The sequence below is a fragment of the Alligator mississippiensis genome, chromosome 15 (genome assembly GCF_030867095.1).
Source record: "Alligator mississippiensis isolate rAllMis1 chromosome 15, rAllMis1, whole genome shotgun sequence".
NCBI lineage: Eukaryota > Metazoa > Chordata > Crocodylia > Alligatoridae > Alligator > Alligator mississippiensis.
The window spans coordinates 30,856,027-30,919,846 of record NC_081838.1 but is presented as its reverse complement, the minus strand read 5'-3'; the positions used below and the strand labels follow the sequence as shown (position 1 = coordinate 30,919,846).

Below are 63,820 nucleotides of genomic sequence, written 5' to 3'. Positions count from 1 at the left end.
GGGAAGTGGGATGTGGGGGGTAAGAGCAGGTGGTCTGGGAGCCAGATGCCTGGGTTCCATGCTGGGTTGGGGGTAGGGGTCCGGAGCTGGACACCTGGGTTCCTTGAAAGGGTCCGGGGTATTGGGGTGCCCTGGAGCCGGACGTCTTGGTTCCATCCCGCACCAGGGGGATCGAGCCGGGGAGGGGGGCAGTCCAGAGCTGGATGCCTGGGTTCCTTGAGAGAGTCTGAGGGATTGGGGTGTCTGGGAGCCAGGCACCTGGGTGCCATGCAGGGTTTGAAGGGGTCAAGCTGGGGTGGGGGCAGAATGGACTCGGACACCTGGGTTCCCTGTACAGATCTGGTGCCCGAGAGTGGGGGCAGAGTTGGATGCCTGGGCTGGGGGGGGTCATGCTGGGCTGGAGGGGTTTATGCTGGGTTGGGGGAATCATGCTGGGCTGGGGGGGGGTCATGCTGTGCTGGGGGGATCATGCTGGGCTGGGTGGAGTCATGCTGGGCTGGGAGGGTCATGCTGGGCTGGGTGGGGTCATGCTGGGCTGGGGGAATCATGCTGGGCTGGGTGGGGGTCATGCTGGGCTGGGGGGGGTCATGCTGGGCTAGAAGGGTCATGCTGGGCTGGGGGGATCATGCTTGGCTGGGGAGATCATGCTGGGCTGGGGGAGGTCATGCTGGCATAGGGGGATCATGCTGGGCTGCCTGGAGAGATCATGCTGGGCTGGGGGTATCATGCTGGGCTGGGGGATCATGCTGGGCTGGCTGGGGGTCATGCTGGGCTGGGGGGGGGGTCATGCTGGGCTGGGGGATCATGCTGGGCTGGGGGGGTCATGCTGGGCTGTCTGGGGGGATCATGCTGGGCTGGGGGGTCATGCTGGGCTGGGGGGTCATGCTGGGCTGGGGGGGTCATGCTGGGCTGGCTGGGGGGGTCATGCTGGGCTGGCTGGGGGGTCATGCTGGGCTGGGGGATCATGCTGGGCTGGGGGGTCATGCTGGGCTGGCTGGGGGGTCATGCTGGGCTGTCTGGGGGGATCATGCTGGGCTGGGGGGTCATGCTGGGCTGGGGGGGTCATGCTGGGCTGGCTGGGGGGGTCATGCTGGGCTGGCTGGGGGGTCATGCTGGGCTGGGGGATCATGCTGGGCTGGGGGGTCATGCTGGGCTGGCTGGGGGGATCATGTTGGGCTGGGGGGGTCATGCTGGGCTGTTGGGCCCGATCCGGGGGCGGGGGGTGTTACGCGCTCGCGGCCCCGCTCCTTGGCGGGGAAAATGAATCTTTCATGAGTGACGCGCGCGGCGCTTGTTTAATGTTTCAATTTGGAGGAAGCAAAACATTCAATCAGGCAGATTAACTCTTTAATGGGACTCATCACTCAACCTGTCGCCCGCCCCCCCCCCCCCCCCCGCCGGGAACCCAGGCGTCCGGCCCCCGCCCCCGCCCCCACCCCAGCCCCTAGCAGGAACCAGGCGTCCGCCCCCCCGGGCCCTGCTCTCGTCCCCCCGCGGAGGACCCAGGCACCCGGCCGCAGGAGGCGCCTCTGTCCGTGGTGCTGATGCGGGACCGCGGGGCCTGGGGGTCCCCGATCCCGGCCAGCACCGGGAGCCCAGGCGTCCGGGCCCGGCCCCCTCTGCTCTCCGGGCCCTCTCCCCTCCCAGAGCTGCCAAAGACCCCAGGAGTCCGGGCCCACCCCGCAGAGAGCCGGGCGTCCGGGCCCCGCCCCCACCGGCCTTCGGACAGGGGGCTCCGGGGGTCCAGGGGGCGGGGCCCGAGGGGGAGGGGCCTGCAGGGGGAGGGGCCTGCGCCAGCCGCCCCTAACGAGCCGTGGCGGGGGGGGGGGGGGGGCGGTGAGTGATGGCCCAGTTATTGTTTATCCTCGTTAACTGCGACGCGGCAATTAGCCGCGACCGGCTCATTTGCATCAGACTTAACAAGGCGGCGGGAGGGGGGAGGGGAGCGGAGGGGTGTGGGGGGGGGGCGCAACTGGTGGAGACGTCTCCGTGCCGCGGGGGGCGGGGAGGGAACCCAGGGTCCGGGCCCGAGCTGCAGCCCCGCTCGCTGGACCCCACAGTGGAGAGGTCTCTCACGTGGAGGGGAGGGGGTTGGGGTCCCCGTCCTACCCCCCCAGCACCACTGGTGCCCCTCACTCTTGACCCGCAGCCCCCTGCCCCACAGCCCCGCCGGTGCCCCTCGCTCCCGACCCGCAGTCCTGGTGCACCTCACTCCCGATCTGCAGCCCCCATGTTCCCCGCTGCCCCGCACGCCCGACCCGCAGCCCTCTGCCCCCACCCCTGCCGGTGCCCCCCGCTCCCGACCTGCAGCCCCCCCGCCGGTGCCCCCCGCTCCCGCCCCGCCCCCGGTCCCGCCTGGGCCCGGCCCGGGCAGCGGCGCGCGGCGGCGGCGTGATCAATACTCGATTTAGGTGCTAATTCGCGGCGCTGGCGCTGACAGCGGGTGATGGATGGAGGCGGCGGGGGTCGCGGGCCGCGCCGGAGCCGCCGCCGCTATCGACGGGCTCTGCACGGGGGGGCTGAGGGGGCCCCCCCCGCCCCGCCCCGCCCCGCCGGGGCCCTTGCGGGTGGGCCGTGGAAGCCAGGCCTCCGGGCTCCCAGTCTCCCCTCTCCCCCCTAGGCAGGAAGCCCCGTAGAGGGGGGGGTGTCCCTTGCAGTGTTGGGGGGCTGCCCTGGCCAATCCAGATTCGGGACCTGCTTGGTCCTGGGGGTCACACACGTGTGATTCCCCCCCTCCCCAAAACAGGGGAGGGCAGGGGGCTGTGGGTCGGGACTGAGGGGCACCGGGGGGACAGGGAGCTGCAGGTGGGGAGTGAGGGGCACCACTATGGGGAGGCTGCGGGCCGGGAATGAGGGGCCCCAGGGGGGCTGTAGCTCAGGAGTGAGGGTCATCGGGGAGACAGGGGGCTGTGGGTTGGGAGTGCAGGGCACTGGGGCACCTGGGGACTGTGGGTCGGGAGTGAGGGCCCCCCCGCGCCCCCGTTTCTCCGTGGCTTTGTCTCCGCTGCGTCCTCCCTCCCCCCCCCACCGTCTGTCCGTCCGCCCCGCTCTGTCTGTCTCCCCTTCCTCCCATCCATTCCCCCCCCCCCGCGTCAGGCCCGGCGGGGAGATGGATGCGGGCGGCCGCGGGCCCTGTCTGCCGCGCGTTAATTAACACTTTAGTTAATTAGTTCGGGCCCATTTACGAGTAAAATGTTTTTATTAGGGGGAGTCGCGTCGCGACGCGCGGTGATGGATGGGCCGCCGCCTGCGCCGGGGGGTTCGCGGAGGGGGCGGGAGGCGGTGGGATGCGGCTGGCTCTGGGGTGGGGGGTCCCGGCCGGGTGTAACGCCCAGCGGTGCCCAGCGTTGTCCCCCTGCCCGCGGGCTCCGAGCGCCCCCTGCTGCCCGTATGCTGCTGCACCGGGGTCGCTGTGGGCCCAGAGGGCCTGGAGTGGGGGGGGGAGGTCCCTTTAAATAGGGAGGGGCTGCCTGGGAGCCCGGACGCCTGGGCTCCCTAAAGCTCCAGGACCGGATAGGGGGTAGACCACGAGGGGCTTTGGGGAGGGGTCGGACGCCTGGTTTCCAAGCCCCCTGGTGCCCCTAACTCCCGACCCAAAGCCCTCCCCCCAGTATTGCCCCTCACTCCCGACCCAAAGCCCCCCCTCCTCCCCATACAGGTGCCCCTCACTCGCGACCCACAACTTCCCCATGATGCCCCTCACTCCCAATCTACACCCCCCCATAGTGGTGCCCCTCACTCCCTATCCTCATCTCCCCCATAGTTGTGCCCCTCACTCCCGACCCGCAGCCCCCCCGGGAGCGTGATGACTTCATCCCGGCGGCGGGCCCATAAATCTTCATCAATCGGGCTGATTACGGGCGGCCGCGGGCGGCGGGACCGGCCCATTAGCCGTAATGGGAAGATGGAGGAGCCCTGTCGCCGCCGCCCCCCCGGCCCCCCCGGCCCCGCCCCGCCCGGCCCCGCCCCCGGGGGAGGGGGGCTCACGGACGGGCCGAGGCTGCGGTGTAGGCCCCCCCCCGCGCCCGGCTTCGCGCCGCGATTTATCTCCCTTTGTGGCGGTGACAGGTTGACACGACCCCCCCCCCCCAGCGCCTTCGGAGGCAGCCAACCGCGGCCCGCCCGGGGAGGGACCCAGGCGTCCGGGCAGCCCCGCCCGCCGCACGCACGGCCGCCCCCGACGCGGAGCCGCGGACCCAGGAGTCCGAGAGCGTCTTCTCCCAGGGAACCCAGGCGCCCCCCCGCCGGCTCCCCCTGCTCTCATCCCGCAGGCTCCGGCGCTGGGGAGGACCCAGGCGCCCGGGCTCCCTGCCTCCCTGCTCCCCCCTCAGTCCCCGTACCCTCCTCCCCCCCCCCCGACAACCCAGGTGTCCGGGCTCCCTAGCCCCCTGCTCCCCCCTCCGTCTCCCCCCCCCCCGACAACCCAGGCGTCCGGGATCCCTACTCCCCTGCTCCCCCCCCCCTCAGTCCCCGTACGCCACCCCCAAAAACCCAGGCGTCCGGGCTCCCTGTCTCCCCCTCACCAACAACCCAGGCGTCCGGGATCCCGACTCCCCTGCTCCCCCGCCCCAGTCCCCGTACCCCCCCCCCCCCGACAGCCCAGGTGTCTGGGCTCCCTAGCCCCTGCTCTCCCCCCCCCCCAGTCCCCGTCCCCACCCCGCCCCTGACAACCCAGGCGTCTGGGATCCCTACTCCCCTGCTCCCCCCCCCTCAGTACCCGTACCCCACCCCAACAACCCAGGCTCCCTGTCTCCCCCTGCTCCAACCCCCCCCCCAGTCCCCATACCCCGCCCCCAACAACCCAGGTGTCCGGGCTCCCTAGCCCCCTGCTCCCCCCCCCCCCCCCCGACAACTCAGGCGTCCGGGATCCGTACTCCCCTTCTCCCCAACCCTCAGTCACCGTACCCCCCCCCCCCACAACCCAGGCGTCCGGGCTCCCTGTCTCCCCCTGCCCCCCCCCTCAGTCCCCATACCCCCCCCCCCGACAACCCAGGTATCTGGGCTCCCTGTCTCACCCTGCTCCCCCCTCAGTCCCCGTCCCCCCCCCGACAACCCAGGCGTCTGGGATCCCTGCCCTTCTGCTCCCCCCTTCAGTCCCCATACCCCACCCCCGACAACCCAGATGTCCGGACACCCTACCCCCTGCTCCCTCCTCAGTCCCTGTACCCCCTCCCCCCCCCCGCTCACAACCCAGGAGTCCGGGCTCCCTAGCCCCCTGCTCCCCCCCAGTCCCCCACCCCCCCGCAACCCAGGCGTCCGGGCTCCCTAGCCCCCTGCTCCCCTGTCAGTGCCCGTACCTGCCCCCCCCCCGACAACCCAGGTGTCCGGGCTCCCTAGCCCCCTGCTCCCCCCTCAGTGCCCGTACCTGCCCCCCACCGACAACCCAGGCGTCCGGGCTCCCTAGCCCCCTGCTCCCCCCTCAGTGCCCGTACCTGCCCCCCACCGACAACCCAGGCGTCCGGGCTCCCTAGCCCCCTGCTCCCCTGTCAGTGCCCGTACCTGCCCCCCACCGACAACCCAGGCGTCCGGGCTCCCTAGCCCCCTGCTCCCCTGTCAGTGCCCGTACCTGCCCCCCACCGACAACCCAGGCGTCCGGGCTCCCTAGCCCCCTGCTCCCCTGTCAGTGCCCGTACCTGCCCCCCACCGACAACCCAGGCGTCCGGGCTCCCTAGCCCCCTGCTCCCCTGTCAGTGCCCGTACCTGCCCCCCCCCCCCGACAACCCAGGTGTCCGGGCTCCCTAGCCCCCTGCTCCCCCCTCAGTGCCCGTACCTGCCCCCCACCGACAACCCAGGCGTCCGGGCTCCCTAGCCCCCTGCTCCCCTGTCAGTGCCCGTACCTGCCCCCCACCGACAACCCAGGCGTCCGGGCTCCCTAGCCCCCTGCTCCCCCCTCAGTGCCCGTACCTGCCCCCCCCCGACAACCCAGGCGTCCGGGCTCCCTAGCCCCCTGCTCCCCCCTCAGTCCCCGTACCCCCCCCCGTCCGGGCTCCCTGCCCAGCTGCCCCCCGCGGTCCCCGTGCCCCCCCCCAAACCCAAACGTCCGTGCTAATTCGGCTGCCGCGCCCTCGCTCCCGACCTGTTCTACCCCCCCCCCGGCGGGGACCCAGGTGTCCCTTCCAGGTGTCCTGGCGCGACAGGGGGGAACCCAAGCGTCCTGGCCGTGGGCGGGGGGCACCCCGGGGCCCGCACGTCGCAACCCTGCCCCCTGGCGGCCACTGGAGGGACGGCGGCCTGGATGCCTAGGTTCTCCGCTCACTTCCCTGCGATGCCCACCCGGGGAACACAGGCGTCCGGCCCGCAAAAACCAGTCCGAGCCCAGCGGCTTCCCCCAACGTTTATTTCCACCCCTTGGAGCTGAGGGGTCCAGGTGGGGTGAGATGTCTGTGTTACTGCAATGTGGCGGGACCTTTCACAGCAGGCGGATCAGGCCCAGCAGGGGCGGCAACAGGAGCAGCAGCGAGGAGGGCCCGGCGCCGGGATCCTCTCCCCCATTGCACAGGGCCCCCTCGCAACACCGGACGGCGGCACCACGGCTCAGCCCCAGCCCCCGCGGCCGCTCGTGGCACAGACGTTCCAGGGAGCAGCCTCGAACCAGCGTCCTCCCGGCCTCTGGGGGGAGGAGTCGGAGAGGGGGCGGATCCTGTGAGAGACCCCGCCCAAGCCTGGGAGGAGCCACAAGAAACCCCACCCCCAGCAGAGAGAGACCTGCAACACAGGCGTCCCTGGGTGGGCCGGCAAGTGAGCGAGGTTAAGACAAGAAGGGCCCCTCCCACTGGAGGGTGGGGCCGGACCCCTGGGTGGGAGGGGCCAGTCTGGACCCCGGCCCTCACCTGTCACGTTGACGCACATGGCCTGTGCCCCGCGACATGCGACCTGGCTCCAGTTCCCGGTGCCGCACTCACCATGGCCGGTCTCGCAGCAGCTGGCGCAGTGCAGCCCGTTCTCCGGCTGCCGTCTGGTGCCTGCAGGTGGGAGATGCGCACCGTGGCTGTAGGTCCGGAGTGAAGGGCCTGTGGGTCAGGAGTGTGGGGCACAAGGGGCGGGAGGCTGCAGGTCAGGATTGAGGGGCACGGGGTGGGGGTTACCTTGCTGGGAGAAGTGGCTGCAGAGGCTGCGCAGACCTGGGCGTCCATCGTTGCAGAGGGGGGTGGAGCAGCAGCTGATGTCCAGGCGGCCATGGAGCTGGGGCAGCTGGTACTGTTGGCGGCAGAGTGTCTCCAGCGCGCAGGTGCGGTAGGTCAGGTGCCAGGCACCATCCGTCACTGTGGGACGGGGCTATGAGACAGGGCTGGGATGCAGCTGGGGTGGGTGTCAGGGCCGGTACCGTAGGCCCGGGCTGCAGCTGGCTTTTGGGCAGGCATCGGGGTTGGTATCACAGGACCTGGGATGTGGTTGGCTCTGGGGTGGACCTCAGGGCTGGAATCACAGGCCTGAGATGTGGCTGGCTCTGGGCAGGGGAGCTGGGATGGGTATCACACCCGGGGATGCAGCTGGCTCTTGGGTGGGCAGCAGGGTGGGTAGCACAGGCCTGGGATGCAGCTGGCTCTGGGGGAGCATTGGGGCTGGATGTAACAGGGCTGTGGGATGCCCCTGGCTGGGGGCGGGGCTGTTACCAGTGAAGTCCATGCACTGCGTCATGTCGCCAGCGCAGGGCACGGGGGTCGCATTGCCGGGAGCACAGTCCCCGGTGCCGCGGTCGAAGCAGCTGTAACAAGCCATGCCGTTGGGCTGTGGGGCGCTCGCTGATGGCACTGGGGTGGGGGCAGGACCCGGTTAGGTGGGGGGAGGGGTCCTGCCCCCCCTGCCCTCCTGAGTGCAATGAGTTGCCCAGGGCTCAGGCCTCCCCACCCCAGGGCCCAGGGGCCAGTACCTCCAGTGAAGGGCCCATTGCAGAGGTCGCTGGCACAGAAGTAAGTGTCATGGACCTCACGCTCGCCGCCCACGTACACCTTGGCTGTGCGGTTCTCCGCGTTCTCGCCCGAGCAGCCCTTCAGCACGTACTCAGCCTGCTCCAGGCCTGCAGTGCACTGGGGGTTAAAACTGGGACCTCCAGGATCAGGACCCCCCTGCTTCACTGGCCAGGATCAAGACCCCTCCCAGCCAGGATCTGAGCCAGGATCCAGTCTGGATCAGGGCTGCCCTCCCCACCAGCCAGGATTGGGACCCTCTACCCCCAGCCAGTCTGGATCAGGACCCCCAGCCAGGATCAGGGCCCCTCATCCCCGTCCCCCCACCCCCCTGATTCTTCACAAACTCCAGTCCCCTCTGGGTCTCTGGCACATCAGAGGTTAAGCCCCCCTCTACCCCCCGACCTGTAGCCAGCCCGCATCGGGCCCCGGATGGGAGCTGCCCCCCGCCCCCCAGCTCACCAGGCAGCATCACCACCCCGCTCTGGTTCTCCTTGGTGTCTGCAAGGCAACAAGGTTGTGGGGGGTAAGTCCCCCCCCGACCTCCAGCCCTTCCCCCACCTCCCGGGGACCCCTTATCCCCCCTGAAGACCCCTCATCCCCAGCCCCCCTCTCCAGGAGTCCCCCAGCCCCTCTCCCACCCGCCAGGAACCGCCCCCCATTCCCCAGTGAGCCCCCCCAACCCCTGGACCTCCAGGCCCCTGGAGACCCCTCCGCTCTCCAGGACCCCCCAGAACCCCCCACCTCCCAGTGACCCCTTAAAACCCACACCCAAGCCCCCAGGAGACCCACAGCCCCGATCCCCCTGGATACTCCCCCACCGCTCCCAGCCCCTCTCCCACCCCCCAGCACCCCGTACTGAAGAGGCGGATGGAGGAGGAGAAGCAGGCGCGGTCGCGCGCCCCGCAGCGCTGCTCGGCCTGGACGCACTCCTGAAACATGCCCACGCACTGGTAGCAGCGCAGCGCCCGGCCTGCGGGGACAGCGACGGGACCCAGGCGTCGGGGCCTGGCACCCGGCTCTCACCCCTAGGCCTCACTGCCCTCCCAGACAGCCCAGTTGTCCGGGCTCCCGGCCCCTGCTCCGAGCCCCGCAAAGAACCCAGGCGTCCGCCCCCCTCACCTGCAGCCAGCAGCGAGAGCAGCACCGCGGCCCCCAGGGGAGCCGCCATCCCGGGTCCCCCGCTCGGCTCCTGGTGGGGAGAGGAAAGGAGCGGGGGGCGGTCAGAGCCAGGATCGGGGCCGCTCCGGGGATTGCGGGGCTGGCTGTTAACGCTGAAGCCTAAAGACGGGGCTGGGGGCTGCCGTGGTCTCCAGCAGAACCCCCCAGCCCCGCCGGCGGGAGGGGGGCTAGGACCCGGACATCTGGGGTTTCGGCAGCTGGGAGGCGCTGGGGGGTGGAGCTGGGGCCCCTGGATGCCTGGGTCTTTTTCCCATGAGTGGGAAGGGGCAGGGTGGTGTCAGCAGCAGGCACGTGCTGTGGGGGGCCTTCTGTGAGCTCCCCGGACGCCTGGGTTCCCCCCAGCTCGGGGGGGGGGGCAGTGAGGGCTGGGGGTTGGTCAGAGCAGGGGGGCTGGGGTCCGGACGCCTGGGTTCTCGGGGGGGGGGGGGGCAGACGCCTGGGTCCCCGCCTTACCGGCTGCGCGGCGTCTCCGGCGGCGGCTCGGGGCGCTCTGGGATGGGGGTGCGGGGCCGCTCCCAAGGGCGGAGGCCACCAGTTGCCCTAATTAGCGCCCGGCTCAGCAGGTTGTGTCAGCCCCGCCGCCTGGGTTCTTCCCAGGTTGGGGGGGCAGAGAGCTCAGGCGTCCGGGCCCTCAGCCCCCCGGCTCCTCCCCCGCTGTAACTACTAGCCCCCCACCCCACGTCACCAAGAAGACTCGGAGTTGGGGAGCAATTAAAACATGTGTTTTATTAATCATGGGAAGTCCCGATCCAGACCCGATCCTGGGCACGGTGGAGGGCGGCGGGTGGGGGGCAATGAAGCAGTTGGGGGGGGTCTCTCCCTCTAGGGGCCCCGATCCAGACCCGATCCTGGGTAAGGTGGGGGCAGTGGCAGAAATAAGGCAGGGAGTGGGGGTCTCTCATCTCTAGGGGGTCCCAATCCAGGCCGGATCCTGAGGGCTCTGGCTGGGGCAGGGGGTGGAGTTGTGCGGGGGTCTCTCCCTTCTAGGAGATCCCGATTCAGACCCAATCCTGGGCATGACAGGAAGTGGGAAATGAAGTTGGGGTCTTTCCCATCTAGGGGGTCCCAATCCAGACCTGATCCTGGGCACAGGGGGGAATGAAGTAGATGGAGGTCTCTCCTTTCTAGGGGTCTCGATCTGGACCTGATCCTGGGGAAGGTGGGGGTGGTGAAGTGAGGGGATGCCAATCCTGGTCAGTAGTGGGGGATTCTCCCTCTAGGGAGTCCCAATCTAGGCCTAACCCTGGCCTGGACAGGGTTCAGTGGGCAGGGGCTCCCCGAAGGCCCGGCATAGCACACGGTGGGCATCCTCAGCCAGCTCCTCGATGCAGTGGCCCAGCAGCGCATGGGTACAGCGAAAGGTCAGGCCTCCAGCCGCCAGTGCACCACAGAAGGGCAGGCGGTGCACCAGCAGCTCAAGCGCCAGCCCACCCAGTGCCCCGCCAGCTGCCCGGCCCAGCAGCCCCTGCACCAGCTCACGGCTCAGACCCCGGCCTGGCGCACTGAGCACAGCGGCCCGCAGCACCGACAATGTTGTCCCACTGCGTGCCGCCAGCCCCGCCAGCCCAGCGGCATGCAGCCCCAGGGCATGGCGGTATGTGGTCAGGGCATCCAGCACCAGTGGCACATCGCAGCTCAGTGCCAGCCCGGGCACAGGCACGGCAGCTGCCAGGCTGGCTGCCAGCGCCACCTTCCAGGCCTCAGCATGCAGTGCCCGGCGTTTGGCTTCCACCAGCGCTGGTGTTAGTGGGGGTAAGGCCAGCGTCAGTGCCCGGGCCTGCTCCTCCGGCAGGGCTCGTACCAGTGCCTCCCATAAGGCTGCAAAGTCATAGCGCTCTGGCCGTCGAGTGCTGAGCACGAAGACAAGAGCATCTGGCAGCCCCAGGGCCGCCAGCTCCTCCTGGCTCGCCTGGCGCAGTGCTGCAGCCTCCTCCTCCTCCAGCACCTCTGCAGCACGGATGAAGTAGCCATGCTTGCCCGCGACACGGCCCAGCTCCATGTGGCTGTTGCCAAAGGCCGCAGTGGCAAGGATGAGGATGATGTCGTAGGTGGTAAGGGTGTCCGGTGCGGACGTGGGCAGGTCCCAGAGCACCACACCGGGCTGCGCAGGGCAGGGGTAGGCCGTGGGCTGTGGCACTGGGGTGCCAGCAGGGGCGGCCTGGGGGTCATCATCAGCCAAGCCGCGCAGCACATTGAGCAGGGGCTGTGTGCTGGTACCTGGTGGCCCCACCACAGCTATGGCCAGCCGCGTGGCCCAATGCGCTGCCAGCCCCCGCTCTAGCCATGCCACCACAGCTTCCAGCCCACCCAGTTCAAAGGCCTCTTGGAGCTCAGCCGCTTCCCGCACCCCAATCACCTCAAAGTCACACAGCACCCGGCGCAGCAGCCTGTGGGGGGAGGGGGCATGGCCTCAGGGGAGGGAGCTGTGGGGATTGGGGGGGGGCTGGATAGGATGGGACAGGGGCTGAAAAGGGTGGGACATGAGGGGATCTGGGGTGCTGGAGAGGGTGGGACACTGGGGGAGTCTGGTGGAGACAGAATATGATGGGACATGGGGCTGTTCCCCCTTCCCGGCCCCTGCCTCTGTGGCAGAAGCCCCCCCCCACCCCAGAGACACTCCCCTCCCCCCCTCAACAGCCCTTCCAGGTACCTCTGGCAGTGCTGGGCCTCGTCGAGCAAGGTGGCACGCAGCTGCGGCGTGTCCAGGCCATGGGGCTGGAGGCTGCAGATGAGGAAGAGCGCAGGGGATGCAGGGACCCCCAGGCTGTGCAGGGCGTGGGTGCAGGCCTGCCGCAAGGCTCCCAGTGCAGCCTCACGGGCCTCACACCCACCACCCAGCAGGCGCCGTAGTGTGTGCAGTGCCAGGTCCGCCTGGGTGCGTACAAAGATCACGGTCTTCCCGGCCTCCCGTGCTGCTGCAGCCACTGCCACCTCCTGCGGCCCAAAGAGCGCGGCACTGGCCACCACCACCACATCGGCCTCAGCCAGCCAGGCCTCGGCACCCGGCACCAGTGCCCGCTCCCACAGCAGCAGGCTGGGCTGCGTGGGGTCGGGGTGCAGCTCAGGGGGCCCCGGGGCAGGTGGGACCTCCAGAGGGGCAGCATGGGGGTCAGTGGGTGCCAGTCCCCGCGCTGCATTGATCAATGCTGTCTTGCCGCAGCCTGGCACCCCCAGCACCAGCACTGAGACTTCAGCCAGCTCCGCAACATCTGCAGTGGGTGGCTGCGCCATGGTGGGGGCTGCGGGAGAGAGTGTGGGGGTGAGGGGACCCCAGGGCAGCAGCCCCCCAGGATTGGGGCCCTGATGCCCCCCTACCTGCAGGCCAGTTCCTGCAAATGCCCAGCACCCACCGGGGGGGGGGGGCAGGGGGATGAATGGATGGACAGAGAGATGGGTGGATGGATAGAGAGATGGATAGAAGGATGGTTGGGTGGGGGGGGTAGGTAGAAAGGTGGATGGAGGGACGGACAGAGGGAGAGATTAGATGCTCTCCTTTATCCCTTCATGTATCTACATAGCCATCCCTCTGTCCACCTGCCCAACCATCCACCCCCTTTCTATCCCCATTTATTCCTCCCCCTATCTATCTATCTATCTATCTATCTATCTATCTATCTATCTATCTATCTATCTATCTATCTAGTACCTACACGCCTACATATCCTGGCACTCCTCTATCATCTCTCCCTCCGTCTGTTTGTCTGTCTACCCACCTACCTACCTACTTATCCTTCCATCCACCCATCCCTCTGTCTATCTACAGGAGGCTGGATGGAATAGGAGAACAGATAGAGGGATAGACAAATAGGTAGGTGGACAGACAGACACTTGTGGGGATGGATGGATGGATGGATGGAAAGGCAGATGGATGGATAAAGAGGGGGATGGTTGGATGGATGGACAGACATGAGTAGGCTGGTAGAAGGATGGATTGACCAATGGACAGATAGGTATATAGGGGGTGGATGGATGGATGGACGGACGGCTGGATGGGTAGGTAGGTAGGTAGAGGGGTGGATGGGCGGACAGATGGGTGGGTGGATGGAGGTGTAGGTAAGTGGCTGGTTGAATGCAACGCAGGGGTAGGCGACGGGAAGCCGGGTCGGTGGACGGACAGATGGACGTGGGGGTGGATGGAGGACGGACGGACGGAGAGAGATACACGCGGCTAGTGGCTAGATCAGGATGTGGGGGGGCGCGGACGCCTGGATACCCCATACTGGGGGGGGCTTGGACCCTTGGATTCCCCTAATGCGGGCGGGTGGGGGAGCGGCTCGGACGCCTGGGTTCCCACGTGCGGATAGAGGGAGGGAGTGGATGGGGAGACGGGGCCTCGGAGGGCCCCCTGGGGCCGGACAGAGGGAGGGAGAGAGGGGCCCCGGGGTGGAGGGGCAGAGGTGGGGGGGCGGACACACGGACACGGGGGACGGGGGGTTCGCGGTGCCCACCCTTCGCCAGGGCCGCTCCCGAGGCCGTGTGTCCCCGCGGCCGTGTCCCGTGTCCCGGCCCCGCGGCTGCGCGTCTCGGCCCCGAGCAGCTAATGGGCCCGGGCGGAGGCGGAGGCGGAGGCGGTGCCGGAGGTTTCGCTTCTCGGCGGAAGGAAGCGGAGACGGACGGCGGCAGCACCGGGGACAGCGCCGCCCCTAGGACACAGGCGTCCGGGGCACCCCAGGCACCTCCCTTCCAGGGAGCCCAGGCCTCCGGCCCCCGGCCCCCCGCCCCCCCGGGCGTCCGCCCCCCCCACCCAGGCGTCCGGCTCCCAGCCCCCCCTTCCAGGGAGCCCAGGCGTCCACCCCACTCCGCACTCCAGCTCAGCCCCGAGAACCCAGGTGTCCGCCCCTGCTGCCATGACGGCACCCCCCGTCCTGCCCCGCTCCTTCCTGGCCGAGACCGAGGCCCTCCTGGCAGCCCAGGACCCTGCGGTGGCACCGGGGCAGCTGCGGGCGCTGGAGGGGGCGGCCAAGGGGCTGCAGGTGCACGTGGCAGTGCTGGGCCCCTGCCGCGCCGGCACCTCCAGCCTGGTGCAGGCCCTGCTGGGCTCCCCGCCCCGGCTCCATGACCCTCATGCCTTCTTCCAGCCACCACCACTCACTCCGGTGCCGCCCACACCCCACGTGCCACCTGCGCTGCCCAGCGCCGTGCTCTGGGACCTGCCTGGGCTGGGGCCCGATGAGGTGCCTGAGGCCTACGTAACGCAGCTGCTGGGCCTGGCACCCTTTGCCTGCCTGGTGCTGGTGCTGCCGGGGCCACCGGGTGGCAATGATGTGGCGATGGTGCGGGCAGTGCAGGCGCGGGCGCGGGCGCTGCCTTGCCTGGTGGTGCGGACAGGTGCTGACCTGGCGCTGCACACAGCCAAGCGGCGCGGCCACACCATAGCCCGGCTGCTACCCCAGCTCCGGGCCCAGGTGTCAGAGCCACTGGCCCGGGCTGGTCTCAAACCCCTTGGCATTGCTGCCGTGTCCACACTGGAGCCTGACCGCTTCGACTTTGCCTGGCTCGAGGATGCGCTGGTGCGTGAGGTGCTGCAGCTGCCCATGTGAGTGACCGGGGCTGAATGCCTGGGTTTTCTGAGGGGGGAGCAGTGGGGGCTGGGGGCCTGGACACCTGGGTTCTCCAAATGGAGGAGTAGGCTCTGGTGGGTGAAAGCAGTGGGACCTGGGAACCCAGATGCCTGGGTCCTAGCCCCTGCCTCCCTCCCGCTGCAGGCTTGACCCTGGGGACCTGCTGGAGGAGCTGCCAGCTGTGCGGGAGCGGACGCTGCGGGCACTGACTGAGGTCTGCGCTGGGGGCAGCCTGGCCGAGGCCCCTGGCCTGCTCCGCGCTGCACTGGCTGATGCCTCCCAGCTGCCCGTGGATGTGGCCGTGGTGGGTGAGCCCGGCTCAGGCCATACCTCCCTCATCGCTGCACTGTGCGGCAATGCCCCTGGCATCCACACGCTGCCTGGTGCTCCCGGCCTCACCCTGTGGGACCTGTCGGATGCAGGCACCGTGGACCCAAGCCGCTATGACCTGCTGTTGCTCACGACCTCCAACGTGTACCGCGAGCCCTTCATCCGCCTGGCCCGGGCAGCCGTTGCTGCTGGCCGGGCCCTCATCATGGCCCGGACACAGGTGGATGTGGACCTACGTGACCCCACCGGCTCTGTGGGCCTGAGGGAGCAGCTGGTGCAGGAAGGCCTAGCTGAGACCCGCGTATTCCTGTTGTCCTCCCATGAGCCCCAGGCTTTTGAGCTGGGCCGGCTGCGGCAGGCACTGGCCGAGGAGGCTGCAGGGCTTCAGCGAGCAGCACTGCCAGTCATTATTGGGCGCCTGGTGCGCAGGGAGCGGCGCCAGGTGCTGGCTGAGGCCTGGCGCCAGGCACTACATGTCTGCCTGCGCCCCATGGAGGATGCTGGGCATGGCCTGGCTACAGCCCTCCAGGCCAGCGCAGCCACCTTCGGGCTGGATGAGGCCTCCCTCACTCGTATGGCTATGGCTGCCAAGCTGGAGCTCCGGGAACTGCAGGCCCAGATCAGGTGCCCCTGGGCACAGATGGTGCAGCCCAGCATGGTGCTGGAGGCTATGGCACCATCACCGTCCCTGGCTGCCCGGCTCTGGAGCTATGTGCCCTTCTGGGGCAGCCCGTCCGTGCCCCAGCCCCAGGTGACACTGGAGGCAGCCTACCACCTGCTGAGCCAGGCGGCAGTCGAGATGGCCCTTGATGCTGAGCGTGTGCTGCTGCGGGCCTGCACCCTGGGGTAGGGGCAGGACCCAGGTCGGATGCAGCTGGCTCTGGGGTGGGCATCAGGGCTGGGTGTAACAGGGCCTAGGATGCTGCTGGCTCTGGGGTGGTTCCCCTCGTCCAACAACACAACAGCGTTCCTTTATGTCTCAGGGGTCACGCCGATCCCGTCCCAGGGTCTTGCACCCACACGTGTCTGTGTCCTGCCTATGGGCCGTGGGGGTCTGCTGCATGTGCCCCCCTGTGGCCCCTGCCTGTGGCCTCTGCAGAGCCCCAGAGCTGCTTCTGTCTGTTGAAATAAATGTTTTGCTTCCACTTGTGGCTGCCACCTCATTTCGTGGTCCCTTGGATGCGGCAGGTGGTTGCAGTGCATTGTGGGACAGCACTCTTTGCACCCCAGTGCATGGAAACTTGAACTGGGTGGGAGGAAGGTCTGTGCCCCAGCGTATGCTTGGAAAGAAGGGAAGCTGGGGGCTCTGTGCCCAGTGTATAATGGGGATCTGGGGTCTCCCTGCCCCAAGGGGCCACACTCAAAGGCAACTAGGAGACAGCCACCGCGGTGCAACCTGGGATCACGGTGGTGGGGCACGTGGCACCCCCTGCAGGCGGCCTGAGACCAGCTAGCAAGACTGAGGCTGCATCGCGCATGCGCTGGGAACCAGGGCAGCGCCAGGGCGCACGCGTACGATCCTGTCTGGAGTCCGCCATTACTGGCAGCCTGCGGCGCGTGCGCACAATCCTCGCCTCTAGTCAGGTGCAGCGTCTGTCTAGTTGTGCGCACGCGTTACTGGATGCAGCCTGCGGTAAAGGGCTGCCCAGTGGCCACTCCACGTCTGTGAGGTAGCCACAGAGGTGCCTGATTAGGAGCGGCGACGTTTCCACGCGTGAGGGGCGCAGCCAACTCACTCACAGCACCGGGAGGGACCCCTGCGCTGGGACAAAGCCGGCGGGACCGGCCAGAGGCCGCAGAGCCTCTAGAACCGGGATGACTGATTTTCTTTTCCGCTCAGGGGCTGGTTTGGGCAGCCCCGCCGGAAATAGGGCGGGATTCTGGCTGGGGCAGGCACCGGAAACAGGAAGTAAGAGATGAAAACGGGGGAGGGGAAAGCAGGGAGAGAGAGGAGAGGAGAGAGGTGAGATATATGGGGGGCTCGGTCTACGGGTCACATGGGAGGAGGGCGCCGCGGGGGAGAGGGAGCGGGTACATGGTGGAGTCAGGGGACCCCTTTGTTATTGGGGAGGGGGAAGAGGGTTCTGGGGGGCACTGGGAGATGGGGGGGTCAATGGAGGGTGGGGGGTTGTGGGGAAAGGAGCGGCTAGGGGGAGGAGGCTCCTTGTGGGGGCAGGGGAGTGCGGGGTGGAGGATCCCCGCTCCTATCTTGGGGTAGGTTGGGGGGGCAGATGGAGCTTCCTGTGGGGGGTTGGTAGGTGGGGGTCCATGGGGTGGGGTGGGCAGCATGGGGCAGGTTAGCGGGGCATGGGGTGGGGGGAGATCCCTGGGGGGGTGGAGTTTGGGACAGGCTGGGGGGTCTATGAGGTGGGGAGGAATGTGGGAGCTCTCAAGGGAGGGAGGTTGGGGGGGCATGGGGTGAGGAAAGATGGTGCTCCTTGGTGGGGGATTGGTCTTGGGGGTTTTTAATGGGGTTGGGCAAATGGGGAAGCTCCCTGAGGGGGTTGGAACACAGGGCAAGGTTGGGGGGGCTATAGGGTGGGGAGGAATTTGGCTCCTTGTCAGGGGGATGGTTGGCAGGTTGGGCAGGGTCCACAGGGAGGGGAGCAATGGGGGAGGAGCGGGGACCCCCCCACTGTGAGGAGGGCAGGGGGTAGCCTCCATCCTGCTGACCCCCCCCCCCCCCCCCCCGCTCACTTCACTGCATCTGTGCCCCCTCCCTGCAAGCACGGCCATGTCTGATGTGGGCTCAGCATCGCCATGTGGAGCCGTTCCATTGGCCCCACGGGAGCGCTCCCCGGTCCGTACCCCGCCGCCCGGCCCCGCCTGCGCGGAGGAGGAGGAGGATGAACCCAAAGCCTCGGTGGCCTCGTCGCTCTGTGAGTACTGCGGGAGCCCGGGGGGAGGGGGACGGGGGGGGGTCCCGCGCCCTGACCCCCTGCCCCCCTCCCTAGATGGTCTGGGCTCCAACCAGTGCTTCCACTGCTTCATCACCTTCCCGGATGAGAAGTTCAAGGAGCGGCACATGAAGCGGGAGCACCCTGAGGACTTCGTGCAGGAAAACCTGCGTGGCACCGTCTTCGTCTGCTTCATCTGCGGCCGGGCCTTCGACAGCTCCCGTGCCCTCATCGGGCACCAGCGCGGCCACGCGCCCCCCCCGGCTCCCTGCCCTTCCTGCCACCGCCTGGCCCACCAGTGCCCTGACTGCGGGCGCCGCTTGGGCCCCGCGCTGCGCCCACGCCTAGGCCCCACTACCGCCACCCCTACCCCCCGCGGCCTCCCCCACCCCTGCCCCGACTGTGGCAAGAGCTTCCGGCAGCTCTCGAACCTCCGGCGCCACCAGGCCTCACACCAGCGCCCGCTGGAGCTGCTGCCTACCCGAGCCTACGCCTGCACAGAGTGTGGCCAGAGCTTCGCCCACGAGGCTGGCCTTCATGAACACTACATCCGCCATGCACGTGGCGAGCTCTAGCCCCCACCCCTGCTGGCCGGAAAGAGAAGGGGGGGTCCTCTCTGTACAGCTGCTGTCCTCAGGGAGGGGGGACAGGAAGGGAGAAAGTAGGGGGGTTTCCCTTAGGAGTGGGGGCTGGGACTTTGCAGATGTCTGTTGGGGCACATGGGAGACATGGGGGAGACCTCCCCGTTCCCTGGCCCCCTCCATGTCTGAGCCTTGGGTGCTATTTATATGGCCAGACCCCTCCCCAGTTCTGGGGTTTCAGATGGTCTCAGAGCAACACGTGTCAGGGGCAGGTAGGGGAGCATATCCCCCCACAGGGGAGGGTCCCTGGGAAGTTGGGGGGGTTGACAACCTGCAGCCCCCGCAGCTTTGGCAGGAGTGAAAGGTTCTTATTTTTCATATGGAGAAAAAGAATAAAGATGATCCGTGGCTGCAGGTGTCATTGTCTCCTGCCTGCCTGGAGTTTGCACTGGAGGTCACCCCAATGCTATGCTGGGGTCTAGGGAGGTTCCTAGTTGGCAGCTGGGAGTTGTGTCCGCATGCCTCTGCCGGCACCGTGGGACTGGGTGGGGAGAGATGTCAGTCCCAGCCCCAGAGACTTTCTTGGTGTAAACCCTGCTCCTGTCCCTGCAAACCCATGAGCACTGGAATTGGAGGGGGGTGGTGGGCATGGAGCCCCACTCTTCTCTACTGGTCCTGGTGTGGTGCTGTGAAATTCATGGCCAACAGTGCTACAGCTGGGGGGAGGGGGGGTATTCCCTAGGGGCAATAGGACCTGAACCTGAGCCAGAGGCCAGGCAGAGCAGGACAGCCAGCAGTGGGCAGTATGCTGCTGTGGGAGTGAGGCCCTGCCCCCCCTTGCCCAGCGGCATGATGGGAGGTGTAGTTTTTAACCCAGTAGGGAGGGAAAGCCAAGTCAGAGGAGTACCCTGCCACAGTGTATGCTGGGAGCTGTAGTCCTAAGAGGAAAATACCGTCTCATAATGCATCCCGGGAGCTGTAGTTCTGGGGGCTGCCCTAGACCATGCTGGGAGCTATATTCTGGGGGGGTTGCCCTAGTGCATGCTGGGAACTGTAGTTCAGCAGGGGCTACCATACTACATGCTGGAAGCTATGGTTCTGGGGGCTGCCCCAGTGCATTCCAGGGCTTATAGTTCTTGCTCTAGAGGGTTTCCCACAGCAGTACTGCCCCTGAGGTCACCAGCCACAGCCCCCCCCCCACCAAAGCAAGGTTAGGGGAGGTAACATGAGCAGCCCATGACATCATTGGTGTGACTTCACAGTCACCACTACAACATCATCTCCCTGTAACAAGCTAGCAAGTCACAGTGTGTTGATTTGCAGGTGGGGGGACGACCACAGGACTAGAACCCCACCCACCAGCCATGACCCACAATTCCCTTCTGTCGGCGCGAGAGAGATGCCCCATTGGCTCATATGCAAGGACTTTTATTAAACAACTTCCTCCCCCCGCCCCCTCCCCCTCAACCCCAGCAGCTTAATGAGCTCGTTCATATTCATGACGGGGCTGACATCCCCCGCCACCTGGAGGGACCCCCCCCTCCCCTTTCCCTGGACTATAGGAAATTGGGGAGGGAGAGGCCTTCTCTCCTGCCCCCACCTGTGACCCGAGCTGGCTCTGGTCTCAACCCCCCTCCACAGGGGGCCCCCCAGCACTGTCGAAGGGTGCACAGTGGGGGTGGGTTCAATGGAAAGGGAAGTGCCAGCAGCAGGAGACAGGGCTACAGCTCTCCACGGGCGTGCAGCATGTAGTGCTCGTGCAGGTCGGAGACCAGGCCAAACTCTCCTGGGCACTCGGTGCACTGGTATGGTCCATCAGCCCCCTCAGGCTCCGGGGGCGGGGGTGGGGGCGGGGGGGCCCCGTTCGCCTGGCGGGGGGGCAGTGGTGGTGGGGGGGCCTTGGCGCTGCGGGGAGCCAGGGAGGGGGGCAGGGGTGGGGCAGGAGGGCTGCGGCGCCAGCCGTGCTCACAGCGGTGGGCCTCAAGCGACGCCGGGGAGGCAAAGCCCAGGCCACACTCGGCGCAGATGTAGTGGAAGGCGCCAGGGCGCGGGGCTGGGCGGGTGTCGGCATCACTGAGCGAGGGAAGAGGGGGTGCCGGCCGTGCCACACCAGGGGGCTTCGGTGAGGGGGCGGTGCCGTGCGGCCGCTTGCGCCCCACGTGGTAGCTGCGATGCACCTTCAGGGCCCGTGAGGTGCCGAAGCCACGGCCACACTCAGGGCACTCATGCCATTCGGGGCTGGGGGCGCCCAGCCGCTCCTCGCCTGCATCTGCGCCCATGTCTGTGGGCGCCTCGCCTGCCACCTTGCTCCGCGGACCTGCGGAAGGGGGCACACGCTGGGAACCCAGGCAACCAAGCTGCCCCCCTTGGGCTTACACCCCTCGAAGGGACCTGGGTGCATCCCGACCCCCCCTGAAGCAGGGAGGGAACCCAGGCATCTGAGCCCATGGGCCCCATACCTGGGTACCCGTTAGCCGAGGGTGTTGGGGGGCTGCTTTCTCCTGAAGACACAGACGTGGCTTCAGACTCATCATCCTCCTGCATCGTGGAGATGCCTGGAAGAGGCATGACAGGACAGTGAACCCAGGTGTCCAGGCTCCCCAGACAATACCCCTCACTCCTGACCCACAGCCCCTGCTCCCCTAGCCCTGCTAGTACACCTTACTTGCAACCTTCAGCCCCCAGGACAGCTCACTCACCTGCCAGCTCCCAGGATGCTACAGCCTTTCCTTAAAGACCCAGGCAGCCCTTTCTGTCCCCCCCATTTATAACGAAGCCCCAGCCTGAAGCTCCGTCCCTCCTGTGCAGGATCCAATCAAAAGAAGGGAAGGTGGAATGGGGGAGGAGACAAGGGGCATGATGGGAAGGGACTGCAGCTATAAGTCCAGGATGCTGAAAGGTAGCTGGATGTGGGGGAAGGGTTAGGGCCTAGTGCTGGGCTAGCTCTGTGGCCCCCCCCCCCCCCCCTCCTAGCTCTGGGCTGGGGGGGTCTGGGGGCCCCCAGCCCTCACCCGTTGAAGTCCCGTCCTCTTCCTCGAAGCTGGCGTCCTCGCTCCCTGCCACATCCCCGTGCCTGTGGGCCTCCGACATCATCCCTGGTGCCTCACCACCTGAGAGGGCAGAGTGCTGTGAGTATCCCACAATGCCGTAGGGCTGCAAGGCATAGGAAAGGAGGTACAGTCCCACAATGCCCTGGGGTGAGGGGGGTGTCTGGGCCAGTAGAAGGTGCCCTGGGCTGGCGGTTTATTGACTGCTTGGGGGAGTAACATCTCGATGCCCTGGGTCAGGGGGTGCAGTAGGGGTGACACTATCCCACAATACCTTGGGGCAGAGGGGTGTAGGGACTGGTGAAAGACAATGCTATCCCACGGTGCCCTGGGGCTGGGGGGTATGGACTAGTAAAGGGTGATGCTATCCCACAATGCCCTGGGGCATGGGGGGGGTGTATGGACTGGCAGAGGGCAATCCCACAGTGCCTTGGGGGTATATGGCCCAGGGGGTGGGGCCATAGCCCCACAATGCACCGGGACGGAGGTTCCATGCTCTACTCCCAGCATGCCCTACGCTCAGGGGCTATAGAGACCGGGGGGAGGGGCGGAGGGTTCCCTCCCCACAATGCACCGGGGCTATAGGGCCCCGCCCCACAATGCATCGCGGCCGGGGCCGTAGGGACCGCGGCGAGGGCGGGCGGCCTGGCTCGGCCCACAATGCACCGCGCGGCCCCGCACTCACCGGCTGCTCCGGGCCTGTCGGGGGGACCCGGTCCCGTCCGGCCGCAGGAGCCCGAGCTGCGCAGGCGCAGTGGGGCCGCGGGGACGGGGGGGGCCGGCCTCGTTCACGCATGCGCGCGCCGCCTCCCCACGCATGCGCCTAAACTGGGAATTCCTCTTGCATGTGGGCGCATGCGCGCGGCGGGTAGGTAATCCCAGGCACCGGGAGGACCTGATGCGCAGGCGCATGGGAGCGTACTATGTGCGGATTTTCAGGGGGAGGCGAGTTAATGCTATTTCTCTTTGCTTCTCGGGCCCAGCAGCCGCGCAGTTGGTGCGGGCCGGGGCGCGGCACGGTGCGCAGGGCCTCGGGGTTTTTGCGAGGGGAGCCGTTTCCCCGCCCCACGTGTCTCCCGCAGGAGACCCCCGGCCCAGCACTCCTGGGTCATGGTGAGAGAGAAGGCGGTTCCGGGCTCTTTGTGCCCTCAACAAAAATAAAGTTACTCAGCAAAAGCTCCGCGCTGGTGTTTTTTTTGGGGGGCTGGGGTCTCTCCAAGACCCAGGACTTCAGTTCCCCCTCGCTTGGGCCTGTGCACGACTTCCGGGCTCACAAACTGCCCTGGGGGGCATGAACGCCCCTCAGTTTTCCCCCAGCCCCCTACGCATATCTCACCCTAGAGCCAGGGGTATCTCGGCACCCAGTGAACTACCCCCCGACCCCGCTGGCAGTGGGCAGGGGGGTTGTAATTTAAGTCATCCCTCCCAGGATGAGCATCTTGAGCAAGGGAGCGGGACCCTTGTGCTCCAGTCCTGGGGCCAGAAGGACAGCATGGGGGTCGCTTATATTGGGAATCGTGTTGTACATGAGGAAATGCAGTATCCTCCAAGCTCTGTTCTGCATTGCAGGCCTTTGGGTCCATGTATTGGGAAGCATGTGACACATAAGGACACTGTATTTATTCCAGGCTCTGGGGCAGGGGCAGGCAATTATTTTGGGCAGAGGGCCACTTACTGAGTTTCCACAAGCCATGGAAGGCTGCATGGCAGGCAGCCAGGAGCAGATAACTCTTAATTTTAAAAGTTTTTTTAGGGGCTTCATGGGCCGGATAGAATAACTTAGTGGGCTGCATCTGGCCCCCCGGCCTCATTTTGCCCAGACCCTCCCTGCCTGGTTGGGGGGGGGGGGGGGGAGGGAGTCCCCTGTGCTCCAAGGGGGTTGGGGCAGAGGGGTCCTCTGTTGGACCTTCATGGGAGGCTGCCACTGACTGCCCCCCCACCCTCCCCAGAGGCAGCTGCACTCTGGGGGAAGGCCTGGGGTTGATGGGGCACAGGGGAGTGACCACCCCAAACCTTCAGAGGTGAAGGCTTTCCTGCCTCTGCAAGGGCCAGGACTGCAACAGGGAACCTGAGGCAGGTCCTAGACACAGCTTCTCTGCCGGACCCCCAGCATAGCCCAGTGAGGGAGCCCAGCAGTTAGTCTCCCCCCCCCCAGCCCCAGCTTTGTCCTGCCCCTTTCAGCAAGGGAAGGGGGTGGGGCTTGTGGGACTAGGATGATGTCATCCCCATCATGTGGCTTATATCAGCTGATTGGGGGGGCAGAGGCTGCAACAGTGAGTGCCTCCCCTTATGGCCCCTGCCCCCCCCCCCCCGCGGCATGGCAGGCCCCAGTGCCCCCTGCAGAACCAGGGGGCAGGGCTCTACCCCCAGCCTCTCTCTGGGGGAGTTGCACCAAGGAACCTGTCCAGCTGTGTCTGCACCTGCCCTCCGACCCAACCCTCCCCCCCCCCCCCCCCCCCCCCCCCCGCACCTTGCTGGGCAGGGCCTGGCCCCCCGCTGCTCCCCCATCAGGCCCTGCCCCTCACTCCTGACCCGCAGTGCCTGACATCCCTCAGTGCTCTGGCTGCGCACACCCCTTTCCTGCACAGGAAGGGCCCTAATAAGTTTCCCGTGCCCTTCTCATCACACCATGTATTGGCGAGGGGGTTGGCTTTTGGGGGTGGGGGCACAAGGTTAGGGGTAAAAGTTCATATTCTTTCCTCACCTCTGCCCCACCCCACCAAAGTTAGGCACCACCCCGCCAGGCCTCCAGGTGTGTGTGTGTGTGTGTGTGTGTTGTGGGGGGGGAAGTAGAGGCACCCAGCCAGGTCTTCCCTGCCCCCCCCAGCTTCCTGGTTCTCAGCACATACGGAAGCTGCCAGGCAGTGCTACCATGTGCGGGGCCTTCATCTTCCTTCTGGCCCTCCGCCTAGCCGGGGCCAGCCCAGGTCAGACCAGTGCTCCCCCACCCCCCCACAACCGCCTCCCAAACTCCCCTCCCAACCCTGCTTATATCCCTTACCCCTCGCCCCACTCAAATAAAAAGCAACCCAGGCCCAGTGCAGCAGCATCAGGCCAGAAACTTTTACAAAGCAGTTTGGGGGGAGGGGGACATGACTTTGGCTGGGGAGGCCAGGGCTTTACAATACCATAGGGCCCAATCCTCAGCCATGGCTGGGGGTTTGGGGTGGGCAGCTGTCCCCTTATGGGTGCAAACTGGGAGGGTATATGCATACATGCGCGTGTGTATGTGTGTGTGTATCCATGGGCGGGGGCTTGACTGGGGGTGGGGGCACTTTAATCCCACCCTCCCCAGGGGTGCCCACAGTGCAGCTGCTGGACCATGAGGGCCCTGTGCTGGAGGGCGACAACGTGACACTGGAGTGCATGGCCGGGCCCGGCGCTGACATGAGCAGCTTCAGCTTCCAGAAGTACAGCCCGGTGCGCGGCTGGGGGGTGCCTGGGGGGTATGGTGGGGGGCAGTTAGGAGGAGCCATGCTAACCACCCTCCTCCCCGCACCTTGTGCCCCGCAGTGGCTGCAGAGCTGGGTGCAGCTGGACGCAGGGGCCAGGCTGCGTTGCTGGTTCTATGCTGTGGCCGTGTCACGCCCAGGCGGGCGCCTCCTGCTGGACATTGCCAGGCTCCAGCGCTGGCACGAGGGCGCCTACCGTTGTGCCCCTATGCCTCTCAATGACACTTTCGTCCCTGAGCCCGGCCCAAGCAACGCCTCTGGAGAAGCCACCTTCATGCTGCATGTGGACTGTACGTGGCACCAGTGAGGTTGGGTGTCCCAATCCTGATCCCTGGCACGAAACTCCCTTTGGGTTTCAGTGCCCAGCTACCAGGGTCCCCAAAATGGGAGGTATGACCTTGCCCTCCCTGCAGACTTGCGGGACGTGTGGGTGACGTGGCCGGACGCATGGTGTGGGACTGTGGGTGACACCGTGACCGTGACTGAGGGCGAGGACCTGGAGCTGGAGTGTGCTGCTGAGGCCTCGCGGCCCCCCAAGTTTGACTGGACCCGTGATGTATGGACTGCCCTGGGGCCGGGTGGGGGGTGCAGAGACGGGATTTTGCGGGGTACCATTGATGTTGGCCATTGCAGGGCGAGGCCTGGACACTGCAGGCACAGGCACTGGGGTTGCGTGGGCTGCAGCAGGACCAGGCTGGTACCTACCGATGCCATGCGCGGCTGTCGGGCCTAACACAGAGCCGTGCCGTGACTGTGCTGGTGGAGCCACCCGCCGGCACCCAGCGCCTTGGTGAGTAGCAGGCAGTGCATGTGCAATTATGTGCATGTGTGAGCATGATGCAGAGGCCTGGGTTCTGCATGTGTGCGCGTGTCCTGGACATCTGGGTTCTGTGTGTGTGCGCACGTGTGTACACACAGATGCATGTGTGTGTAAGCATGTCCCAGATGCCTGGGTTCTGTGCACATGTGTGTGCACAGAGGTTCCAGATGCCTGCATTGTGCATGCATGTGTGCAGACGTGTCATGGACAGCTGGGTGGCATGTGTGCGCACGTGTGCATCTGTGAGGAGGTCCTAGATGCCTGTCTTGTGTGTACATGCATGTCATGGACACTTGGGGGGCACGTGTGTGTATACACACATACATGTGTGCAAACATGTCCCAGATGCCTGGGTTGTGTGCACGTGTGTGTCACCTGGGTTGTGTGTGTGAATGCACACATACGAGTGTGGCCCGGACACCTGGGTTCTGTGTGTGCATAAGCATGTCCCAGATGCCGTGTGTGTGTGTGTACACGTGTGTGACCCAGACACCTGGGTTTTGTGTGTACATGAACATGTCCCAGATGCCTGGGGGTGAGGGTTTGACGCACATGTGTAAGCATGTGCCAGATGCCTCTGTGTGTGTGTGTGTGTATGCATGTGTGTGTGTGTGTGTGTGTGTGCGCGCGCATCCCAGATGCCGGGGGGGGGAGCGGTGTGTGCGTGCACCCGCTCGTGCCCTAGCCACCTAGGCTCAGTGCCACTCTGCCTGCCCACTGACCCTTGCCCCCTCCCAGCAGAGACAGCACAGACCCCTGGTGCGCTGGCGCTGGTCCTGGCCGTGGTGCTGCCTGTGGTGCTCCTGGTTGTGCTGGCCACAGTGCTGGCTGCCTGGGTGCAGTGCCGCCACCCTGCCAAGAGCCCCCCGCCGTGAGTACAGGCCCTGATCTGGGGGTGGGAGGGCCTTTCCATGAGCCTGAATCCAGGGGCATGGCTGGCTCAAGGCATGGGTGCGGGGGTCCTACTCACCCCATCTCTTCCCCCACTCCCCCAGGGAGGTGTCTGGCCAGCGCATCCCCATCTTCAAGGGCAGCCTGGAGTCCGTGCAGGGGGGTGCTGGGGACACGCACCCTCTGGTCCGCTGACACAGCCCCTGGGATGCAGGTGTGCACAGGAGAGTGTGGACTGCGGGGGGGAGGTCCTTTCCCACAACGCTTTGGGGTGATGGGCTCTTGCCATCCCCCACCCCCCACCCCTTACTCCTGGTTCTCTCCCCAGGAGCTGGTCACTAGCTGGATGCAGACCCTGCTGGAAGCACAGCTGAGGGGAGGGGGGCTGTAACAGGGGCAGGGGAGGCACCAAAAGCACTGACTACAATAAAAACACTGAACATGGGACCTTGAGCATCTGTACAGGGCTGGAGGCGGGTGCCGGTGGGAACCTGGGGATCAGAAGTGGGGGACACCAGTGGGGATGGGGGCTGAGGGCCGGAAGAGAGGACTACCGGCGATGACCTGAGGGTCAGGAGGGGCAGCGGTGGGGATGGGGGCTGCAAGTCAGGAGTGAGGGGCAGCAGAAGTGAGGGGCACTAGTGGGGACCTATGGTTCGGGAGTGAGGAGTACCCCAGATCCCCGCCCCCCCAAACACACAAACGACCTCCCGGCGGCAGCTGGTGTTAAAAGAATTAATCCAGGGGAATTTATTGAAGTATCAAACGTGGTTAAAAGGCGACATATTTACATATATATTAACTCTCGCTGCGGGGGGGCCATAGCAGGGGCCCCGGGAGCCCTGCCCCCCCCCTATATATTAATTATTATATTTCCCATTTCCTTTAGCGGCATCTCCCCTTTCGCGACATGGACAATAGAAAAGAAGAATCTGGAGACGGGGGTGGGGCAGGCTAGGCGTGTGTGTGGGATTTGTTCCATATGGAAGTGGGAGATTTGGGGGGGGGGAACACAGGTTTAATTTCCCCAAGTGCTGAAGCACTGGCCTGGCTCCGAGATGTGACTGGCTCTGGGGTGGACAGCACAGGCCTGGGATGCAGCTGCACCTGGGCTGTGCACAGGGGCTGGTATCACAGGCCTGGGGTGCAGCTTGTTCTGGGATGGGCACCAGGGCTGGTATCACAGGCCTGGGGGGCAGCTGGCTCTGGGGGGGGTGTTGCAGCTAGTATCACCGGCCTTGGGATGGGTGTCGGAGCTGGTATTACAGGCCTCGGATGCGGCTGGCTCTGGGGTGTGCATCACAGGGCCCCCAAGCTGCAGCTTGCTCTGGGATGGGTGTGGGCCGACCCAGGGGCAGGGAGGGGTGGACCTGGGCCCCCGCCCCCACTGCCCCCCCCAGCCCCGTCTCGCAGCTCTTGTGCTTGGAACGGACGTCACATGACGAGGACAGACTGACACAGACCCACAGACACCCCCCGCCCCCCCACCCTCATGGCTTTGAAGAAAAGAGTCCAACCTGCATTTTACGGCCCGGGACAGACGGCACCCAGGCGTCCGGGCGGGCCCCACTGCCTGCCCAGAGCTGGGGAAGGAACCCAGGCATCCAGGCTCCCACCCCTGCCCAGCTGGCAACCTTGAACCTATTTACAAGAGGAAGGGATGCCCCCCCGCAGCTCCACCCCCTCCAAGACCGCGATGAGACCCCCCGCAGCTTCCAGACAGGCAATGACAGCCCCTGTGACGTTGGGGGGGGGCGCACTAGGCAGGACTAAAGGGGGCAGAGGGGCGTGGCTTGTAGAAAGAGGCAGGGCCTCAGCCCAGGGGTGGGGCCTATGGGAGGAGGCGGGGCCTCTGCCCAGGGGACAGAGCCATCCTGTTAGGGGCCGTGCCTCCCCCCTACAACTGGTTGGAAGAGGCTCAGCTTCCCTGGGCGGGGCCTGGCAGGAGGGGCGGGGTTCCCAGCCTGGCCCCGCCCCCCACCCCACTCAGATGAAGAACTCCTCCTTGCGCTTGTGGCCATCGCCGCCATTGAGGAAGGCCTCGCGCGCCTCGCCATGCTCGTCCAGCCCGCTCGCCTCATGCGTCAAGTAGGAGCCTGCCGGGTGTGCGGTGTCAGAGCACGGGGCGGGACCTGCCGGGCCGCACCCCGCCCCCAGCCCCGCAGCACTCACCCTTCTGCCGGATGGAGCACCACACCATGACGATGAGAACGCAGATGACGAGGAAGACTAGCAGGGCCAGGATCCCACCCACGATGGCGTAGGGCACGGAGGTCTGCGCCTCCACGATGGCTCCCGGGTCTGGCAGGCGAGAAGGGGTTGAGGCACCAGGACTGCAAAGCCAGCATGCCTGGGCGAAGCGCGGCGGGGAGCGAGGCTGCTTGCTGGGAGCAGGTCGGTGCTTACCGTAGACGACGAGGACGTACTGGTCGGAGGCACGCCCGTGCTTGTTGGCGGCCTGGCAGGCGTAGGTGCCGTTGTCCAGCAGGCTGAGCGCTGGGATGGTGAGCACCTCGCTCTCGACACGAGCCCGCTCCGGCAGCGAGTCGTTGGCCCGGCTCCACTGGATCTTCGTGGGGCTGCAGGACAGAGGCAGAGAGTGAGGGGCTGCTGGTGAGAGCAAGTCCCCCATCCCCGCCCCCCCGCCCCCGTGTGTTCCTGGAGAACTGCAGCATCCCACCACCCCATGCTGCAAGCTTCCCCCGCCCAGAGGTGCCCTGCCCAGGGTACTGACTGTGGGTTGCCATTGACAGCGCAAGTCAAGACCAAGGTGTCTCCCTCCCGGTGGATGCCCTGCGAGGGGTGGATCCGTGCCACAGGGGAGTCTGGTGGGGAGAGAGGTGCTTTAGGGGAGGCAGCACGAAGTGGCGTGGCCCCCCCCACAGCCACATGCCCCGCCCCTGATGCTGTGTCATGGTGCTGGGTCCCTCCTGGCTCACACTGCACATCAAGCTGGTACTGGGTCTGCTTGCGCTGGCCGCGCAGCGCTGTATTGGTGGCCTCACAGGTGACGATGGCGCCGTGGTCCTTGCGCTCTACATGGAACCGCACCGCATTGCGCACCGCAAACACCTTCCCCAGCTGCTCCTGGCTGCTCACACCTGCGAGGGCAGGGGGGGTGGGGTGAGGGGTGCGGCCCTGCCCCCGTTGGGACCCATGCCAGCCCCAGCCCGGGTCCCGCTCACCTTTCAGCTCCCGCCGGTCACGGGACCAGCGCAGAGAGGCGGGCGGGCGGGACCGAGGCACGATGCAGGTCAGCTCCACCTCGCCGCCCTCCACTGCCTGCTCCTTCACTTCCACGATGGGGTTGTCGGGGGGCACTGCGGGCACAGGGCAGGGGTCAGGGGCCTGGCACCCCCCCATCCACAGGGCATAGCATGCCCCTCATGCCTTCCCAGCAGCACCTAGGTCACCCCCACCCCCTCCCAGCGGAGACCCTAGTGGGAAGCAGCCCCCAGGCACCCCCCGGCACACCAAGCACAGTGAGGGTGGCGATCTGGTGGTGGGTGTCCTCGGTGTAGAGTTGGCAGAAGTAGCCGCCCTCGTCCTCCAGCCGCACATCCGAGAGCTGGATCCGCACCTGGCGCTGCGTGAACTCCACCAGCTGGAACCGCTCATCCTTCAGTGCTGGTGGGCAGACGGATGAGGTCAGTGGGCATCAGTGCCTGCCGCGGCTACGGCAGCCCCCCAGCCCGACCCCCCCGACTCACCGCGAGTGCCGTTGAAGAAGAGGGTCTGGCGCGAGGGGTTCTGGATGACCACAATGGAGCCGTCGTACTGGTGCAGGCGGCAGTTGATCTCGGCCACGCCGCCTTCTGCCACCGTCACGTTCTCAGCTTGCACCTCCTGTGCCAGCCCTGGGGAGGAGCAAGGAGGTTAGATACGGCCCAGCATGGGACGTGCCCACAGGAGCAAATGCCCTCCCCATGCACATGCATGCAGAGCCCAGGTGTCCGGGATGGACCTGGATGGATGGATGTGCAAGTGCACATGCAGAACCCAGATCCCCAGATGGACATGCATGTGTGCACGCAGATGGGACATGCATCCTCCTCGCCCCGCCTGGATCTAGGCGGTTCAGGGCTGCAGGTCCGGAGTGAGGGGCACTGGAGGGAGTGGGGGGGGGGGGTCCTGCTGCTCCTTTAAATCCCTGGATGTTTGCTCTCTGCTGCTCTGACTTCATGACGGGTTGTCATGGGAACGGGGCTGACGGGTTGGGGGGGCATTCTTTGGTGGGGATTAGGGAGGGCAGGACCAGTGGTGGGTGGGGGGGGAAGAGGCAGGCCCACCAGACCCCCCCCAGCAAACCCCGGTGGAGGCTGCAGAGCCCAGGTACCGCCGAGGGGTTGCTCTGCCCGGGGTGCCCAGCTAGGACCCCCAGACCCTCCTTGCATCACCCCAAGGAACCCAGTGTCACCATGGAGACCGCCCAGTGAGATTTGCATAGCAGAGCCACCAAATAACAACAACAACGAGGCATAATTGGCTGGGAGCCGCAATGGGGGTGGGGGGTTGGGGGGTCCCCCTGTCCAGGCAGGACACAAAGGAAAGAAAGCTGGCGGAGAGGGGCTGAGGGGGCCCAGATGCCGGGGTTCAGCCCCAGCTCAGGAGGTGGGAGCCTGGACGCCTGGGTTCCCAGCTGGGCTCCAGGGGTGCGGGGGCTGGACGCCTGGCTCCTGCCCATCGGAGCCAGGCCTGCTGCTAACAAAGGCCCCAGGGCCTGCCTCTGCAGCCAGCACTGACCCCACTGCTCGCCTGGGGGCCAGGAGCCCCCTATACCCTCCCGTCACACCGCAGCAACAGCTCTGGGCTGCTGCTAGGTGCCACGTGGGCACGTGGAGGGGCTGGTGCCCCACTGTGTCAGCTTGTGTCCCCCACCCCTGGTTTCTATGGTGACTGCCACCACCTAGCCAGCTGGGATCACCAAGGTCACAACCAGCAAGAAGGTCACTGCCACCCCTCCACAGCCCTACTAGTGCCCCTCACTGTCGACCCAGAGCCCCCTGCCCCCCAGCCCTGTTCGTGCCCCTTACTCCCAACCTGCACCCCACTCTGTCAGGGTGGCGCTACCACACCCATGCTGGGGGACTTGAGTGGGGGTAGACAGGTTAATGGGGAGGGTGGACGGAGCAAGCCCAGAGGAAGCCAGCAGGATTCTTGGCATATTTCATGCCCCCCACAATGGACCCATTTTACCAGCTCAGCCCCCCCCCCCCCCAGAGAAGCTCCCTGCTTGGGGAGTTATGGGGGGGATTCCCGCTTACAGATCCTACCTCCACCCCCGCAACCAGGTCCTCAACCAGAGAAGACAGGAATAGGATCCAGGTGTCCAGGACGGCCCCCCTCACCCCATACTCCAACCCACACAGAAGAGAGTCCATGCAAGGCCTGAACCTCACTGCCCCTCCCAGCTGCTGGTGCCCTTCACTCCCAACCCGCAGCCCCTGCCCGCCCCAGTGCCCCTCATTCTCGACCCACAGCTCCCCCTGACAGCAGTGGCAGCCCCCACCAAGCCTGCGGCGCAGAGGGGAAAGGAGGGCACTGCCGCAGAGGAAGCCCACCATGTGGCACTGGCTCCCATCTGCCAGCCCTGTGGCTGCCAGAGCCAGATGGCCGCAGTAGTGCCAGGGCCACAAGCACCAGAGCAGCCCCTGAGCCTCCTGGCATGGGGTGGGGCAGATTTGGGGGCTGGGGTGACCCATGCATTCCTGTCAGGCCAATGCAGCCCACAGAGACGCCAGCCCCATGGGCACAAGGGGCCTTTGTTTGGCTGCTGACTCACGCCAGCCCCGCTGCAGCCCACCCCCAGCACTCGGATGCCTGGGTTCCTCGGCCTGCTCTCCACACCTCGGTCCTGGCTGGTGCCCCTCACTTCCAGCCTGCCCCCCACCCCCCCCAAAAGCTGCTCCATGCTGATTATCTCGGCTGAGGGGGGCGTGGGGGGGATTATCAAGGATCAGCAGCTGTTATGAAATAGGGGGGGTTGGCACCTCTGAGAACCCAGGCATCCTGGTCCTACTGCACCCACATGCCCAGAACGCCTGGGTTCTCTCCCAGTATGGCGGGGGGCAGAGGTCTGGTGGGCTAGGATGGGGGGCAGCGGTAGGGGGACAGACTCCTGGGCTTGGCCCTGGGAGTGAGGTGGGGGGGAGCACTTTCAGGGCCAACAATGGCCCTTTCTGCAGCAGCAGCAGCACAGAGTCAACTCTCAGCCCCAAGTCTCCGGCACCGCCTGGTACCAGCCCTGCACATGCGGCGCACCCCTCCCCAGACCCAGCCACATCCCAGGCCGGTTACATCCAGCCCTGACACCCACCCCAGATCCAGCTGTATCCTAGGCCTGCAATACCAGCCCCAATGCCCACCCCAGAGCCAGCCGCATTGCAGGCCTGTGATACCCACCCACCCTGATGCCTACCCCAGAGCCAGCTGCATCCCAACTTGTGATACCCGCTCCAATGCCTACCCCAGAGCCAGCTGCATTCCAGGCCTGAGATAACAGCCCTGACACCCACCCCAGAGCCACCCACTTCCCAGAGACCCTGCTACACCCAGCCCTGATGCCCACCCCAGGGGCCCTGTTATACCCAGCCCCAATGCCCCACCCCAGAGCCTGCTGCATCTGCTGGTAGCCAAGGGCCGAGCTGAGCACTGGCCAGTTTCGGTCAAACCCTGTGCCCTCCGTGCTGGCAGGCGTGAGTCTTTCCCAGCCACACTCCAAAAGTTTATTTAATTAATCCCCAAGCATGAAGGAGTCGGTGCAGGGTGGGCACGTGAGCAGGAGCCACGCGTGGAGCAGGGCAAGGGCCAGGTGTGGGGGCTGTGGGCACCAGCCCAGTGCCCGGCTCATCACTAGGGGTAATTGGGAGCACAAGGGCGCCAGCCAGCCCCACAGGCCTGCTTCCAGCAGGCACTGTGCCACAGGAAGGCTGGGAAGCTCCTGTGGGCAAAGGACAGCCCCCAGGCTCCCCCCTGCCCACTGCAAAGCCCCAGGGAGAGAACCCAGGCATCCAGGCTCCCAGCCTCCCTACTGCAACCCACCAGACCCCACTCCTCACCCAGAGCTGGAGGGAACTCAGGTGTCCAGGCTGCCAGGGCAGGCACTTACCTTTGTGCTGCCCTGATGCCCGTCCCAGAACCAGCCGCATCCCAGGGTGTGGTTCCAGCCCCAATGCCCATCCCAGAGCCAGCCGCACCTCAGGCCCTGTGATACCCATCCTGATGCCCACCCCAGAGCCAGCTGCATCCCAGGCCTGTGACATCAGGCCTACACTCCACCCCAGAACCGGCTGCATCTCAGCCCCCTGGAGAGGTGTTTGTGGTCAGTTCTTTGCAAAACATGTTTGCTAGATGCTACCCAAGTGCCCCTCCAAGATGCGTCCCCTGTCTGGGTCCAAGGGTTAGGCAGCCACGGGGGCAAACTGGTTGGTGACACATCGTCCCCAGGGACAGGTCCCCGGGCAGGTGCCAGGGCAAGCAATGAAGACAAGGAGCAGGTGGCCAGCTGGAGCCCAGACCCCTTGTCTTCAGTGTGCGGAGGGTCATGGGGATACAGGGGCTGGGAGCCTGGACACCTGTGTCCTATCCAGTATGTGGGGAGTTATGGGATCCCACATGCTGCCAAAGGGCCTATGCAGGGGAGTTTGTTGCTCCCCGCAAGCCACGTGGCAAAGCCAAGGCCTGCCCCCATCACAGCCCCGTGTGGCCAGCACCCAGAGCAGGATGCAACCCCCCACCCCCACAAGCTCCAGCATTTCTATGGGGTGAGGACAGGGGGGGTCCCTGGATGAGAGCAGAGCCTGCCAGTGCTCCCTGGGGGCTCAATGCCAGGAGCTGGTGGCACAGGCCCGGGGGGGGGGGTTGATCTGACTCAGGCCCCACCACCCCCTGCCCTGCCCCCAGCCAGCCCTGGTGCCCCCAACCCAGTGCCATGGCACTGAGGATGGGGTCAGGGTCCCTCCTGGCCCAGCCAGGCGGCCCAGCTCCAGGCGACCTTGCTCCCCCCACACCCGCTGCCAAGGGGTTTTATTTGGCTGTGAATGGAAGGCGAAGGCGGGAGTGAGCTGCATACGCAATGAGCCTGGAGCCAGCCCAGAGCCAGCCCTTCCCTGCAGAACTGGGGGAGCTGAGGTGGGCTGCTGGAGGGGCAAGGACTGGGGAGGTGGGGGTGGAGGGGCTGGTCCCCAGTGTCCTGCTGCCCCCCCCCAGAAAATGGAGCCGTGACCCAGGGGAGCTGGAGCCCTCTGCCCTGGCACTGCCAGGAAGGATGGAGAGCAACGCAGCCCCACTCCAGACATGGGCAAGAGCAGGGAGGCCCTTGGCCCTGCTGGGTGGTTGGGTGGGTCCTGGGTCTCTCCCAGGCCAGAGGTGACTTTGGCACGTCCTCACCTCTCTGCCTCAGTTTTCCCACCCAGAAGGGCTCTAAGCCCCCCAGAGCAGCAGGGTTGGGGGTTCAAACTCCAGCCCAGCGAGGCACACTAAGGATAGGACAGGCTTGGGGGTGTCTCAGGTGCTGAGCTGGGAGCCCGGATGCCTGGGTCCTGTCCCCAACTCCAGGAAGGCTGGAGAAAGGGGCTGGTAGCCTGGATGCCTGGGCTCTCTCCCGGTTAAGAGAGGGGAGTGGGGTCCACCTGGTTTGAGGAGCCAGGACTTCTGGGTCCCATTCCCAGTACAACTGGGGACCCCTTCCCACTCAGCCTGGGGTGGGTTGGGGGGCACTGAGGGCTCTTGCCACAGCTCCAAAGGGGGAGCACATGGGGGTAAGCTCCACAGCCAGGGGCTGCCCACGGGGAGGGGGCTGCCCCTTCACCCCTCCCTGCCCACACTGGCATAGAGAAGTAGGCATAGACCAGGCATTTGCATAAAAGGCCCTGTGTGCAGGACTTTTTCCCCCTTCCCCGGGGGATGCCCTGGCCCCCTGCTCCCCCCACAGCATGAGAAGGCACCGGGGGTGGTGTGGACTGTCCCCGGGCCATGCCAGCCACCTCAGGCTGGGCTGGGGGGGGCCTACGCTCTCTCCCATTCTGACCTAGAAAGGAGCATTACTGTGGCTATTGATTAAAGGAAGATGCAATTACTCGGCTGGGGACCTGCTGCCTCTGATAACAGGGGGACGTGGGGGGGGGGGGCACGGAGCCGCAGGGCGCTGGGAGGGGGGGCTGACCTGAGCCCCAACAGCCAGGCAGGCCCAGGGAAACAGTGAGCTGACGCCAAGAGGAGGCCGGGCGCCCGTCTTTCAAACGTCCTTCCCTGGCAGGCGGGTTCTCCCCTCGCTCTGTCAATGGGCCTTTTTCCTCACCCCCTCCCCACTTCACCGCCAGCTCTCTGCTGCCGACGTGGGGGTCTCCTGGCCTTACCCCCCACCTCCAGAGCTTGGGGCAGCTCCCCTGAGAAGGGATTCACCTGGGCCCTGGCAAAACCAAAAACCCAGGCGCTTTGGGGGGGCATGTGCATGTGGCAAGGGGTTGGGGTGTCCTGGGCACCTGCTCCCAGGGTGTAATGGGGCAGGAAGGGGGCTCAGCTCCAGCCAGACCCAAAGCCCAGCTCCTGAGATGCCCACACGCGAGGGGCTGGCAGGACTCCCCTGGGGCAGCTGTAGTGGCAGGGGAGCTATTTCAAGTCCGAGGGGTAATCCAGGCCCCGAGTGGGGTCCAGCTCTGCAGCCCCTCCAAGGACGCGGCTCTGAAAGAGGCAGGCAAGGCATCAATGTCAAAGGCGGGGATGGGGGCCCCAGGCCCCTGGGGAGGCAGTGTCAGCAGGGCCACATGCAGGGTGGGGGGTTGGGAGGACAAAGCCAGGGGGTGGGTTCAGGCTGGGGTGGGGGGGCTGCAAAACGCCATTTTCCCCTTGCCGTTTCCTTCCCTCCTTTCTTCCCCGTGATGCCGCGGTCCCGGATGGCTGCAGCCCTGCACCAGGACCCCCAGCACGGGCACCACCCCCATTCCCACCCGGAGGGGCAAGACAGCCCCAGGCCCAGCTGTCTAGGTGGCAGGAAGGGGCGGGGGGGCGGGGAGCGGGAAGGAAGGACATGAATGGAAGCAGCTGCACCCCCCCCTCCCCCCGCCCCAAGAGAGGCAGCAAGGCAAGGCTTTGTGCAGAAGAATGAAGGAGAACCGAGGAAGGCAAAGGAGACCGCCCCCCCCCATACCCGTATACACCTGGGCTCAGCCCTGCAACCCCAGGAGGACCTTGGGGAGGGAGGGGGGTTGCAGCCCCCCATCTCCATATATACCTATAGCGCCTGGGCTCAGCCCTGCAGTCCCCCCCCATCTCCATATGTGCCTATAGTACCAAGGCTCATCTCTGAAACCCCGGGAGGGGATGCAGCCCCGCCATATCCATATATACCTATAGCACCTGGGCTCAGCCCTGCAACCCCAGAAGGAGCGGGGGGGGTTGCAGCCCCTCCATATCCACATGTGCCTCCAGCGCCCGGGAGGGCCGGGACCGGGGCGCATGCAGCTGCCGGGAAGGGGAAGTTAACAAAGAGGCGCGGTGCTGCAGCGCGGGGTGGGGGGGCTTTGTTCTGCGGTGCGCGGCGCGGGCTCACACACTGCGAGGCTGGGGGGGAGCACCGGGCGCAGGATGCGGCCCCGGGGCTGGGCAGGGGCCGGGGCAGGATGCGGCCCCGGGGCTAGGCAGGGGCCGGGCCAGAGGCCCCGATCCGGCGCACGCTCCTACCTGGCCCCGCAGCGCGGAGCAGGACGAGGACGAGTGCGGGGAGGACGAGGACGAGCCCGAGCCCCGCCGGCATCGTGCGCCCCGAGCCGCCGCTGCCCACCTGCGCCCGGCTCCCGCGGCCCTAATGTATGCAAATGAGATGCGGGGGGCAGGGCCAATGGCGGGGGAGGGGCCCCGCCCGGCCACTGTTTACAAGTCCCATGCGGGAGCGGCGCGGGAGGCGTTTTAAAGGGCCCCGCCCGGGGCGGGGAAACTGAGGCACAGACGGAAGGCGGGGCCAGATCAGGGGAGGACCCGGCGTCCGGGTTCCCCCACCCTGCCCCACCTGAGACCCCCACCCGCTCCCAGAGCAGGGGGAGACAGCCCAGGTGTCCGGGCTCAGCCCCCCTGCGCCCACCTGAGATGCCCACCTGCTCCCAGAACAGGCATCTGGGCTCCCACCCCCCTGTTCTCACCCGAGACCCCAGGCATCCAGGTTCCTTCCCGCCTTGCTCTCAGCTGAGCCCCGCACCCCATTCGCAGAGCAGGGGAGAACCCAGGCGTCTGGGGTTCAGAGCAGCTGATGCAATAATGCAGCTGATAAACCGCAGGCTCCCTGGAGCAAGTACATGTTTGCACAAGACCCCGTCCTCTGTGAACCCCGGTGTCCTGGCACACCCAGCCTGCCAGCCCCACCCTAGTGCCAGGGAGGGATTCCCCAGAGTGGGTCAGGGAGGCCTGCGGGGGCAGGTGAGGTCTGCGGGGGACCAACCCACGCCCCAACACCCCCTTGGGTACCCAGGCAACTTGCAGCGGGGCCTGGCTGCATCCAGCGCCGCAGGGTCCTGGGCTGTGATGGGCGGCTCTGCTGGACCATGCTAGGTCTGGGGGCACAAGGTGCTGACCTGCCTCCATGCCGCATAGAGCCGAGCCATCACTTCCCCTTCAGTGCTGCTCGAGTAGGGTTTTACTGTTTAATAATTAAGCAAAGATCGTCTAATGCCCAGGCCGTTAAGAGCGGCTGTTAAACTGTTATCATGGCTGGATAGGCAGGGAGCGTGCAGCTCCCCCGGCCATGCCCAGGCTGCCCCCCAACCCAGTGTGTATTAGGATCCCAGCACCCACCCCATTCAGTCCACCAAGGCTCCCAGGAGAGCACTCCCCTTGCAGCGTGCATGGAGAAACTGAGCCACGCAGACAGGGGGTGGGGTGGGAATGGAGAAGAGCTCTGACCCCCCAGCCCTCTTGCGGGGGAAGACGGTTTCCTTCCAGGATGCGGGCAAAGTTTGCCATAGCGCCGCAGGGTCTTTGATGCTGCCACATCATACAGAGAGATGCTCAGGGGCTGCCTGCGGAGCAGGCCACAGAGCCCACCACAGCATTGTGTCCACAGGGCCCGGTTCTCACGCTCAGAGCCCTCCGGCTGCAAAGGGGCCTGGGCTGGGTGCCTGCACTGTGGTCCTGGGGCACATCTGGGGTTGGCATCCCCAGCTCAGGTGATACCAGGCCCGGTGGAGGTCCGTGCCCCTTCAACCTCCCCACGTGCCGTGACACATCCCCCGCTGCCAAGCCCCGTGCCAGCAATGCAGGGCCGTGCCAAGCAGCTTCCGGGAGGCACTGCTGATTTCCAGTCCAGAGCCTGGAAAATCTGTTGCCTCGGTGCAAATCCTCCCTGTTGTTTGTTCCCTGGCTGGGGGATGGGCCCAGCCTCTGTCCCTGCAGGCCCATGTCCTGGAGGAAAGGCCCCAGGGTGGCCTCAAGTGTCAGGAGCAGGGAGGGAGGGGAGGAAAGAAGGAATCAATCCCTGCCTGCCATGGGGATGGGAAGGAGAGGAGGAAAGAAGGAATCAATCGACAGAGGTTTGCGAGAATGGGCCAGAGCCTGGCTGTGTATAGCAGCTTTCATGCCCACACTACCTCCAAGCAGCAAACAAAGCAACAAGTCACAGCCTGCCGGCACAGGCGGGAGGGACGCACAACGGGTAGCCTCTGTGTGCCTGGCAACGGTTTGCCAGAACCCGCTCCACAGGTCAGGGCGCCCGGTTGGTCTCCCGCGACTCTTCCCCGGGTGCACCCACTGTGGGAGCTTATTGCCCCGCACAGGTGCCCTCGGCCTTCACCTCTTAGGCCCGGTGCAAGCGCAAGGGAGGGAGCACCTTGATACAAAGCAGGGGGAATTTTCAGGAGGAACGAGGCACTTCCCAAGTCCTCATTCGGAGGCAACTCCACCAGGGAGATGGCAGGAACGGGTGCCTCCCTGCATCTGTGTCCCAGGCTGAGACCTGCCCTGAGTGCCGCGTCCATCTCGAGCCAAGAAACTTTACGGGTCTGAATGATGCAAGGGATGTAAAGCAAAGCACATTCATAAAGGCACTATGGCTCAAATCTCGATGCCCAGCTGCCTTATCCGGGGAGGGATCCGGCCCTGGGTAACAGGTGCTGGTGGCCGCAGGTGTCTGGGGGAGGCTGTGCTGAGTTATGGGGACCTCAGAGACAATCCAGTTATGAGTGGGCAGGGAGGGGAGCCACCCAAGCTGCTGACAGTGCCTATAAACAGCGCCTTGTCTAGTGTGGTGTTGGCTTGGGAAGTCACTCGGGTTGATTTAATCTCCTCCATAGAGCTTTCCGTAACCCAATGACTGCGTCACATGGCCCAGCGGCTGAATGAATGCCAGCGCAGCCAATAATTGGATGCAAATATGCACGTGGTGACAGAGATGCCTCCTGGGGCGACATGCGGCCCCCTCCGCCTGCCTTATGGTGCCTCCTCCCGACACCAGCGTGGACTTGCTCTGCCCATGCCCTGTGCTCGGCTGGGCTCCAAGGGGTGGGTACTTGGCATGACAAGCCAGGGCACCATGTGTGGTGCTTCAAGCAGGACTCCGAGGCTCTAGTGCCAAGTGTCCTGCCTCAGTTTCCCTCTACAAGGTTATCAGAGAATGGGGGCTGTTGTGCACAAGCAGTGGCTGGGGTCAGGGTCCCTGAGCTCTCCTTTCACATTCTTGCCTTGCCTCTATCCTTTTCCTGCTTCCTTCTCCAGCTGGCTGTGCCCTTGCCGTCTCACTGATCCCCGCATGGCTCCCTTAGTTGCCCTTGGAACAGACACTCCAAGCCACAATCCCTGCAAGAGGAGCCACCAGCCCACCAGCACTGAGTATACGTGGGCACCTTGGGAAGAGGCGGGGTGTGGAAATGGCAGAGAAGGGCCTGGAGAGCGTGCGTCACGGCACACGGATGTGTGCAAAGCCAGGAGGTGATTAGGGAGGAGCAGTGTAACCGCGGCAGATTAAAAGGAAATGCTGCTTAGGAAAGAGGGCCGGTGGGCAGCTCCCAGGCTGAGGCCAGGGCTGCCCAAAGAAGGGAGCCCAGGAAGGTGTTTGGACATGCTGCCAGGCCTGTCTGGGACAGTGCGCTCAGACATGTGTAAATCAGTGTCAATTTACACCCGCTGCAGAGCTGGCCCCAAATTCAGCCTTAATTCTCTATCCCAAGGGGAGACCTCAGGAGGGCGACGAGCCGTCTCCACTCTCCACCAAGCTGCCGTGCCACGGGCGCAGAGGCAAGCCATCTGTGAAGTGCTCTCCTGAGTGGGGCCGCACTGAAGGCAGCTGAGCACTGGGACTCCTGGCAGGCTGCTGCCTTTGCATGGCCAGTGCCACGAGCCTAGTCCCTCCCTGGCAGGGCCCCACGCGCTCCACTTCCTTGGGCAGGCAGTGCCACAGTGAAGGGGAGGGAAGGTTAATGTGAGCATGGCGGACGCTGCCAAAGCTGTTCGCACAGAACAGGAAGCAGCCCGAGGTGTTGCCCTCTCTGCAGGCTCCCAGGCGGGTCTTGAGGATGCGTCCTCTAAGGATGCCAGGGCGAGGGCCCCATCTCAGGATGCTCCGGCTTTCTGGGCTGTGCTCTCACATGGGACTGGGCTGGGGGGAGCAGCGTGGCTCAGCCCGGGTGCTGTTTCAAGAGCAAAAGCAAAAGGATTCAGAGGCACAGCTAATAAATCCGCCTGCTTGCTGCGGTACTGGATTCACACTGCCAGCCATGCTGCTGGCCCCGCGTCGTTTATCTTGTTTAGGCAGTGAGCACATTAGATGTGTATCTCGGCAGCCCCTCTCCTCTCGTACTGCCTCTGGGGACTGGGAATGCAAATCTGCTTGTTCCCCTGCATAGTGCCGGCAGGTCTGAAGTTCAGGATCGGCTGTCCAGGGACCTGCGCTGATTTAGCTTGCTGGAGATTACCAGTGGTGGATTCAGGCCTCTCGCTGCAGGCGGCCCAGGGCAGAAACATTGCTCTGGCCTCTTGAGGCTTTGCCCCTTTGCAGCACCAGGCACCTGCCTGGGGACTCCCCTGGTCCTGAGCATGGGAACACATCAGTAACTCCCACTGTTCTACAGATGAGGAACTGGACTTCCATGGCTCTTGCGACTGATCACACATCAGTCCCTCAGCCTTGCACAGATGCAGTGCGTGACACTAGACAAACCCTCCTGTTGTAAGATGAAGCTGCCTGATCCAAAGCCAAAGGGTGTGAAGAGGATCTGACAATCCCTGCGCCAGTGACTATGTGTTCCTCTGGCGGGGCAAGCAGGGTGTAGCATCCTCCCTCCTTCATTTGGGCCCTGTTCACAGGACTCAGCTCTCCAACTACTGCAGGAAGGTGCAGACGTAGCAGATCTGCTGTAACAGCTGGCGAGAGCTCCCCTGCCACAGCTTCCTCTCCCCTTGAAAAGCAGATGAAAGTTACATCTGTCCACAGCTAGCGGGCATGCCTGCTGACTTCCCCCAGCCCAGGGGTGGGAAGTCTCTCTCCAGGGGATGGAGGTATCAGGGAGGGTTTCTGCCAGGTGGTGCTGCCCTCATGAGGCAGGCCTAGGAACCCAGGGGAAGGGTGCAGCAAGATGTCTCAGGGGATGAGGGCACTCGGAGGAAGAGCTGGCATCTGGTGGCTCTTTCGCTTCAGCGCCAGCTTTCTCTTTGCTCCTGCGCCAGCCTGATGTGCTGTCAGGGCTGTCAGCCCTGTTTATCTCCTAGCCCGATTCCCCGGGCAGATCTAAAGCAGGGAACGTACAAGAGACATTAGTCACTGCCGCGCCAGGGCCCTTGGAAATTAATCGGCAGAGACGGCTTCCCCTGCATGATGGTGGCACACTCAGAAATATGAGCCAGGCCTGGCTCCTAAACAGTGGGAGCTGCGCTGGGAGGACAAGCAATGGGCGGCTGTTGGGATTTTGACTGACATGGAGATGATGCAGGCTCTTCAATCTAAGGCTGGAGGAGTCCCATCTAGAGCCCTGAGCTTAGGCAGCCCAGGTCTCTTGCCGGACAGCCAGCAGGAGGGGGCACACAGGACACCCGTAGCACCCCTCGGCCCAGCCTACCTTCCTCTACCACCTGCTTCCGTGCAAGCCTGTGTAGTGCCTGGTGTGACTGGACCCTGGTCTTGGTGGGGGTCACCAGAACGAAAGCATGGTGCACAGGGGGCATAGCCCTGCAGGGCAGTGAAGGCCTCAGCTGCAGCATGGAGATAGCCCTTGAAAATGTGCAGCCCCTTTCTCACTGTGCAGAACAGGCCATGTGTCAATCCCATCCTGGGGAGCCCTCCGCTCAGTGCAAACCCACGCTCTTGCCACTGCGTGGCCAAAGGCTGCTACCTGGGGTGGTGGGGTCGGGCAACCACTTGGGGGCCCATGCCTCTGGACAGAGCCCATGTGCTAGGGAGAAGCATCCAGGACAGGTCACCCCACAGTAACCACGTGGCTGGACTGCAGCCCACAGACACATCTCCTCCAGGGCACATGCTCCCAAATGCACTGTTCCCCACCCTACTCTTGTGTACCAGACTCAAAAGACAGGCCATGCTGGAGACATCTCCAGTGATGGTCCTCAGACACTCTTGGTCACTCCAGAAACTAAGGTCTGGAGAGCAGAAGCAGACAAACAAACAAACATCATCATATTAAGTCCTGGTGGGACTCCTCCCAAACAAGCAGCAGAATATTAAGCCCTGGCAGGAGATCCTTTGGGGTCCAGCACACCCCTCTGGACTTGTCTTTCAGCTGTGCAGTGAGAAAGCCTTTTCCTCCTTTCTGGTGCCTCCTCGTTATAGAGCCAGAGCCCAAAGGGGAGAAAACTGATTGTGCAAGGAACAGGAAGCCCTGTACCAACAGCAGACTTCACAGTGTGGGGATTCGCAGCCTGCCGGTTCCGATTAAATCAAACACGGAGCAGGAGGAGCCTCGGAAAACTTTCTGGTGGTGTTTTCTTTGGTGTTTCCCACCAGCCGAGGGTGGAAGATGAGAACCACTCAAAGGGAGTCGATTCGACTTCCCAAAACAAATCATCCTTTCAGGCTTCAGTCACTGTCATGTAACTCAAGGTTTTGCAGCCAGTGGGATCAAATAATAGAGGAAAATGAAAGTGCTAGGACTGGCTGTCAAAGGAATGCTTTAAAAACTCTTTCAAGACAAAAGCTGCCTTCAGGATCCCAAGTCCTCTGGGCTACAGAGGTCCTAAGGCTTTTCAACCACCTTCCCTCCCCCAGGATGCAATTTCAGCAAAGAAACTGGTAATGAGACCCAACTTGATACCAGCCTCTCAGTAAGAAATGGCCTTAAACACCAAAGTGCTCTCACTCTCTGGCCGTCATCAGCTGCCCTGTCCGCCCACGGGGTATCTGCTCAGCATACTATGAAGCATCTTTTACACTGCCTGCTCATGATGTTACCATTAATGCTAATTTGGGGATCCCATCTGTTCAATGGGTTTATAACTTGCCACATCTGGTTACAGCCTGGGAGAGGACTGTTGCATCTCAAATTTAGCTGAAACTGGGCCCAGAACTGCACTGGAAGCTCAGACACCTCCAGCGAATACAAATATGATCTCAACAGGTGAATCCTGGAGCTTGCATACATGCCGGGTTTTTGCAGTGCAATTGGCAGCTGGAACAGCGAGATGACTCACAGCCCTACACCAGTGTCATTTACTGAGCTCTGCCGAAGAGTTACCCTCAGAAAAATCAGGGGTAAAACTTCACTTGTATAAGCTACACCTGCGGGTGTGCGTCATGGACACTGCCATCCCAGGCTAATACCACCTGGTGGCAAGTCTCTGTAACAGCAGCAGCTCTGAGCTGGCTGCGCATCTGTCTTCTCCTGATGCTGGCTGTTGAAACCCAGAGGCTTTCAGGCCTGGGTTTTGCCTTTTGTGCTTAGCTTCAGCTGCATGCTTAGCTTGAATTGCAGGCAAGATTTGCACACAGTGAAAAAGAGCAGATGGAAAAATACTGTTTCTGACTTAATATGAATCGGGAAGTTGGCTAACAAAATGGAATATATATAGTCCGGGCAAAAGGGAAACACAGTCAAAACCTACCCCAGCCTATGAATTAAAAGAGAACCTCAGAATAAAATGTCCAGTTCAAGGTAACCGTATTTGGCAAACAGAAGCAAGATTACTAATATGCATTAGGAGGAAGACGTAAGCTAATGTTATGTATTAAGAAACACAAGCTATCTGGTATATAAAGAGAGGTGAGAGAGCGTACCTTTCGGTACCCACTCCTGAAGGATCCAGTCACCGATCCAAGACTCAGAACTCAGGCGGAGGAGTTGGGAACCCCAGACAAGACCTCACAGACTGGCCATCCAGCAATGTTGCATTCGTTACCTCTCAGGGTGGTGAACATGTTGCATTGCTTTTGGCTAACCACAGAATTAGAATTGTAACTGCTAAGGGCTTAATAAATTTATTATTAGTTAAGGAGTAACTGTGTCCTGGTCTTGGAATTAATACCTGGTACGAGGCTCAATTTTAACATTACCGGATGTAACGTGGGGTCATTAGGGGCACACACAGAAGTTACAGGCCTGTACACCTGTCATCTAGCCAGGCCCCTAATGGAAGATGGGAATTTGCTAGTTAAAATCATAATCTCTGATATGTAAAGAGGTTGGACCTTTCACGCACCCAGGGGCCTTCTCCGCCCATCCCTTTGATCAAAGCTTCAATCAAACCAAATGGAATTACAGACCAAACTGATATGAAAATTATCAATTGAGGCTGGGAAGAAAGAACAGAAGCCAAAGAGTTCCCAAAGCAAGCTTCCCTCCAGCTATGTCACCATCATCCCAGGTCTTCGACCAACAGAGCAACTATTTGCAGAGTTGCTTTAAATGCTGCAGTACAGATCCGTGACCTTCTGCACACCTCCCCTCCAGGACCAGACCTGACTCAGCAGCAGCGGTGCAAGGCTCTGCCGCTGCGTTGGCCCTGCTACAGCTCTTCACAGCCATGGCACCAGGCAGGGAGTCACGCCAGCCGGCTGGGCTGTTGGTTTTCTCCTTGTTCGCACCGCTGGATAGATGTGGGGGCCTGAAACTTTTTACTGCATGCAAGTAAACAGAGAAGTGTATTCCCAAATGCAAGTGCACGAGTGAGAGAGTGAGGGCTGCCCGAGGATGGCTATTCATCTTACATTTACACAGCACTTTTCAGCCTGAAGAATCCTAAATGGCTTTGCAAATGTTACCAGTGGATTATTGGGCTGCACATAATGAGCCTTGAGCAACTGTCCCCAGCTCTGATGAGCCACCTTTCCTGCCAGCCTGATGCATGTGCCCTACCTGATGTGTCCAGTCACCATCAGTTCTCCCTCAGGTCACTAAAGTCCCACGAGAAACGGGCCAGGCTGAAGGGACAGCTGGCAAGAGCTGAGATGTATTTCATTAACTCATAAGTGAAACGACCCACAGATAGGCAAGCACATCTAAACGTGAAAGATGGGTATAGCTGGGTTTTCTTCCCCTGCCCCCTTCCCACCCCCAATCACACCCCTCCCGTTACATGGTTTGTCTTTCAAGACTAGTCAACACCATGGACGTTGCAGCAAACATCTACATTGGCATCGTTAAGCCACCTTCCTAAATGAGATAAATTAGACCGGCAAAGAGCTCTCCCACCCATATAAGTCCCATGTATGTCAGAGAGTTTGCTGCCCTTGCAGTGTTGCCTAGGGGTGAGATTTTCCTTGCGCTCCTCGTCCACACTAAACTGCACTTTGCCTGGTATTGTGGAGGGAGAGGGCAGGAGCTCCACATTGCTCGCACAGAGTGGGCCCTGCTGGAATAGAAACAACAGAGGGGCATTGCCATGCATGTGCCATCTCCCCTGGGGTGGAGCACTGCAGGGGTCTGATGGTACATAACTGCAATTAAAGCTCAGAAGGAACCTGGTTGAATTTCAAGAGAAAAGAGAAGTTTTCCAGGAGCTTGAACACAGTTCCCGCATGGAAGGAGCGATGAGGCCACGGAGGTTAATAGTCCCTCTCTTGGGAAACTGGCCTGAGCTCTTTAATGGCCACAGGTATTTAGATTGTTATGCTTCGAACAAGTTATGCATGGACGTGGGTGGGTTCCTCATTCCTCTCATATCCTACTTTACGACTACAGATCCACACTTATTTCTTCATGAGCTGCCTCCTCCCCCCGCTCCCCAACAAGTGAACACATCCTGATTTGTCATTACTGCAGCATAAACCACCATAATGATATTGTGATATATAGTCTATTAGATTCAGGCAGATTATTAGTGCAAGTCTCACTCTTGCCGAGAGACAAGTAAATGGATAAGTGCTGTAATACTCTAGCTGTCCTTTCATTTGCAAACAAGCACTGTTGTTAACTGGCCAGCTCAGTTTTTGAAAGCATCTTGGAAGTTTCATTCATTACTAAAATAATGGGGTAGATTAAACACAACCCAGGGAGTTGCTCACTTTCCATGCTCCCTAAACACGCTGATGTCTGCCTTTCGCTTGTCACAGAAACTGGGCTTAGAGAATTGCCTCTCGTGACATATAGAAGGTGGTTTCACAGAATTAAAACCTACTTAAAAAATCATTATAATAACAAAATAAGCGATATGGAGCTCATTTATGTACTGGGCAGATGTCCAATGCACATAATTGTAAAGTATCTTAAAGCTGCGCTAAAGCCAGCCGAGAGAGCTGGCAGCGTCATGCCTGGCCTCAGAACGGACCACCTTGCAGGTCAGAGAGACCCTCAGGCTCATGACATACAACTGGAGGGACCTCCCCAATGCTAAGGAAACAGCGATAACGAGGCTTTGCATGAAAACCTGGCCTGCCAGCTGACATGACAAGTGGCACAGAGGGGAGGCTGGAGGTCACAGCTTTCTGGAGCTCAGCTGTGGGCATCGTAAGGATGGCTGCGAGCACAGGAAGTGTGGGTACCAGGAGGCCAGCGTAACAAAAAGGGAGAGAAAGGGTGGCTGGTGTCAAGGAGGGAGCAGTTATTTCTACGGGGAATGTTATTTTACAGCCATTTTTTCCCCCTGAATCCCCTGCAGGCCTCAGCTCCTTCCCTCGCCCTCAGGTAATTCCTCCCATGGCATCCCCCGGGCTATATTTCCAGGCCCTCTTTCACCTCCAAGTGAATGGTTGGTGGCAGGGGAGTGCACTGTCTTGTGGGAAGGGGCGGGTGCGGGGGACCAGCAAGGGGGCTGCTTGCTGCCCTGGGTGCGGGGCTGTGCGAGGGGAAAGGGGCAAACATGGCTACTTGGGAGGACAGCACCAGCCTGACCCCCCGCCACGGGCCCCATTACTTTGCACACGGCCCCAAGGAGGGCGGGGGGGGGGGGGTAAGAGATAGCAAGGGCCAGTCAGTACTGCACACGGCCCTGCGGAGGGGTGCGAGGCACTGCACACGGCCCTGCAGACGGGTGCTGGGTGCGAGGCGCTGCACACGGCCCCGCGGACGGGTGCAAGGTGCTGGGTGCGAGGCGCTGCACACGGCCCCGCGGATGGGTGCAAGGTGCTGGGTGCGAGGCGCTGCACACGGCCCTTCGGGGGGTGCCTGCTCCCCTCAGCAAAGGGCGGGAAAAGCTTTGTCAGGGTGCGGGAGCCACGAGGCGCGCTCCCCACCCGGACAGGCCAGGCATGGGGCAGCCCCAGCCTCTGGAAGGGCTCAAGCCAACACGGGCAGTGTGGTCCGCCCCCCGTGCCGCGACGAACATCGCCTCAGCTGCCCCCTGCCTTCCTCTTCAGCCATGTCCAAGATACAGACTCCTCCCAGCCTTTAACATCGTTATATCTTCGTGAGGTAGAGGAGGGCAGCGAACCCCCACTGTTACCAGCAGGAAACTGAAGCACAAAAAAGGATCGGCCACCACCTGCCCCAGAAGCTTGTGACGAAGCCAGGAGATGACCCTGCACCTCCGCAGACCTGGCTGATGCCCAGGCCTTTCTGCAACACAAGCCTGACTTAAAAATCCAGCCCGCTCCCGCACGGGCCAGCAGCACCATCAGCTCCTCCACAATCCTCTGCTCTTTCCTTCATCCTCAGGTAATTCCTCCCATGGCACCCCTTGGGATGTATATTCAGGACCTCCTTCCACCTAGTGCCCCAGGCCAGCTGGCCTCTGCCCTGGGCACGCCGATCCAGGGGGTGTATTGACAGCACCGATGCCAATACCAGGTGCATTGATCCAGGGATTGTATTGATAGCACTAATGCCAATATCGATCCAGGGGTTGTATCGACAACTCTGGTGCCACTGGTGCATCGATCCAGGGGTTGCAACGATAGCACTGATGCCAATATTGATCCAGGGGGTGTACTGACAATGCTGATGCCAACACGAGGTGCATCATGGGCAGGGACTCGCCGGCAGCAGGGAAGCTGACGGTGCCTTTGTCCCAGGTAAGAAGATGCAGCAATGATCAAGCACTAACTTTGCTCGTGCCACTAGGGTGGGGAGCGCACTTTTTTGGCTGAGTCACTCTTAGAAGGAAGCCGAGGTTGAATCATGGCTAAATAAGCACCTGGTTCCCGTCCCCCAAGCAAAAATAAAAATAAAATGAAGGCTTTGCTTTCCAAAGCATGGAACAGCTGAAGACAACAGCTGCTGTTCCTTTCCAACCCTTTTGCCAACTACCACCGCTGTCACAACTGCATTATGTTCTGCTGTCATTTGGCAAAAGCACCATTTAAAAAATTTGTAGCGCTCCCCGTCGGCCGAGGGCTGTAAATCTCCTCGTTTTAGTGTCGCTTTATGGGTGGTGGAGGCACGACAGGTGGGGAAGAGATACGCATCAGGCCCCTGCTGTTGTGTATATCATATTAAGAATTCTTAGCAGCTCTAATTATTTCCAGAAGGGGCTCTCAAAAGACGGTTGGAGAAATCGCAGCATATTAACAACTCGTTCCACGCAATTTCTCCCAGCCCCTCATACAAACATCCCTACGGTGGCACCACAATTCCATTCAGTGCTTAACAAGCAGGTCTTGCTCCATGTGCTGCCAGGAGATATTTCACGGAGTCTGATCCATTTTAGAGGAGAATCCTTTAAACTAGTGAGAACATCAAGACAGCCAATTAATGTAGGAGCCCCATGCTCCATGATGCAAGGGAGAGAATCTGCTTCAGAAAACGATGCAGCTGAGAGCATGGTCTAAAGCCACCTGGGGATTATCCTCGGAAAATGGCAGGAAGGCAGAGGATGGGACTCAGGTGACAGGACACCTGGTTTCTTCAGTCTCCGGGGCTAATTTATCATGCAAGCTTCAGGCACAGCCCTTCAGCAATGCCAGTTTCTCACCCCTCCACTCTATATGGCAGGGATTAGATCCTCATCTCCCAGGGGTGCTGCAAAGCTTAATTGAGTTTGTAAAGTGCTGGGAGCTCCCTGGAGGCACTGTAGAAGCTCAGCTTAACAGCAAGCTGCAGACTACTCTGGGATTTCACCGCAGTACAAGCAAAGCTCTCGTTAGGGCTGAGATGACAATTTAATTCAAAACCCTCTGGTTTAAGTCACTTCAGCTCTAAAAAGAGGAAATGCTTCCCACAGCTGACATTTCTCATGCGTTGTCCTCAAGCCTCTGCAACTGCACATTTTAAGAGTCAGCTCAAGTGCTCTGTAACACACAGCCTTGTTAAGTAGTTTGTGGCAAGGTTTAAATGAAGATTGATAACCTACCATCATGAGACAACAGAGGGGTTTGCTCAGGACACAGGAGGTGGCAGAGAAAGGTGGTTGCTGTAGAAACCTCTCCTCTGAACTGCCCCTCCAGGTATGAGCAAAAGGTCCAGGACCTGTTTTGTGGCAGAGGATGCTTTACAAGAAACAATTCCTGGATTGAAAGTTTTGGCAATCAAAAATGCAAAGTATGGTTTAGACTGAACATGGGTGGCTGACCCAACACTTCCAGAAATCCCAGACAACCCAGACAAAAGCCAGCACATGCTTTGCTCCTCCCCACAGCCTGGCAGGAGCATCAGCTGCACATTAGGTTTTTAGATTGAGGCCTAATGGGGCAACACTGCTGATACTGGTCCCAGTAAAGACCAGGCCCAATGAATGACACAAGAGGTTAAATACCGTCTTGGAGCCATCCAGGCTGCCTTTAGCACAAAGCCCCTAAGAATAGCAAAGTTATCACCTACAACCCAAGGCTGCTTCAGGAGCATGTCATGCTACATGCACCATTTCCCAATCTCTCCTTAGATTTCAGGCTTGATAGCACATTACTCAGATTCTTTGGGCTGGATGAGAGTGTAGGCAATAAGGCAGCTGAGGTTTTATCTCCCCCCTCCACCCCAATGAAAAGCCAGGAGTGTGCATCATCCTCCATGTACACGTTTATTCTCAAGAGCTGGCTTGCCCTACTCCCTCTCAAAGAGATTTCTGCAGCTGGAAAGTTGAGTTAAAAATCACCAAGGTAGAAACAGAGGAAGTCAGACAAACCACTGCTACCCCCTTCCCCATCTCAGGAGATTCAGGGGCCTTGCCCTGCTATTTTAGTTGCTCAGTCAGCAGTCTCCACACTTGGTGCAGAGTCCCAGAGCACTCGGAAATCATTGGAAATGAATGCTCCCACACGTGGAATGCAAATTGATTTTTTATTATGTGAACCTGCTCATTCTAATGTTTCTTGCTTGCAGCTGCCACCTGGAAGAGAAGGAAAACGGATGAGTGCCACATTCAAGAGACAGAATGGCAGGTGAGTCCTATTTAAACACAACCGCACTGCTTCATAATTCAGTATGAATACGTACAGCCCTACAAGTTAAGCCGCATTAGATGCTGTTTAGGGCTGAGTGTTTAGACCCTGCAATAAATGCCTTGCCATTCAAAGTGAACAAGCTAGGGGTTACTTAGTGCTAACAGGGCAATCGAATAACTAGTGATACTGGTACTGCTGATGAGGCCAGCTCCTGAGGTGCAGTTTTAAGCACCCTAAATCTTGCCGTTGCTGAGGTTGAGGGTCTTGGTCTTTCTAGGGCTGGAACTGAATTATAATCCTCTTGCTGTATAACAAGCGCAACAGCTTTAGTGCAAAATACTCCTCAACTCACATAAGCCTAACAGACTTACCCCTTCACCAAGTTCATTTTAGACAAAACACAGTCAGTGTTAAGTGGCTCAGGGGGTAGAAGGTGTGGCAGGGAAACAGTTACCTGTCCTGCAATTCTGTCCAGATCTCTCTGTCCTTGAGGAGTGAGTTTGCGACCTCTGAAAGGAAAAAAGCAACAACAAAGAATCAGCAGAGGTTCAAAATGATCAAATGCCCCAAGCCCTCCTCAGGGCAGACCCTGCCTTGAGCTAGACATCAAGTAAACTGATCAGACTGCATGAAGCAATGAATTTAACTCCCCAGGGTTGTTCTGGTATCTGCCTCTCCCCTTCACTATTTCCCCGGAGGGGCGAGGTCTGGTGATTACAAGACTTTCCCACCTTCCCTTCAATGCACAAAGCACCACTGCTTTGAGACTCACCCATCCTGGTCTTTCTCCACCATTTTGAGCCCCTCCAGAGCTTGCAATACCCTCCGAGCAACACTCTTGGAGCCCCGGCTGAAATGGCTGGGCATCACCCCATTGCGCTGACGGCCTCCGTAGATCTTGGTCATGGAACCTACGCCAGCACCGCCACGGAGGTACAAGTGGCGGGCTGTGGAAGCTGCAACAAAACAGGTCTCGTTATTCAGACCCATCTCCACAGCAACACCCAACCCTGCTCCACCCACTAGAGTGCAGCTGCTTGCCCCAGGTGGAACGCAGCTGCTGCTTAGCAGCAGGTGGCAGTTCACTGTAAATTTACAGGATTCCTATAGTGTCAGCTGGATGCCAAAGGTAGGCAAATACAATCATCAAGTGGGGATGTCACCAGGATAACCCAGCTCCTAGGTATGGGGCCAGGGCATTTATTTTACCTCCAAAAAGCAGCTGGACACACAGGAGTCATTTCTGCAGGGTAGCCTGCACCAACACTACTTAGGTTTTCCTTCAAACCTCCCTCATCCAAGCACTGACCAACCCAACCTTCTTGGCTCGTGAAATATGACAAGAACACAGCCCAAGGCATTTATGCCTGCAGGCTGGGAGTCCCCAGGGCCTTGCTTGAAGGCAGTTTTCCAACCTGTGTTTATGATTTACACAGATCTGGAAGGCTAGAGCTACTGGGAATTACATGCTGAATGTTGCATGTTCTTCAGTTGTCAGACTCTTGACTTGTTACTGGAGAATTCAATCAGCCCATTACTGGACAAGTTCAAAAGCCGCTCTCAAATCAACAAGTCAGCCAGAACCGCTGTATATTCCAGGCAGACAAGATACACTACCAACTTCTCTGCAAAATACAAAGGCCATTAGTCTGACCCCACCTTTCCATAATAATCACATCAAAAAGCCAAGGAGAAATGGAGTCCAATAGCCACTAGCTCAAGAAAAAAAACCCCCAACCCTTTAGTTCTTTAGAGTTCTGGGAGGCACTCAGATATCATTCTCTGTACCACAGGTAAACTAAGAAGAAATGGCTCTCCAATAGCTCAAGGAAAAAAAAACAAACCCGACACATTAGTTTTGACATCTGAATTCCTCCCAGAACTAATTCTCAGTACCGCAGAATAATAAAGATTGGGAGTGGAAGGGACTGAGAACTGGTGGGCCAATTCTTCCACTGAGCTAACTGGAGACAGTTTCTGAACAGCAGGTCTCACAGTTCTCCCTACATATCTACTTCAGCCCTTAAATAGTCTTTGCTCAAATGTCTCCCTTGCTCCATTACTTCTTCCCCTACTCCAGTGGGCACTGAAAATAGTTCATAACCTTCCCTTCTGCAGTAGCCTTTTATCATGTAAAGACTTGAGTTCTTCTCAGTTTTATTGAAGAGAAACAAACCCAACTCCTTCGATCTCTCCACAAAGAACACCCCTCCTTGACCTCTGGCTACCTGTGTTGCTTAAAGAAAGATCTAGACCACTTGCGGGAGAGCAAATGCTCAGAACTAGGAACAATCTTCCAGCTCAGCTGGCGTGGCATAGAGTGGAAGGGTTACCTGTGCATACATGCAAGAACCTAAACATTAACCTCCATTCTTTCTGTATTTGCTGGTTAAGGCCTTTCACTGATCCAGCCCATCACTCTTGTGATACAAGATTATCAGCAGCCTCTCACACAGCCTGCTCTATTTCCCTCAAATAGATCAACAGAGCCACCGAAATTACCGGAATCACTCCCTCGTTCCTGGTAATTCAACACAACTCACTAGTTCAAGTATCTAGATTTTCTCCCATTATACGCCTTATTTATTCTTTAATAGTCGCAGCCCATATGCATTATGGGCGAGCCAGTTCACAGTTAATGACAGCTCTGCAAAATATCTCGCATGATTCACAAATGCAGCCCCTGAGAAGAACTGACATTAAGACAAAACACCAGTCAGTGTGGATTGGAAGTCTGCTGTAACTGCAATGTGCTTAGCTGCCCAAAATCATTCCAGAAGAGCCTAGGGCCAGGTTTCTTATCCCTTGAGGACCTGCCAGGGTCCCACGCAGCCACAGCAGGGCATTGCCTGGGACCACTGATGTACTCCAGCTTATTTCAAATGGCTCCAGCTTCTCCCATCAGCTGCCTGGGACTACAGATGAGCTCCAGCTGACGGAAGCAGCAGCTCATCCCTAAATTTGGTAACCTGCAGTCAACTACAGATTTGTAGGCAAGCAACCATCGATCCTTCTGAATCATGGTGCATGTGTGAGACGCCTAAGTCTAGGCAGGAGCATGGAGGAGCAGGGGCTGCCCAGACCTTCCAACCCTCCCTTTACACCACTGAGATCAAATCCAACCTGAGTCTGGATGTCGGTGCCTCAAGGACTCAAACCCAGGTCTCCTGCTGGGTTCAGTTCCAAACAACTCCCACCACAGAACAGTCAGAAGCCACCACCATTCAAAAGGTTTAGGACCCAGCATACGAGGGCTGTTATACAGTAAATACCCCCCTTCTACCCCAGCCCTGGCTACTTACCGGCTCGGGTGTAAAACCAGTTCTCATCGTATGGGGCCAGCTCCTTGTGCTTGGCCAGTTTGACCGTGTCGACCCATTCAGGTACTTTGAGTTTACCTGACCTGCAAGACAGATCAGGGGCTCATCATCACCACACCCTGGGAAGCAGCCGTAGATTACGCCACACCATCACAGCCCGCGCTTCTATGCACAACGCCTGCTAGGACTGGGCCCAGCCAGCAGAAGCTCAGCAGGGCACCCAGGGGCAACTGAGGGACTGGTGCCGAGCCAGGTGGGAGGTCTGGGTGAAGCTCTTCCCACTTGGGCACTGATTATGGCTTCTCCCCTGCATGGATGCGCTGGTGGCGGACCAGGCTGGAGGAGCGCGTGAAGCGCTTCCCAGACGCCTAGCACCAACATGGCTTCTCTCGTGTGTGGATGCACTGGTGCTCGGCCAGGCTCGAGGCACGGGCGAAGCGCTTCTCACATGCAGATCACTGACAGGACTCCTTCCCTGTGCAGGGCCAGGTTGCGGCAGAGGAAATGTTTTCCACTCGCCTCCATTTTGACACCTCCTCCCCCCCATGACATAATTGGGGGTGCTAATGCAGAGCAGACACCGCTCGCTTCACCCTAACCCAGTGATTCACAACTGGGGTGCCACGAGAGCCTTTCACGGGTGCTGCAGCTTGGGATTTCAAAGAGAATCCCACAGCCATTCTGCGCGCCACAGCCTGAGGGCTGTAGAGACGCCGGGCTGGAAGGGGGCCTCCAGAGCTCAACCTCCAAATCGCTTCTGCAGTGCAGACTGGGACCTGGCGGTCCCCAAGGGGTGCCACCCCCCTTGGGGCTCTGCTCTTCCCAGCACAGAAGGACTCACTTCTTGAGGAAAGCAGCCAAGGCCCGCACGAACTCCTGCTGGTTCACGTCTTTCACGGTGACGCCGGGCATCTGCGGGGACGATGGACACAGAGTCAGGTTAAGTGTCAAAAACCTTTTGCACACCAGTGACTCTCCCCATCCCCCTCCCCACTGCCAGACCCCCTTCGCCCACGTGCCCCCCCCCGCCAGACCCACCCTCATATCCCCATCCCCCCGCCCACGGGTCCACCCGTGTCCCCCCCGCATTATCAAACCCTCCATGTCCCCATCCCCCCACTGCCAGACCCCCCCCACCCACGTGTCCACCCGTGTCCCTACCCCTCCACCCACGTGCCTCCGGCTGCCCGCACCCCGCCCCGGGGCCCGCGCCCGGCTCCTCGGGCCTAGCCCGCCCGCCCGCCCGCTCGCTTTCACCTTGCGGCCGCCGCTAGCGCTGCCGGGCGGGGAAAGGAAGCGCACGGGGCCGCCCGCCCGCACGACACAGGGGCTCCCTGCCCCGCGACAGCGGCTCAGCCAATGGGGCCGCGCGAGAGCCCCTGCCGCCCAATCGCGGGCTGGAAGAAGGAGGACGCTACAGAGCGGAAGTGCGTGTGAGTGGGGCGGAAGCGGCGCCGGAGGGGCGGAATATGGCGCCGGCAGTAGCGCCTGTTCGCCGCGGGGGGGCGGCAGTGCGTCAGCGAGAGGGACCGGACCTTTCCCCTTCCCTGGGTGTGACGTCACGGTGGTTAGCCATGATGTCACAGCGGCTGGACTTGGAGAGGGGCAGTTTCTGGCCGTTGCTCTGCACACAGTGGGCATCTACATGTTCATCAATGCACCATAGTCTAATACTTGTTTAATAACATAGTAACTCAGGGGTGGGCAAAATGTGGCCCAGGGGCCAGATGTAGCCTGCCAGGCCATTTTATCCAGCCCACGGGGCCCCCCCAAAATTAAGAAAATTAATATTAATCTGCCCGTGGCTGCCTGTCAGGTGGCCCTCGATGGCTTGCCAAAACTCAGTAAGCGGCCCTCCACCCAAAATAATTGTCTGCCCCTGTACTAACTGAATGCATGGTAACTAGAGTTACTTAGCAAAGTACCAACTAAATTCACAGTACCTAGAGTTACTTAATGAAGTATTAAGTGAATGGGCAGTAACTAGAGTTACTTCACAAAGTACCAAATACGTTTAGGGTAACAAGAGCTAACTGAATTCACAGTAACTAGAGTTACTTAACTACTAACTACGTTTGCAGTAGCTAGAGTTACTTCATGAAGTACTAACTAAATATGCAGTAACTGGAGTTACTGCACAGTAATGCCAGCACATGGTTATCTTGTGACACTTATTGCGCAGTAACCTAGTAATGTGGCGCAGTAGGCTATTAACATGGTTTTTGACCACTCCACTATTGCGCAGTGTTATTAGGCTAATAATGTGCGGTAAGCACCTCGTGTAAACATGCCCACATAATGCTAACCTGTCACCACAGCGGCTCCTCCTGGGATTCCTATGCTGTCATAGGTTGTACTGTCCTAGGTCTACTGCCAGGCAGGCTGCTTCTCATTGCGACACCACAGCACTTCGCTGCAACATCACAGAATCATAGAAAATGAGGGCTGGAAGTCTAGTCCAACCCCCTGCTCAAGGTGGGACCAGCCCCAACTACATCATGGACGTACAGGGCCAAAACAGATGGAGGGGAGACCCCCTGTACCATTGCACCAGTGGGACAGAAAGCAGCAGGTAGGTGGGAACAGCCAGAACTCAAACTGGAACCTGTCACCTGCAGGTGAACTCATTACATCTTCTCTATCTGCTGGGCCAGCTACTGCTTCCAGGTACCCAGTTTTCTTGCCCCCTGCCCTGTCCCACTGCCTCGTGGTCATAGAAAACACAGCTTTGCTTCCCTGCTTTTCCCGATACTTATTCATCTCCCAGGACACAAAATATTCACTTTGCCCTTTTTATTGTATAGATCTTCAAAGATGCAAAACCATGCTGAAGCTTACATTTAAACGACAGCTTTATTGACAATCATCAGTGCCCATTATCCACTTTACGGCTGCATCGTCAATACCCCTCTGCCCACTGCTACCACTCAATATCTGCTTTGTGTGCAGCTGTGATCTCCCCACTTCAGTCTTATCACATATGAACTCTCTTCTCATTTCGGCTGGTGCGGCTCAATATCTCAAACCCACAAACTGGGAGAAGTCAAATAAAGATCTCGAAGCCGTGGCTAGAGATAAATGTGATATCATAAAACAATGATGTCAGCATGATAACATTAGGATTGATCCAGTGAGATGCTCAGCACCACAGCAAATACTGCCAAACGCATATAGAGAGGAGAAGAAAGCCCATTCCCCACCTGGGAAATTATTGAATGTTTAAAGACAGACGACAGATGGCTTGGGAGTCAGAAGATGCATTTCCTAGTCCCTTCGCCTTACAAATGAAACAGGGAGCTCCTCCTCTGGTGCACTAAGAAATAAGCATGCAATGAGGGGTCTCATGATCGCAAGGGGATAAAGAATGCTGATGAGCTTGGTCCTTTTTATCTACTGCTGCTTCAGTCATAATGTCCCTAAAGGTCTAGTTCTGTGAGGAACTCCTGATTCACCCCTGGGGATAGACCTTAGCCTTGGGGGTGCAGCAAGCCCGCAGCTGGGGCCACCACAGGATGTAGCGGAGGAAGACAGATCGGACTGCCAAGCCAAAGTCCTTCTTCCTCATGGTGTAGACCAGTGGGTTGGCCAGCGAGTTCAGATGGGAGAGCATGACAGCCAGGCGCTCCAATGACTCATAGGTCCGGCAGCGGGGGCACAGCAGGCGTACGCTGTAGATGACATGCAGTGGGATCCAGCAGACACAGAAAACACCGACCAAGAGGAAGAGGGTTCCTGCCATCTGCAGCTCCCCTTTCTTGGCCACCCGGAGTGGCTGGGCCAGGAAGTGCCCACGGACCACCCGGAAGAGGTCAGCATAGATGCCCAGCATGGCGCCTAGTGGCAGCAGGGTACATGCAAAGAAGACAAAATAGACCAGGTACTCAGGTGAGAAGACAGATGTGAAGGAGCAGCGCCCCAGGTGCCTGTCTGGGGTCTCACTGGAGTTGGAGTCCCTGTGATTGCCTGGCTGGGCCTTGGGGAGGAAGGTGCTGTAAGGCAAGTCGCGGCTGATGAGGATGAAGGCAGCCCTCTCTAAGGGGAGGCTGAAGCCCATGGTCTTGTTAACCTCCCTGTAGTGCTCCAGACGGTTCCAGCCCATCATAGGGGAGAGGCCAATCAGGATTGAGAACAGCCAGCAGAAGCCCACAATAACCAGCACCCGCTCTTTCTTCACGTATAAGGCATAGCTGTCAATGAAAAAGCAAGGTCACATGGGCCAGCACCCCCTGCTGTCATCCCAGCATGTGCGTGGACCCCGCCCTGTCCTGAATGAAGGGACCTTGTAATGTCCCAGGACCCTCCCACTGTAGCTACCAAGGCAGAAACTTCCACCCAAGCTGCCACAGGGCAGAAAACCCTTAGGGCTGGCAGCACTGCCAACGGGATGAAGCTGAGCCCTTAATCCTTGGCTGCTTCCAGGAGCAAAGCCCATCTTCTTTGCCATTGCCCAGTGAGACTGCAGACCATCGTTGAGAAGCCTCAGTGCCACCTGCCACATGGGGTTAACCCCCTCCCCCAGGACACCTCATGCACTTGCCTGTTGGGGAGCCTGATTTTCAAGTGGGCATTGACGGCGATGAGCAGCAGCAGGAGGATGGAGAACTGGGTGGTGACCAGGGGGAAGCAGGTGAGGAAGAGGCAGCTGTAGAAGCACAAGGTGTACTCCATGCCCAGCACCATGGAGAAGGGGACAGCCAGGGCCCCCACCCCCAGGTCAGCCACTGCCAGGCACCCGAGCAGGTAGTTGGTGACACAGCGCAACTCCTTGTGAAGGCAGAGAGTGGCACACACCAGCAGGTTGGTGCAGATGATGGCTACGGCCAAGAGGCCCTCCAGGAGCATAAAGATGAAGTACACATCCATGCTGAGGGGGCGTCTCTCCCTCCTCCCTGACCCTGAGGCAAAACAGAACTTGGCTCTGTCCTTCCACCTGCCTTCCCACCTGCAGAAAGGCAGCGAGCTCCAGCCTCACTGTCACTGTGGATCTGTCCAGCCACTGAGCAATCCCTGAGCAAACAGCTCTGGCTGGCACAGCCCAGGGAGAGCAGCTATTGATCCCAGAGCCTGGTGCTTGGTGATTGATCCATGGATTTAGAGGCACCTGCTGGCGTCAGAGGGCAGCATGACTCCAAGTGCGTGTCACGCACACCTACGTGCTGCTGGGCTTGCTCACGTGCAGAGAGTGCAAGCTTGTGAGGCGGACTGCACGACATGGTGGGGTGAGGCAGGGAACTACCCAACCCCCAGGGGTGAGAGAAGCTTCTTGGACTGGAAATCTGAAATGTCCCTCCTTCCAGGTGGGCAGTAGATATCCTGGTGACAGGTCCCTTTGTGAGGCCAACAGGCACATCACAGCCCATTGTGGTGCAAAGGCCTGTCCAGCCTCTCTAGCACACCTCTCCTCTCTCAGCCTGTGAGTCCCCAAGCCAAGGGTCCAGCAAGTATCTGCCATGCTACTTGCTTATCCATGCTGGACCCCCAGTCACTGTGAGAAAGAAATTCACAGGGACCCATCATAGCTTTCATAGCACTGCTGAGTCTGGAAAGCAAAACAGGAAAGTGGCTCATTGTCTTTCCTCTTGCTTGTCTAGTTCCTAATTCACAGTAACATATGTGACTGTTTACGGGCCGCTGCTAGCTGTCACAGAGGCAGAGAAGCAGAACACAAGCAGGAACCACAGGTCTGTGGGGTGACATGGCAGACACACCCAGACAAAGGTGGGAGAGAGGCAGGATGGCAGGGCCCACAGGCGGTGGCTATCTGAACAAAGTCAGGCCAGGGTCCCTGAGAAATCATGATGGAGCCATCTGTACCACCAACCCTGTGAGCCAGCACAGGGCCCTTTCCTAAACAGGGAACACTTGTAAGGTTATTTACCTATTACCCATTTTGGTACTTATAAAACAGTGAAGCCATGTCTTGACCCCTGCCCACTGACCCTGAATTCCTCCTTCCGCAGGGAGACATTTGACTGGAGGAGGCAGGAGGGACCCTGACCGTACTTTCTGCAGACAAACCTCAAGCACAACTGTCCAGCCGAGGCACCCACATCTACAAAACTGCCTTGCCTTTGCTGATGGATTCATTTAATGAGGCATGAAAGTGAGATCTGATGGTGGCTCTTTTGGCAAGAGAGGTGCCTTTATGGCCCTCTTATCACACACCAAGATAGCAGGAATTTTGGTCTTCCATCACCCATCACCCATGAAACATCTTGCCTCTGCAGCAGGTGACAGGCATAGCCTGGAAACACCAGTGGGCACTTCTGCACCTCCCAGTCAAACCAGAACAGCTACAGAGATGTTACAGGTGTTACAAACACTTAAGCAGGTGTCAGGCTGCCACCAAGCAGGTGGTTGATGGGCATGGCTATACCATCTGACTTGTGCCACCTGTGCCAGCTCTGAGCAGGGGCAGCCCCCATATAGGAGGGCACCCGCTTCTTTTTTACAGAGCGTCTTGTTCAGGCAAACATGGCTACACTGCTTCTGCCTTGGGGGAGGGCTGGAGCAACCTCATCTCTAGTGGTCTCGGTGCTAGTCTGTCTTCATCACTTGACCCTTTCTGTCCTGCAGGCATTAGCCCATGGCAATGTTGCTACATCCCTTGACCCCCCCCACTCTAGGAATAATGACTCCAGGCAAATGGGGTCCAGCTAGTGCCATTTTATTGCCACGTGAAGCATTTTCCTCCAATAACCAAGCAAAATGTGCAAAGGAAGATGAGGAACCAAGTGCAAGTCAGGGCTCATGCTCAGTGTCATTTGGGCTTCCTAGTTTTCTCTCTGGCCTGGCTCCTGGATTGGGAGGGGGAGTTATGAAAGGTGCATATATCATAGACGATGCTAAACACCTTTAGCATGTTTTTTGCCAGACTGACAAAATCTTGCTCCCTGACTGAGTTGATTTCCCTCTTCAGGGTGGAAATCTCCTGCTCCATCAGCATGGACTTCTCCCTAAACCCTTGCTGTAGCAGCTCCCCCTGCTCCTTCAGCTTGCACTCCAGGGCCTTCTGGGCTTCCTTTTTCATGGTGGCAGCCTCTTCTGCCAGCTTGGCTTCCAGCTGTCTCTGGTACTCCTGGAAGCTGCGCTCCTGGTCTTTCACCAGCTGCTCCGCTCGCAACCTCCTCTCCTCCTCTGCCCTCCGCTGCTGCTCCAGCAACTCAGCTTTTTGCTTCCCATCTTTGTGTTAGGAAGAAGAGTTTAAAAAATGTTTAAACTATAATCAGCCCTGATTTCCCCATGTGGATGCAGCTGCCTACCAGCACTTCCCAGCCCCAACTGAGCTCCCTTCAACTTTGGCTTGTTCTAAAATCAGAAACAGGTTAGTGGGACTGCTTGAGGACATTAGGTCGTTAGCATGCCTGAGAGTGGCTGCCACACAGGAGCCTGGACCAGCTTTACAGGCATATTTCCAGGTTTTGGGGGGTGCTTGTGAAGGTGGAAGGGTGGGATGCACTCAGGGACCTCATGTCTGGGGGGCGGAGACACACTGATCCACACTGTAGACAACTCCCAAAGCAGCCAGCTAGTCCCAGCTCTGCCCTCAACCCCCCTGCGGGATTCTACAAGTACCACAAACACAAACTACTCATATTTAGAGTACATTGCAGCCTGTAAATATGAGAGTGTACACAGTTCTTGTGAGCTTCTGCATGATTTCACTCCTAATATATAGAAGGTAAGAGGAGAAATTAGAAAATATATTAGACCAGAAGGAGCCTCAAACCCTTTTACCACAATGTACCGGCCAAGTGCTTTTCCATATCAGTTATCAGTGTGTCAAACTTCAGTACAGCTTCTGCCTCTGCCTTCTTACTAGCCAAGAACTGCTCCAAAACATCCTCTACCTAGGGATGAGAGATTGCATAGCACAGCACTGCATTTTTTAAGAACGTATGAATATGCTGATAACAAGAACCTCACAGGGCTTGTAGCCAAGAGGAGAGTTGGAGGCAGGTGGACAAACTTACCTTGACCCCATTTTTGGGTTTCTTGCGGAAATCCTCCACCACCTGGTTCCGGTCTCTGATGTAGGCTTCATACCCACCAGGCTGATTGTATACGTTGTCACCGAGTCGCTTCTGCATGGGGGCTGAGAGCTCTTCCAGGAGGGCAAAACAGGCATCCTTGGAGGCAACTTCATTCTTTCCCAGCAGCTTTCCATAATTTTCCTTTATGCCATCCTAATCAAGAAAACAGAGAGACCTATCAGAAGACCATGGCTTTGCTGTGAATGTGGTACAGGTGCCATGCTCAGGTGATGATGGTTACCTAGAAGCTGATTCAGACACCAGGAGATGCTCTTATGGCAACATAATAAGCAGAATCTTTTATGGACTGCTTTGAATAGGACTAATATTATGAAAGCAAAAAATGCTGCCCCAGGAACTGCACTTTACATGGAGACATAATAGTACCAACTCAAAAGGTCTGTGCCAGGGAGGGTGGAAACCTGCCGGAAAGCAGAGACAGAACAGGGAGGCCTGTACAGTTACCTTGAGCTTCTGCAGATACTTCTGTCCTTCATCCTTGAAGGAACGATCCATGAAAACACCAAGAGCCCCTGCCATGCTTTCCCCGTGCTTCTCGGAGAGCTCCTCCTGGTCCACTGGGAATTTCAGCTGCTTCATCTGGGATATGTAGTGAGCCAACCCCTCCTGAACAGCTGCCTCGTTCTCTATGGCCGCCAGAGCAACCACAGCGTTGTCCATGCAGGGTACCTTCCCGCTGCGGAGGGTCTCCACGTAGCATTGAACTAATGAGCCCAACACTGGAAGAGAGGAGAGGAGAGCCAGCGTCACCGAAGTGAAAGCCCTTCCCGTGCATTTCTCAGTGGGCTCAGCTGAACACTGTGTCCCATCCCTAGGCTAACCAACATATCATCTTTCCTCCTCTTTCAGTGTGTTACACTACCAAACCTTCAGCCTAGGAAACCACCAATGTGGGATCTTTAGGCAGATCCTTGCTTACAGATCTCACCACCTTCCAGGGTAATTTCTTTAGCACCATACAGGGATATTTGCAATCAATCCATCCAATGGCCAACCTACTTTGCCCGCTGACTGGATGCCCTCCTTTCACGGTCTTGACCGGTGAACTCTGGAGGACGTGCTGACAGAAGTGGCGGGTCTTTTCCAGGAACTGTGGGTCCAG

General features: G+C 60.9%; 10 protein-coding genes across 20 annotated transcripts in view; 3 read left to right on the top strand and 7 right to left on the bottom strand.

Annotated features, from left to right (window-relative positions):
- Positions 1-6,320: 6,320 nt before the first annotated feature.
- LOC106739392 (urokinase plasminogen activator surface receptor) lies at positions 6,321-9,653 on the bottom strand. Of its 7 annotated transcripts, XM_059719121.1 has the most exons (9): positions 9,543-9,653; positions 9,030-9,099; positions 8,767-8,880; positions 8,370-8,408; positions 7,871-8,017; positions 7,614-7,751; positions 7,086-7,262; positions 6,831-7,010; positions 6,321-6,609 (listed from the first exon to the last, which is right to left on the bottom strand). In XM_059719121.1, the coding sequence occupies exons 2-9, from the start codon at positions 9,076-9,078 to the stop codon at positions 6,410-6,412; spliced, it is 1,044 nt and encodes a 347-aa protein (XP_059575104.1). In that variant the 5' UTR covers positions 9,079-9,099; positions 9,543-9,653; the 3' UTR covers positions 6,321-6,409. The 7 variants fall into 7 exon arrangements, with proteins under 7 accessions (XP_059575104.1, XP_059575106.1, XP_059575103.1 ...); XM_059719123.1 differs by lacking the exon at positions 9,543-9,653 and having other exon boundaries at positions 6,903-7,010; positions 9,030-9,458; XM_059719120.1 differs by lacking the exon at positions 9,543-9,653 and having other exon boundaries at positions 9,030-9,455.
- Positions 9,654-9,796: 143 nt separating this feature from the next.
- On the bottom strand, positions 9,797-13,924 carry LOC102576385 (interferon-inducible GTPase 5). Its single transcript, XM_014604425.3, has 3 exons — positions 13,538-13,924; positions 11,740-12,328; positions 9,797-11,476 (listed from the first exon to the last, which is right to left on the bottom strand). The coding sequence occupies exons 2-3, from the start codon at positions 12,318-12,320 to the stop codon at positions 10,327-10,329; spliced, it is 1,731 nt and encodes a 576-aa protein (XP_014459911.2). The 5' UTR covers positions 12,321-12,328; positions 13,538-13,924; the 3' UTR covers positions 9,797-10,326.
- Positions 13,924-16,125, top strand: LOC109283767 (uncharacterized). Its single transcript, XM_019490152.2, has 2 exons — positions 13,924-14,625; positions 14,795-16,125. Exons 1-2 carry the CDS (start codon positions 13,937-13,939, stop codon positions 15,828-15,830), a joined length of 1,725 nt encoding a protein of 574 aa, XP_019345697.2. The 5' UTR covers positions 13,924-13,936; the 3' UTR covers positions 15,831-16,125.
- A 402-nt stretch (positions 16,126-16,527) lies between these two features.
- ZNF576 (zinc finger protein 576) lies at positions 16,528-18,868 on the top strand. 2 transcript variants are annotated; one of them, XM_019490137.2, is made up of 4 exons: positions 16,528-16,694; positions 16,821-16,943; positions 17,708-17,859; positions 17,935-18,868. In XM_019490137.2, the coding sequence occupies exons 2-4, from the start codon at positions 16,897-16,899 to the stop codon at positions 18,450-18,452; spliced, it is 717 nt and encodes a 238-aa protein (XP_019345682.1). In that variant the 5' UTR covers positions 16,528-16,694; positions 16,821-16,896; the 3' UTR covers positions 18,453-18,868. The 2 variants fall into 2 exon arrangements, with proteins under 2 accessions (XP_019345682.1, XP_019345674.1); XM_019490129.2 differs by having other exon boundaries at positions 16,528-16,943.
- Positions 18,869-19,870: 1,002 nt separating this feature from the next.
- LOC102576624 (zinc finger protein 48) lies at positions 19,871-22,611 on the bottom strand. The gene is made up of 4 exons (XM_019486152.2): positions 22,191-22,611; positions 21,470-21,611; positions 20,918-21,013; positions 19,871-20,775 (listed from the first exon to the last, which is right to left on the bottom strand). The coding sequence occupies exons 1-4, from the start codon at positions 22,299-22,301 to the stop codon at positions 20,180-20,182; spliced, it is 945 nt and encodes a 314-aa protein (XP_019341697.1). The 5' UTR covers positions 22,302-22,611; the 3' UTR covers positions 19,871-20,179.
- A 1,076-nt stretch (positions 22,612-23,687) lies between these two features.
- LOC106739543 (cell surface glycoprotein MUC18) lies at positions 23,688-27,113 on the top strand. Of its 3 annotated transcripts, none has more exons than XM_019486154.2 (9): positions 23,702-23,778; positions 24,333-24,432; positions 24,801-24,925; positions 25,019-25,247; positions 25,371-25,513; positions 25,591-25,747; positions 26,519-26,648; positions 26,773-26,882; positions 26,997-27,113. In XM_019486154.2, the coding sequence occupies exons 1-8, from the start codon at positions 23,719-23,721 to the stop codon at positions 26,861-26,863; spliced, it is 1,035 nt and encodes a 344-aa protein (XP_019341699.1). In that variant the 5' UTR covers positions 23,702-23,718; the 3' UTR covers positions 26,864-26,882; positions 26,997-27,113. The 3 variants fall into 3 exon arrangements, with proteins under 3 accessions (XP_019341700.1, XP_019341699.1, XP_019341698.1); XM_019486153.2 differs by having other exon boundaries at positions 26,516-26,648; XM_019486155.2 differs by lacking the exon at positions 24,333-24,432 and having other exon boundaries at positions 23,688-23,778; positions 26,516-26,648.
- Positions 27,114-27,389: 276 nt separating this feature from the next.
- On the bottom strand, positions 27,390-37,503 carry CADM4 (cell adhesion molecule 4). The gene is made up of 9 exons (XM_014601228.3): positions 37,349-37,503; positions 30,379-30,525; positions 30,143-30,295; positions 29,854-29,988; positions 29,608-29,769; positions 29,403-29,493; positions 29,075-29,247; positions 28,841-28,969; positions 27,390-28,764 (listed from the first exon to the last, which is right to left on the bottom strand). Exons 1-9 carry the CDS (start codon positions 37,419-37,421, stop codon positions 28,655-28,657), a joined length of 1,173 nt encoding a protein of 390 aa, XP_014456714.2. The 5' UTR covers positions 37,422-37,503; the 3' UTR covers positions 27,390-28,654.
- Positions 37,504-51,226: 13,723 nt separating this feature from the next.
- RPS19 (ribosomal protein S19) lies at positions 51,227-56,016 on the bottom strand. Its single transcript, XM_006270266.3, has 6 exons — positions 55,922-56,016; positions 55,506-55,576; positions 54,647-54,747; positions 52,117-52,300; positions 51,799-51,853; positions 51,227-51,289 (listed from the first exon to the last, which is right to left on the bottom strand). Exons 2-6 carry the CDS (start codon positions 55,574-55,576, stop codon positions 51,263-51,265), a joined length of 438 nt encoding a protein of 145 aa, XP_006270328.1. The 5' UTR covers positions 55,922-56,016; the 3' UTR covers positions 51,227-51,262.
- A 2,096-nt stretch (positions 56,017-58,112) lies between these two features.
- LOC106739353 (adenosine receptor A1-like) lies at positions 58,113-59,527 on the bottom strand. The gene is made up of 2 exons (XM_014601227.1): positions 59,202-59,527; positions 58,113-58,851 (listed from the first exon to the last, which is right to left on the bottom strand). Exons 1-2 carry the CDS (start codon positions 59,525-59,527, stop codon positions 58,113-58,115), a joined length of 1,065 nt encoding a protein of 354 aa, XP_014456713.1.
- Positions 59,528-61,315: 1,788 nt separating this feature from the next.
- LOC102573746 (guanylate-binding protein 1) overlaps positions 61,316-63,820 on the bottom strand; it is a 6,085-nt gene continuing 3,580 nt past the window's right edge. For both annotated transcript variants that reach the window (XM_006270267.4, XM_019480137.2), the window contains exons 6-10: positions 63,718-63,820; positions 63,163-63,437; positions 62,638-62,850; positions 62,412-62,514; positions 61,316-61,846 (exon numbers count right to left, since the gene is read on the bottom strand). The exon at positions 63,718-63,820 is cut by the window's right edge and continues 140 nt beyond it. In XM_006270267.4, coding sequence (XP_006270329.1) covers positions 61,425-61,846; positions 62,412-62,514; positions 62,638-62,850; positions 63,163-63,437; positions 63,718-63,820 — 1,116 coding nt within the window. In that variant the 3' untranslated portion in view covers positions 61,316-61,424. The remainder of the gene's footprint in view (positions 61,847-62,411; positions 62,515-62,637; positions 62,851-63,162; positions 63,438-63,717) is intronic.

What these genes read in the sequence shown, in the direction of transcription:
- LOC106739353 (XM_014601227.1), bottom strand. Translation starts at nt 59,527, where the DNA reads ATGGATGTGTACTTCATCTTTATGCTCCTGGAGGGCCTCTTGGCCGTA. An exon ending in AAAATCAGGCTCCCCAACAG is followed by an intron (nt 58,852 to 59,201) that starts GCAAGTGCATGA and finishes TTTCATTGACAG; the next exon opens with CTATGCCTTATACGTGAAGA.
- LOC102576385 (XM_014604425.3), bottom strand. Translation starts at nt 12,320, where the DNA reads ATGGCGCAGCCACCCACTGCAGATGTTGCGGAGCTGGCTGAAGTCTCA. An exon ending in GAGGCCCAGCACTGCCAGAG is followed by an intron (nt 11,477 to 11,739) that starts GTACCTGGAAGG and finishes CTCCCCCCACAG; the next exon opens with GCTGCTGCGCCGGGTGCTGT.
- LOC109283767 (XM_019490152.2), top strand. Translation starts at nt 13,937, where the DNA reads ATGACGGCACCCCCCGTCCTGCCCCGCTCCTTCCTGGCCGAGACCGAG. An exon ending in GAGGTGCTGCAGCTGCCCAT is followed by an intron (nt 14,626 to 14,794) that starts GTGAGTGACCGG and finishes CTCCCGCTGCAG; the next exon opens with GCTTGACCCTGGGGACCTGC.
- LOC106739392 (XM_059719121.1), bottom strand. Translation starts at nt 9,078, where the DNA reads ATGGCGGCTCCCCTGGGGGCCGCGGTGCTGCTCTCGCTGCTGGCTGCA. An exon ending in GCTCTCGCTGCTGGCTGCAG is followed by an intron (nt 8,881 to 9,029) that starts GTGAGGGGGGCG and finishes CTGTCCCCGCAG; the next exon opens with GCCGGGCGCTGCGCTGCTAC. An exon ending in CTCCTCCATCCGCCTCTTCA is followed by an intron (nt 8,409 to 8,766) that starts GTACGGGGTGCT and finishes GTTGCCTTGCAG; the next exon opens with ACACCAAGGAGAACCAGAGC.
- RPS19 (XM_006270266.3), bottom strand. Translation starts at nt 55,576, where the DNA reads ATGCCCGGCGTCACCGTGAAAGACGTGAACCAGCAGGAGTTCGTGCGG. An exon ending in TTGGCTGCTTTCCTCAAGAA is followed by an intron (nt 54,748 to 55,505) that starts GTGAGTCCTTCT and finishes TCTGTCTTGCAG; the next exon opens with GTCAGGTAAACTCAAAGTAC. An exon ending in GTGGAGAAAGACCAGGATGG is followed by an intron (nt 51,854 to 52,116) that starts GTGAGTCTCAAA and finishes TTTTCCTTTCAG; the next exon opens with AGGTCGCAAACTCACTCCTC.
- LOC102576624 (XM_019486152.2), bottom strand. Translation starts at nt 22,301, where the DNA reads ATGCGTGAACGAGGCCGGCCCCCCCCGTCCCCGCGGCCCCACTGCGCC. An exon ending in CGACAGGCCCGGAGCAGCCG is followed by an intron (nt 21,612 to 22,190) that starts GTGAGTGCGGGG and finishes TATGCCTTGCAG; the next exon opens with CCCTACGGCATTGTGGGATA. An exon ending in CTCGGCTAACGGGTACCCAG is followed by an intron (nt 20,776 to 20,917) that starts GTATGGGGCCCA and finishes CCCCTTCCGCAG; the next exon opens with GTCCGCGGAGCAAGGTGGCA.
- CADM4 (XM_014601228.3), bottom strand. Translation starts at nt 37,421, where the DNA reads ATGCCGGCGGGGCTCGGGCTCGTCCTCGTCCTCCCCGCACTCGTCCTC. An exon ending in GCTCCGCGCTGCGGGGCCAG is followed by an intron (nt 30,526 to 37,348) that starts GTAGGAGCGTGC and finishes GCTCCTCCCCAG; the next exon opens with GGCTGGCACAGGAGGTGCAA. An exon ending in GTACCAGCTTGATGTGCAGT is followed by an intron (nt 29,494 to 29,607) that starts GTGAGCCAGGAG and finishes TCTCCCCACCAG; the next exon opens with ACTCCCCTGTGGCACGGATC.
- ZNF576 (XM_019490137.2), top strand. Translation starts at nt 16,897, where the DNA reads ATGAAAACGGGGGAGGGGAAAGCAGGGAGAGAGAGGAGAGGAGAGAG. An exon ending in AGAGAGAGGAGAGGAGAGAG is followed by an intron (nt 16,944 to 17,707) that starts GTGAGATATATG and finishes CCTCCCTGCAAG; the next exon opens with CACGGCCATGTCTGATGTGG. An exon ending in CTCGGTGGCCTCGTCGCTCT is followed by an intron (nt 17,860 to 17,934) that starts GTGAGTACTGCG and finishes CCCCCTCCCTAG; the next exon opens with ATGGTCTGGGCTCCAACCAG.
- LOC106739543 (XM_019486153.2), top strand. Translation starts at nt 23,719, where the DNA reads ATGATGTCATCCCCATCATGTGGCTTATATCAGCTGATTGGGGGGGCA. An exon ending in AGTTTGACTGGACCCGTGAT is followed by an intron (nt 25,514 to 25,590) that starts GTATGGACTGCC and finishes TGGCCATTGCAG; the next exon opens with GGCGAGGCCTGGACACTGCA. An exon ending in CGCCGGCACCCAGCGCCTTG is followed by an intron (nt 25,748 to 26,515) that starts GTGAGTAGCAGG and finishes GCCCCCTCCCAG; the next exon opens with CAGAGACAGCACAGACCCCT.